The sequence below is a fragment of the Eschscholzia californica genome, unplaced genomic scaffold (assembly GCF_041429995.1).
Source record: "Eschscholzia californica isolate CP2 unplaced genomic scaffold, dmEscCali1.0.p SCAF_2, whole genome shotgun sequence".
Lineage (NCBI taxonomy): Eukaryota > Viridiplantae > Streptophyta > Magnoliopsida > Ranunculales > Papaveraceae > Eschscholzia > Eschscholzia californica.
In genome coordinates, this window is record NW_028238309.1 from 44,176,110 (window position 1) to 44,248,198 (window position 72,089).

A 72,089-nucleotide genomic window follows, 5' to 3' on the forward strand; every position below is an offset into this window, starting at 1 on the left:
ATTAGATTTTATTCAGAAGGCATCAGTGCTTGCAAAAGATAAATACATCTTTTATTCAATTACAGTTGCTTTATATGTTTAAGAGTTAATTCCTATATGGCCCCCTACTTTGTGTCCAGCTTCCTTTATGGCCCCCAAATTTCTTTAAATTCAAATATGGCCCCCTATTTTCATGGAAATGTCATAACTACCCCTCCCATTAATATATTTTCAAAATAAAATTAAAATCAAAAACCTAAATTCCACCTCTCTTCCCTCTCCACCACTCATCTCTCTCCACCACTCATCTCTCTTTCCAACTCATCACTCTCTCTCTCTCTCTCTCTCTCCAACTCACCACTCTTTTCTCCGATGAAGGTCGGCGACCGGAAAATTTTCTGGCCGGCGACCTTCAAACTTAAAAAAAAAAAATTTATCACCTCTCTCTCTCTCTTAAAACTCCGGCGAAGGGGGTTTCCCTTCGCCGGAATTCTGCTATGTTGAAGAACATACCAGATCTTCCATTTCTCCTAACAGACCAATTAAATAAACCATTAGGTATACAGAGACTAATTAAATAAACGGTAGTGAAATCCAGTTTAATCAGATCTAAAGGAAAATTACCGCTCGACGGACAGATTTCCCAACATTCTGATCAGTTTCATCTGATGAACATGACGATGATGATGATGATTCGCTTGTCTTCTCACCTCCCTCTGCTGCGACCTGTAAAGGGCTCTTTGATTTAGGTTTTTCAGGACTAGTACATATATATCTATTATATAAACTCAAAACACATCTCTCACGACTAAGAGAAATCATCTGGAAATCAGTCAAACAGAAAGTTAGATTCATCAAATTAGGTTATATCCAAATTGAAGTATCAAAACTGAATAAACCAGAGGAAAAATTGAAAAAAAGATGAGAATACAGACCAATTGAGATGGAAAATCGAGACGAGATTGGAGAACATCGGAAGCTCTGGTAAAGAAATGATTAGAAGGCGGTGATGATGGATTTGTTGTTGGGTTGAAATGGTATTGGGTGAAGGTGAAGAGATAACGACGAATGCGTCGTTGATTCCTTGATAAGCGCCATTACTCTTGCTAATGATTTGAAATGTGAACTGATGATCTCTTCCCGGAGAATTTTAGAGAGAAATTTGGGATCCAAAAGTAACCTAACAATAAACCCTAAACTACTGTCAATAAATCTTCGCCCCAATTGACGTGGTAGTCTCAACCCTTTAGATCTGATTAAACTGGATTTCACTACCGTTTATTTAATTAGTCTCTCTATACCTAATGCTTATTTAATTGGTTTGTTAGGAGAAATGGAAGATCTGGTATGTTCTTCAACAGACCAGAATTCCGGTGAAGGGAAACCTCCTTCGCTAGAGTTTTTAGAGAGAGAGAGGTGAGAGAGAAAAAATAAAAAAAATTTAAAGTTTGAAGGTCGCCGGCCGGAAAATAAGTGGTGAGTGAGGTAGTGGTGGCCAACGGGTCGTGTTGGCACGGAAACGGACCGACACAACCCGTTTACAAGGCAACACGACACGGCACGGAACGTCGCATGTCGTTTCGTGCCGACCCGTCACGGGTCAAGCGGGTCGTGGTGGGTCTGGGATTTTAAGCTCCCAGACCCGTCAACCACGACACGTTAGGAACGGAAACACGACACGCCACGGCCCATGGTGTTCCTCACCCGCCACGACACGCTAACCCGTTAGAAACGGGTACTTAATTTACAAAATATTATTGTTATTTTGGTGAAAGTAGTTGTTAATTGACAAAATTAATAGTTAATAAAATTATTAAGTAATAAAATAAACATTGATTCTAAAGTTTAAACAAAGATCACAACGTTTAACTTAAAAGTTATTTAGTGCTTTCTTTTGTTAAGTTTGGCAACATCTGGCCCATTAGCCACGACCCGACACAGAAACGGCTGGGACCGCCACGGAAACGGCACGGCAACGGCTGGGTCGTTGCCATGAGACGTTTCTGTGCCAAGACCTTGTAGTCTAGACACGACACGGCACGACACGGCTTAAAGTCGTGCCTGGCGTGGCTGTGGCGTGTCTAACACGCCACGGCCCGTTGGCCATCACTAGAGTGAGGTGACGTTGAGAGAGATGAGTGGTGGAGAAGGAAGTGAGGTGGAATTTAAGTTTTTTTTTTTTTTTTTTTTATTTTGAAAATATATTAATGGGAGGGGTAGTTATGGCATTTCCATGAAAATAGGGGGCCATATTTGAATTTACAAGAAATTTGGGGGCTATAAAGGAAGCTGGTCACAAAGTAGGGGGCCATATAGGAATTAACTCTATGTTTAATCATTTTCTACATTTGATTTTCAAGACAATATTTTTCGGGTTAATTTTGTTTTGACTCCCAATTTATGATCAACTTACCGTTTTGACCCTCATAAGTGTCTGGCAGTTCGATTTGGTCCCCAAGAGTACTTTTCGGTCAATTATTACATCAACACTCTCTACATAATATTTTGTATTCCTAGTATACCCTTGACCAAATCAAAACCAAATCTATGGTTGTCAAATCAATTAACTCTAATTATTACCCGAATTTCCTTCCCCCAATGCATTTTCTTCTCCATATCTAGATTTTGCTCTTTGGTTCTCTACTCCTTGTTCTTGTTCTAAAAGAAAATGAAAGATTTCATTCTCCTTGTTCTTGTTCCTCTCGGAAAACCAACCCCATTTTTCGATTTTATTATCTCTTACCTGATTTTTCAGCAATTAAAAATGGAAGATTCATCTTTAATCCATCGAACAGTACATGTTACCAACTCCCCTTGGATCGACCTGATATTTTGATTAATCCGTGGAACAGTACCTATTACAAATTGAAGATTCATCTCTAATCATTTAACCAACCCCACTTTTGATTTTATTCCCTCTTACCCAATTTTATTCAGGTATTACCACCACTCGGATCGACCTTGTTAAGAAATGAAACAATACATAATACCAAGTCTCCTTGGTTTCTTGAAGGTCAATATGGGATTGGTTTCTTGAAGGTCATCACTGAAATCACCTGGAATTTTGTCCTCACCTTTTCATTTCAAGCTTCAAACTGGATACCTATTACCAAGTACCCCACCTCCCCTAACTTGTCCTCCTACTGCATCGTATGCACTTCCATGAACCCATCTTCATATGCATCGCCATAAAGCCATCATCATATGCATCTCCATGAATTCATCATGCTATGCATCTCCATGAACAACCCTACACCCATAAATTAACACGGATGGAAGATGACGACTCCTAAATTTCCCTGTTGAAGGTAGTTAAACACCTCTGACTTTGATTTCTAACTGGATCTATCCATGGTATCTGGCCTCACACCAAGAAATTTCAGATTTCTCTCCTAAATTTTACCCCACGTCTGAAACAAGAAATTTCAGATATTTTCTTTCCACAATGAGAAACTATTGGAAAATATCAAATAAAAAGATACTCGACTACTAATGACTCTTTAGGGAGTAAATTTGAAGATAAATTTGAGTAATTTTCTCTCAGTGAAGGACAAGAACAAACAGTTGAGAAAGAGAGAACAATTTGAAAATGGAGAAGAAAGTGTTTTGGAGTAAGGAAATATAGGTAATAATTAGGGTTAATTGATTTGATAGCTAGGGACTTAGATTTGATTTGGTCAGGGGTAGATTAGGAATAAAAAATATGGGGTCAGATCTTGATGATGTAATAACTGATTGAAAAGTACTCTTGGGTGTCCAATCGAACTCCCGAACACTTATGGGGGCCAAAACAGAATAAATTTTTATTTTATTTTTTTGTATTTTTCTACTAATAGACATGCCTAAGATTTGAGAAGAGAAGAAATTTTTTGAAATTAGATTCGAGATAAAACACAAAAATAATATATATATATATATATATATATATATATATATATATATATATATATATATATATATAAGCTTTTTCTAAGCAAGTGATGAAATAATAAAATATGGTAAAAATTCTAAGCTGACGGTCTATGAAGACGGAAAATTTCGATAAAGGGGGCCCTCCTCTTCGATACAACTATGATAAAAGAGTGAAGTAGATAAAAACAAAGAGGAAAAGAGAAAGATGAAGTCTATGAGAAAGAGAGAAATGAAGTGAAAGAGAGAAGAAAGAAAAAAAAAATGTCAACACAACAAAAAATTAAGCAAAACACGCTACAAAGAAATAGGGACAAAAAATAAAGTCTAGACATAATCAAGTGGCAAGATGGCATCCAGTTAGGAATTAGGGTTAAAAAATGTGTGTCATTTTAAATTGGCACAAGGTGGAGCTACAACCAGCCCGGCTAACTCCTTAGATGGTTACATCATGGTCCAGATACTATAAGATCTAACCCGGGCTATAGACTAAAGCCCCATACTAAAATTTTCATTTCATTTGATTTTTGTTTGTTGATTAACCTGACTGTCCTTTTATACAAATGTGTTGATTTATGGACTTCAAAATAGTTGGTGTAATAACTGAATACGTTATGGATTATCCAAAAATTGTAAGATATCAGAATGGAAACACATTAGTTATCTGTGTTTGCATCGATGAGTTCTCAAATGCATATGAAAGCTACTTGAAGCGATAAGTTGTTATGGAATCTGTATTTCTTAAACCAATAGTATTTTTTATCAAAAGAAAAAGATTGAAAAAGACAATCCGACAACAGATAAAACTATGAAATTACTTTTATAAAACGTAAATGACTTTTATCTAAATCCTCGTCATATGTTTTCAACTAAGAACCTATTTGATTGGATTTACAGTAATGTATTTGTATCTGACATTAGAGTTTTCAGATATTTTAGATGTGACTGTGGATCTAATGGGTCATGAAAATGTCCCCTCTGAGTCATTTAATTTAGCCGAGTTAGCCCGTTTCGAGTCTTTATAATAATAAAATGGTTAGTTTTCTTGATTAGGTGTTTTTTGTAGACTTAGGTGTGAAAATGGTTAAAAACGAAAAAAAAATGCATGAAGAGTATTTTGATCATTTGGAGTTAAGGATATTCTAGTAATCTGGCCAAGATTAGTGCATGGGTGAATAGTAGAGTCCAAGACGAGTCCGGAGGAGAAAACAATAGTCAAATCGGAGTCCGGACGAGTGAAATATGCAGTCACAGTAGGAGTCAAATAATGTTGAATGGTGGGATCTTTTCGGTCACCTTTCTGGCTGATGCGACGCGACAAAGATGACGTGGAAGAAGCTGAATCGTGGTACATCTAAGTTCTGTTTTTCCGGAAGTACTGAAATGTACGCTGATGAATGTTTTGTAACCGGTTGCAACTTAGTCCCATAGTCCCAGAACAGATGTTTTAATCCCATCCGTTGCCTTCCGTGTACTTCAGATCAACGCACGAGGTTACTCTTTCGCCCACCAATACTGTGTAACGCGTTTTAGATTCGCCTCTGGTAGTCCTGACAACGTGTATTGTTAATCTCCGTCCAGATCCGAGATTTTTTCATCCGACGACCACCAAATGATGTCGCACCTCGTTTATCTTGGCCGAGAAGCACCGTATTCCGACTCGAGCGCCATAAATCCCTTGTTTCCGTTGCAGTTTAGATTTTGTACTCTCGTGCAAACAAGCCGTCCAGATCCCCGCGATTCAAGATGCAACGGTCCCTGAGTCGTCTCACCTATCATGCTACATCAGGCTACATTGAATCATCCGAATTCCCCATCATAACCCAGCTGACGGACCCATTACTTTTTTTTTTAATCACAGACCCATTACTTTGTTGTTTTATATATTTTAACCCCCCCAATTTAACCTTTTCACCCTTATCAACTATAACCCTAGTCAACAACCAATATAAGTAAGGGTTAGTTTTATTTTGGCCCCCTAAAGATTACCAATTCACCAAAATAGCCCCCTAAAGATGACCAACTTCTAAAATGACCTCCTAAATCACTTTTCCGTCCATTTACCGTTAGACATTACTCTTTTTTCTTTTTCATTACTAGTTTTACCCTTCTGACATTACTCCCAATTTTTATGGTCCTAAGATCATTAATCACAATTCACAAATCATGTCATTCATTATTTCCCCATTATCTCTCAACAATTTATTTCTTTTTTTGTTCCTAATTGATACTTTTCATTTCCTCCATTATCTTCAACATCTTCTCATTTCCACCTTCATCACCTTATACATTTATTTTTATCTTCATGTTCAACATTTTCATTGTCATCATCTTCAACATTTCTTTTTTATCTTCATCATCATCATCATCTTCAACATTTCTTTTTTAGCTTTATTATCATCATGATCATCATCTTCAACATTTTTTATCTTTATACTTCAACATTTATTTTATACTCAACTTTCTAATTGTAAAAATCCTTAAAAGGATTGTGGATTATAGTGGAGAAAAGAGAAATGCAGAGCGGGTATTCAAAATTCTCACCATTTCCTTCTGTTTACTTTCTCTAGATTAGTTGTTTTTTCCTTCTTCATACTTTCTCTCTCTAAATTAAGGCAACAACAAATCTTTACCTTTTCTTTACCCAAATCTAATCCATCTTCAACTTGCTAGAGTGGTGATTTATGAGACAAAATAAACTTAGAAAAAGTGATTCGGAGAAAAGTCTAAAAGAAAATATTGAAGATTGTGATGACAAAGATAGTATAAATATTGAAGATGAATATGTGGGTAAAATTTTTTGAAGATATGAAGAGAGAAGAAACACTAATTAAACATAAAAAATTAATTGTTAAGAGAAAGAAGAAAGTTAGTAATGAACGAGAAGACTCGTTAGTTAATGTTTTTGGGACCATAAATAGTAGACAATTAATATCAGAAGGGTAAAATCGGTGAAGCAAAAAAGAGATATCAATATTTGACGGAGAAATGGACGGAAAAATGATTTAACGAGTTATTCTGGAAGCTGGTCATCTTTAGGGAGCTATTTTGGTATGTTGGTCATCTTTAGGGGGGCAAAATAGAATTAACCCTATAAATAAATCTCTAATCTAGAGAAAGAAAGGGGCCAAAATGATTTAAGGGATATCCTCTAACCTATTTTCTCTTCTCTCTTAACCTCTCTCTACCTCTTTTAAAATAAAAACCCTAGCCCCCATTTTTTCTTTTACTACCTATTCCACCATAATTTCTTTCTAATTTCTTTTCTTATCTTCCTTCCAATCTATCTTTCTTTCTAACCCATTTTCTTATCTTCTAACAATTTCTCTCATTCTTCATTTTCTATTCTGCAATCTATTTTCTCTCATCCTCTCAACCAAAGATCCAGCACTTGGAAATTGGATCATATTTGGAGCAAGAAATTGAATTCTTGGATGATTTTTCTCTTTGTCTCATTTATTTCATTGTATTGTGTTTAATTGATGAATATGTTCATGTATAGCTAATCTTGTATCTAGGGCTTTAGAGGAAGCTTTAATGTCTATTAGTTGTCATTTCATATAGATTCTATAATCTTTTCATCAATTATACATTATAATTAGATATTCATGTTTTTATTAAGTTATTAGATGAGATATGCTTTTTACGTAATGAATGATAGTTTAGGAATTTAGTTTTATATGATAATCAATTAAAAATATGTATGATTTTGAAATGTGTTAATTAAGAATATCTTCCGAAATATAAATAGTTCATTATGTTAGATTTTGAGTTATATTGAAAAAAAAGATTAGTTAATTACATTGCATGCTTTAGGGAGTTAATATATTTGGTGGAATCAAAGCCCTAGATTTCTTTCCTATCTTTTTTTCTTTCTTCTTAGTCTATTATCTTTAAAAAAAAAATATAGTTTTCAACAAAATGCAATCAAAATTACAAAGGGGTGTAGATTTAAGATTTAAGGTTGTGTTTGATATCAGGGAAATAATTCCGTGGAAATAAAAGAGTTCCATGGAAAGTCTTCCACGGAATTTATTCCCTGGAAATAAGAGTTCTTTCGGTTGATAGTCATTTATTATTTCGTGGAATTACGAACTTTGTTATTTGGTTGACAACTAACTTCTCCGAATATAATATTCAATTAACAAAAAGTACACTCAACCCACCTCTAGGGACTCCCACTTGAACCGCCTGTGAGAGTAACAAGGGTTTCTCTCTCCACGTGACTGGACATGTGAGAGGAGAGAGAAACCTTTGTTTCTCTCACAGGCGGTTCAAGTGGGAGTCCCTAGAGGCGGGTTGTGTAGCCTTGTTGTTCAATTAAGAGTTTTTATTTACTCCTTATGTAGTCAAAATGATTTTTTTTCTTTTATGTCACCAAAATTACATTTTCGTCCTTATGTTGTCTAAATTACATTTTTACCCTTATGTTTTCAAAATTATATTTTTACTCTTATGTTGTAAAATTATTTACCTTGCGTCATTTCAATGTAAAAGTGCAGACATGTCATTTTTACAAGATAAAAGTAAGAATGTCATTCAGACCACATAAGAGTAAAAATGTCACTTTGATCTATACGAGGGTAAAAATGTCATTTTGACAACATAAGGGTAAGATGTGAATTTGATATTACAAAAGGTAAAAATGTAATTTTAGCTATATAAAGCCAAAATGTCATTAACAACTTTGTAAATATGTCATTTGGTAAGAAGGGCAAAAATGTTATTTGCTCAATGTACAAGTAAAAGTTTATTTTGCTAAATTTTGTGGGTAAAATGTCATTTGGAACATATATGGAGATAAATATTAGGTCTCAAGTATCCGAATATATTAAAATATTTTTATTTTGATTTTTGACTTTCCACGGAAACTAATTCCTAGGGTGGAGCAAGGAACTAAAAGTGGGCTATCTCATGGAAATAGATTCCCTAGAGAATTAAAGCCTTCGAATTATACTTCGTATCAAACGGTGGAAATACCTAATTCAATGGAAATTCTTTTATTTCCATGAAAATAGGAGATATCAAACACACCCTAAGGTAAAATTTCTTATCTCTTGGGACGATTTACGGACTTACGAACTTACGATAACTTGATCTCGTATACTTGCAGGAATAAACTTATTTTGGGCCTATCAGGATCGAATATGAAATTCAACTATCCATCGACAAACTATTTTCCGTCTAGATATATGATATACTTCATATTATATTCTCCAACAACTTTGGCACGAACACCAAATCTTGGGGTAATTGGTTTTAGCCAAAAGTCTTTTGTCACTCCCGCGTGACCGCGTCTAACACTAAATAGAAGCCAGCCATAGGCGGAATAAATTTTATATTTATTTTGTCCCTTCTAGTTGTATTTTGTTCTGCACCCTCTATCCCATTATGTCAAAAACCAATTACCCCCAACATAATATTGGTTTTCAAAAAAGTCCCACAATCTTTTTTCATTCCTCTTGACTCCAACACTACCAATGCCGCAACCTCCATCTTTATTAGATGAGAGTTGCGACTGAAACCACCCAGAGAAGGAAAAAAAGAGACAGAAAATGAATGAATGAGAAGGAGAAAAAGAGAGTTATTTGATGAGAAATATATGTAAATGTGAGATGGGGCTTAAGAGATGGAGAAGGAGAAGGAGAAGGTGGTGATGATCATGTCGATGGTGATGGTTTAGTCGGTGGTGGTTGCCAGTACTGATGGCGATGGTAGTAGTGGTGGTCTGGTCTAGTTGATGGTGCATGCTAGTGGTGGTGATCTGAAGATGATGAAGGTGGAGAGAGAGAGAGAGAGAGAGAGAGAGAGAGAGAGAGAGAGAGAGAGAGAGAAAGAGAGAGAGAGAGAGAGAGAGAGAGGAGATCTAGGTCTTTCGTAGACAATCCCCATAGCCCTTGGTATACACCAAAGATTAAGTTTTTAATCTTTTGGGTCCTAGACAGAAATAATGGGTACCAGAATATTTAGGTCTTTCCTATCAGAAGAGCACTACCTGGTATAGACAATGCATTGAACAAAGTCATTTTATATCTTGATATTCCTTTACCAATTAGTTTAGTGAGAGTGGTATACGTACCATTTAATAAATAAATCTAAAATATAAGGAGTCGAGATCGACTTAAATGATGATTTCACTTAAACGATAATATCGACTTAGACGATGATATCGATTTATTGAACCTGCCATATGCATGTCGGGATAAGCTTTTTATATGTTTCCTATCGGTAGCCTACCTAGTTTGGCCCGACGATTTTTTTCCTTATATTCTTGCCTTATTTGGATCAAACTATCGGACCAATTTTGGGTTCATGGACCAAACATTTTTGTTGTAAATTATGCAACAAGAGACCTTAGATTTTTATGCAATTAGATTAGAATGAATTTTCCATCATAAAAACAATCTCTGAAATTTTATAACAACAAGATTAAGACTAAAACGTATTGAGAAAAGTATTTAGTCAAATGTTGGAATCGGAGCCGATTTTGGCTCGACCCGACTCGTCAAACTCAGAAACAGAACGCGTCATTGCGTTCGTCTCGTCGAGCTCTTCAATTTAGAGCCAAGAATCACTCAAATCCGATTCCGGATGAATGAGAAATTCAAGGTTAAAGTTTGAACGAAGATCGGTTGAAATAGGTACTAAATCGTCAAAGAGGACAAGTTAAAATAGGGACCATTCAAGCAACGCACGCGCGTCCGCATCTGGACGGCTGGCGTTCTGTCCGCGGGAATCCGCGAAGATCTAACGATCCGCGTTCTCCCCGCGTCGGGACAGAGGCGGGAATTTGCAAGATCCCACCGTTGACGGACACGTGGCTAGCGCGTGGGATAAAATCGGTACAGATCAACGCCATCTAACGGCTGCTGTTTCACCCGAGTTGTTAAGGCAAATCCAACGGTCTAAAACCCAGCCGAAAATCCCAGTTATATAACCAACTGTTCTCAAAGAGTTGTGTCCCTAAAAACCAAGAGTTTTGTCCCCAAAACTCTAGAGATGTGTCCCAAAATAATATACCTATTCAATTCCTATACAAACCCTCCAAACCCACTTCATTTTTCATCAATTCAATTCACTCTCTTCTTCTCTTCTATTATAAGAAATTAGAAATTCTGGTTTGTCTAGAATATCTAATTAGCAAGTATTTCTAAGAGTTCTGGTTAGACTAGAATATTTAGAAAGAGAAAGGAAAGAAGATTTAAGTGACATTTGAATTTCCGAAGCATCCAGAATATCATCCGCATTTAGTCCAAGAGCTCATACAACTTACAAAGGTTCGTCCGCTTTCAGAATATAGAAGTACCATCTTAAAATTTCTGAAAGGTTAGTCGTTGTATCCCGAAGGCATTCACCCTAACGTTTGGTACTGTTACGGGGGTGTAAAATGTCTTAAGGAAAGAGAATCTATTCTCGCCTCGACTACATTAACCGAAAGAAGGAATATTGATAAATCATTATTCTTTAACAATTTATCTCTCTATAAGTTAGAGAAAGGAAACTCTGTCTAAATCAAGCCAAGACAGAGAGAAATCGACTTATCGATTAATAACCAGAGAAACAACAATCTTAAGACATTTTATTTTTACGATTATTTCTCTAGTTATAAGAAATTGATTTGTTTTAATTTCTGTGTGTTTTAGAAATGGCAAGAACAAGAACCACTCTACGGGTTATTCCGCCTAACACCACGAATGGGGAAAAACTAGAGAAGTTCAAGGGAACTGACTTCAACCGTTGGAAATTGAAGATGATGTTCTACCTCACAACATTGGGCCTGGTTAAATACTTAACCGAAGAGAAACCCACCTATGCAGAAATAGAGGATGAAGCACAACGTACCGCTGAAATGGAGGCGTGGAAACAAGAAGACTTCTTGTGCAAAAACTATATCCTGAACAGTTTAGATGACGGACTCTATAATCTATATTCGATTATAGAAACGTCTAAACAACTGTGGGACACCCTTATCAATAAGTATAAAACTGAAAAGGCGGGTGTCAAAAAGTTCATCGTAGGACGATTCTTGGACTACAAGATGACTGATTCAAAACCAGTTATGACCCAAGTCCAAGAACTGCAAAGTCTCCTACAGGAACTACAGGCAGAGAACATGATAACGAATGAACCTTTCCAGGTCCGAGCTCTGATTGAAAAATTACCCACGGGGTGGAAAGACTTCAAAAATTATTTCCGCCACAAGAATAAGGATATGAGCCTTGAAGAACTCATCCTAAAGCTTCGAATCGAAGAGGACAGTCGCCTTGCCGAGAAGAACTCTGAAAGACTCTCAAACATGAACGTCGTAGAAACCGGTCCGAGTAAAAAGCGGAAACATCTGTCTAAGGACGGAGGAAAGCAGAAGAAAAAAACCAGGTTCGGCCAATGTTACAACTGTGGCAAAAGAGGCCATCTGGCTAAGGATTGTCGTTCCAAAACAAGCAAACGACATAAGAAGGCGAATGACCAGGCCTCGCTAGTAGAAGACACCGAAACTCAAAATCTATGTGCTATGATTACTGAAGCCGAAGAAGTGACTGAGAAACTTCAACATTTGAACCTCTGTACAGTGGTATCTGAAGTTAATCTAGTTAACAACCAGAGAGAGTGGTGGGTCGACACCGGAGCAACTCGTCACATCTGTGGTGAGAAAAGTCTCTTTTCTTCCTATACCGAAGCAGCTGAAGGAGAAACCTTGTTCATGGGAAACGACTCAACCACCCAGGTCAGAGGAAAAGGGAAGATCAAACTAAATTTCACTTCAGGAAAGGAAGTAACTTTGAACGATGTACTTCATGCTCCAGATATCCGAAAGAATCTGGTTTCTGGCTCTCTTCTAAGCAAGAATGGGTTCAAACTAGTCTTTGAGTCAAATAACTTCGTCCTGTCTAAAAATGGGATGTATGTTGGGAAGGGTTACTTATGTGGGGGGTTATTTAAACTAAATGTAACCTCTGTAACGCCAAAGGCGTCTATTATTAATAAAATTAATAATTCCGTTTATATTGTTGAGTCCTTTAATATTTGGCATGAAAGACTAGGATATGTGAATAACAAGTCATTAAAGAAATTAATGAACTTAGAGTTAATTCCGAAAGTCGAAATTGATTCAAAACGAACATGTCAAACATGTGTAGAATCAAAGATGACTAAGACATCGTTCAAATCAATAGAACGAGACACAGAACCTCTAGACTTAATTCACAGTGATATTTGTGACTTAAAGATGGTTCAAACCAGAGGAGGTAACAAGTACTTCATCACCTTTATCGATGACTCCACTCGGTTTTGTTATGTTTACTTACTAAGGAGTAAGGATGAAGCAATCGATAAGTTCGAGCTTTATAAAACCGAAGTAGAAACCCAACTTAATAAAAAGATTAAGACTTTAAGAAGCGATCGAGGTGGAGAGTATGAATCTCCTTTCGCCGAGATATGTGCGAAGAATGGCATAGTTCATCAAACGACGGCTCCTTATACACCTCAACAAAATGGTGTAGCAGAGCGGAAAAACAGAACATTAAAGGAAATGATGAACGCTTTCTTGATAAGTTCTGGTTTACCTCAGAACTTGTGGGGGGAGGCGATATTATCGGCGAATCACTTATTAAATAAGTTACCCCATAGAAAAACCGGTAAAATTCTATATGAATTATGGAAAGGAAGGATGCCGTCTTTTAAATACACGAAAGTGTGGGGGTGCCTAGCAAAGGTATTAGTTCCTCCTCCTAAACGGATCAAGATAGGACCTAAAACTGTGGACTGTGTATACATAGGGCCCGCAACAAATAGTAGCGCCTACAGATTTCTAGTACAAAAGTCTGAAATCGAAGATATACACGTAAACACTATTCTGGAATCGAGAGATGCTAAGTTCTTTGAACACATCTTTCCTTTCAAACAGAATTCAGATGTCTCATCTGAAAGTAGAAAACGTGTAAGAAATGAGGAAGAGGAAAATCTAGAAACATCTAACGAAGATGATATGGAAATCAAGGAAACAACATTCGAACCTCGAAGAGGCAAAAGGACAAAGAAAGCTAAGACATTTGGTCCTGATTTTCTAACCTATATGGTAGAAAATGAACCTCAAACTTTCACAGAAGCAATGGCTACTCCAGAAGCTCCATTCTGGAAATAAGCTGTTAATAGTGAAATAGAATCCATCATGCAAAATCATACATGGGAGCTAGTAGACCTCCCACCGGGTTGCAAGCCTCTAGGCTGCAAATGGATTTTCAAAAGAAAATTGAAAACGGATGGATCTATAGACAAGTATAAAGCAAGACTTGTCGCATATGGATTCCGACAAAAAGAAGGGTTAGATTATTTCGACACCTATTCTCCAGTTAGTCGAATCACCTCAATAAGAGTGTTAGTAGCTATATCATCCTTATATAATCTAGAAATTCATCAGATGGATGTGAAAACCGCTTTCTTAAACGGACAACTCGAAGAAGAGATTTATATGAACCAACCAGAAGGGTTCATAGCTTCGGGACAAGAAAAGAAAGTGTGTAGATTAGTGAAATCACTATATGGGCTAAAGCAAGCTCCAAAGCAGTGGCACTTAAAGTTTGATGACACATTATTATCAAACGGATTCAAGATCAACGAATGTGATAAATGTGTTTATACAAAGATCACTGCGAAAGGATGTGTTATTCTATGTTTGTATGTAGATGACATGCTAATTATGGGAAATAATTTAGATGTCATCAATACAACTAAAAAGATGCTTTCGAAAACTTTCGACATGAAAGATTTAGGGAAAGCGGAAGTCATTCTTGGAATTAAAGTTTCCAAGACAACTGAAGGGATAAGTTTATCTCAAACGCATTATGTTGAGAAAATCTTAGAAAAATTCAGCAAAGATGACCTAAAAATGGCGAATACTCCGATAGATCCAAGTATTCACTTGATGAAGAATACAGGGAACGCAGTAAGACAATTAGAGTACTCTCGGATTATTGGAAGTCTGATGTACCAAATGAACTGTACTCGACCAGACATAGCCTACTCCGTCAGTAAGCTAAGTAGATTTACGAGTAACCCGAATAGCACACATTGGAACGCCATAACGAGAGTGTTACGGTATCTAAGAAAAACAAAGGAGTACGGACTCCATTATACCACATATCCCGCAGTCTTAGAGGGATATGCAGATGCAAATTGGATATCAGATACCGACGACACTAAGTCAACCAGTGGATATGTGTTTACACTGGGAGGGGCTGCCATATCTTGGAAATCTTCGAAGCAAACGTGCATTGCTCGATCGACAATGGATTCAGAATTCATTGCTCTAGATAAAGCAGGGGAAGAAGCAGAATGGCTACGACAATTCCTTGAAGATATTCCAATATGGCCAAAGCCAGTGCCTGCAATCAACATACACTGCGATAACTAAGCAGCGATTGCACTGGCACAAAGCAAGATGTACAACGGTAAGTCACGACACATTCGTCGAAGACATAATACCGTTAAGCAACTTCTCTCTGAAGGGATCATAACTATAAATTATATAAGATCCAAAGATAACCTAGCGGATCCATTTACAAAAGGGTTATCTAGAGAGTTAGTAGTTGCATCATCAAGAGGAATGGGGCTAACGCCTAAAGTAAATGAGTAAAGGCATGGTGAAACCCTACCTAGATGACTGGAGATCCCACGATCTAGGTTCAAAGGGCAACTGAAGCTATATCCTGACTTGACAGTAACACTGTAAGAGATTTCTATCTCTTACCCATTACTAGGATGACAACAGTGTTACCTGCATTGAGAGGTTAAGCATTAAGCTTTTAATAAATCCGAAAACTTAGAACTTGATTCTAACGTGAGGTATAGCAGGATACCTTATTACGGATAACCTATATGTGTGTGAATTGATGCCGGTTCTGTGGGAAGGTCGTCTAGGCCGACTTCTCTAAAGCACACACGAAATCGGGAATGTTCAGGGCCGAAATGAACACAACCGAGAACCTAAGTAAGTAAGGGATTAGCTGTGTGATAGCTATTTTGGATTACAATTCCCAGGACTCGGTTCAAGACGTAAAGTTCACTGCCGTCCTTGTAAACCTTGTAGTTATTCACTAGGAAAGGTTCAAAGTCGAAAGACTACCTTCTTCCGATGCAGCGAAGTTCCGCATATGAGCTCTGTCAGTGTCACTCTGTCAGTATAATATGTCTGCATATATCATAACATAAAACCTCAAATTTTCATTCATGTGGGGGATTGTTGGAATCGGAGTCGATTTTGGCTCGACCCGACTCGTCAAACTCAGAAACGGAACGCGCCATTGCGTTCGTCTCGTCGAGCTCTTCAATTTAGAGCCAAGAATCACTCAAATCCGATTCCGGATGAATGAGAAATTCAAGGTTAAAGTTTGAACGAAGATCGGTTGAAATAGGTACTAAATCGTCAAAGAGGACAAGTTAAAATAGGGACCATTCAAGCAACGCACGCGCGTCCGCATCTGGACGGCTGGCGTTCTGTCCGCGGGAGTCCGCGAAGATCTAACGATCCGCGTTCTCCCCGCGTTGGGACAGAGGCGGGAATTTGCAAGATCCCACCGTTGACGGACACGTGGCTAGCGCGTGGGATAAAATCGGTACAGATCAACGCCATCTAACGGCTGCTGTTTCACCCGAGTTGTTAAGGCAAATCCAACGGTCTAAAACCCAGCCGAAAATCCCAGTTATATAACCAACTCTTCTCAAAGAGTTGTGTCCCTAAAAACCAAGAGTTTTGTCCCCAAAACTCTAGAGATGTGTCCCAAAATAATATACCTATTCAATTCCTATATAAACCCACCAAACCCACTTCATTTTTCATCAATTCAATTCACTCTCTTCTTCTCTTCTATTATAAGAAATTAGAAATTCTGGTTTGTCTAGAATATCTAATTAGCAAGTATTTCTAAGAGTTCTGGTTAGACTAGAATATTTAAAAAGAGAAAGGTAAGAAGATTTAAGTGACATTTGAATTTCCGAAGCATCCAGAATATCATCCGCATTTAGTCCAAGAGCTCATACAACTTACAAAGGTTCGTCCGCTTTCAGAATATAGAAGTACCATCTTAAAATTTCTGAAAGGTTAGTCGTTGTATCCCGAAGGCATTCACCCTAACGTTTGGTACTGTTACGGGGGTGTAAAATGTCTTAAGGAAAGAGAATCTATTCTCGCCTCGACTACATTAACCGAAAGAAGGAATATTGATAAATCATTATTCTTTAACAATTTATCTCTCTATAAGTTAGAGAAAGGAAACTCTGTCTAAATCAAGCCAAGACAGAGAGAAATCGACTTATCGATTAATAACCAGAGAAACAACAATTCTGACATACACATAATGCATTTTCTCGTAGATCGAGACTCAAACGGTAATCAATCAAATATGATTTTGGTATTTCATTCTGAATGAGAATTTGCTTTCTATTTGTTTGTGGAGGGAGCTAATTGACTTTTGTGATCATATACTTGAGTTTTGCGATCATAAGATTTTAGGTTTTCCTTCGTATATGAACGGAAAAGTAGTGTTTGTTTTCTTTTAAAGTCAGATCTAAACAGACTTGAATAGCATATTTTGGTGTGTTTGTTTTTGTTTGACTCGTGATCCGACTCGTTTAATTTGAGTTAATTTTGGGCCATTTGAGTCATACAAGTTAAATTCAAACAATGAGAAAAAAACACATCTAATTAAGTTATGAGAATACTTATTTGGAAGTGTTTTTTTCTTTCGTAATTGTATTCAATTAGTTTGGTTGGCATGTGAACTACTTAATTGGTATTTGACGAATAATTTGAGAATGAGTGGCCACCCTAGAGATATTTGTGTTTTTTGGTTTGTAGTCCTAATATCAGTAAATTTGTGGTGGTCAATGAACTAATTTACTAGGTGCAATCAAGAAGGCTAGCAGGGATTTATCTGATATGATGCAACAAGAGAATGAACTAAAACAACAAATCAATGATTTCAAGAAGATGGAGATAGATATTAGGTAAGGTCTTGTTTGGTCGAGATCATTAATCTTTAGGGTATGATTTAGTTTGATCATTTTAATTAGTATTGAATTAGGTTTTGTTTGGTGTATGATGTAGTTAATATTGATGAACCTATTTTGGAAGGATATGTTGACGACTCTGTTTTTGGAAGAGAGAGAGAAGGATGTGAGTTGTTAAAATTGAAAAGTTTTTGGTGCTTATCCCACCTTCTCCCTACTGTCCATGTCACTTACTCTGATGGCTTTTCCCTCTACTCTTACCTCAATTCAACCAAGACAACAATGGGTTACATGACACATGAGTAAGCATAATTACTGCATTCACTCAAGCAATAGACCCTGGCCGGTGAAACCGATTTACGACATTCTATCTTTAACACCGAGTCTGGAACTTCTATGTCATGTCCTTAAATTGCTGGTGTAGCTAAAAACTCTCTTCCCACACTGGAGCCTGTCGGCTCTGCTATTATGACTACTGCGAGGACCCAAGATCACATGGACCTGGCTAAGAGAAACTCAGACAGTGGGCCAAGCCAAATGCAGGACAAATGAGGCCAAATGCAGCAATGGGCTTGGGTTTGGTCTATGACTAACACCTAATAACTTCCTTTGTGGGCTTCATTATGATGATACCCAACTCAAAATGTTTTCTGGAACTTAATAGGGTTAATTTGACATGGACCCCCATTTATTTAGTGATATTAGGACTTAACCCCCACAATCAAAAGTGTTCTGGCGTTAACCCCCAATTCCCCTTTTTCCGTCATTTTCACGTTAAATGGTTGCGTGTGAATGACACGCGTGATTCGTGAGGAAACTACCCCCATATAATCCTCCCATCTGATCCAACGGTGACCAATACATCTCGTGATCAACGGTCCAGAGATAACTAGAATTTTTTAATGTATTAAATCAAATCTTTTCAACTTGTTCATTCTTCATTACCCGCAAGAAACGATTGGGTTCCTCAACTTGCTTTCGTTCGAGTGAGTACAGGTAAACCTTAAATTTTTTTGTGATCGATCACTAGGATTCTTCTCGAAATTGTTAGGCCTTTCTTCCTGAATCACTTCTAAAGTCTTTTCCTCATTTGATTCTTCCTTTTGCAGCTTGTTTTGACTGAAGAAAAAGCTTTCTCTCTCTAACCCTAAGTCTTAACTACCATCAATGGGGAGAGGACCAAGGTCTAGCAATTCTCTGTAAGTAATCATCAACCTAACTCTAAGGTTATTTAGCATGTATATCATGATGGTCATTGGTGAAATAGCTTAAATGTTTAAATATTCATACAAATGGTTTCTTAGATTCTGTTTCTTTCATAAGGGTTTTTAAATGTTCATACAAATGGTTTCTTAGACTCTGTTTCTTTTAGTTGTATATCATACAAGGGTTTTTAGACTCTTTCCATGTATATCATATTAGGGTTTTTAGACTCTGTTTAGGGTTTTTAGAGGTTCATACAAATGGTTTCTTAGACTCTGTTTCTTTTAGTTGTATATCATACAAGGGTTTTTAGACTCTTTCCATGTGTATCATACTAGGGTTTTTAGACTCTGTTTAGGATTTTTAGAGGTTCATATTATGGTGTCTCATGTTGTTGTCATATAAGAGTTTGCTTCTTTTGCCAAGAGTCATATAAGACTCTGCTTCTTTTAGATTTTCATATCATTGTGTCTCATGTACTTGTTGATTTTTATGACTATATGCTATTCATGTCTTTAGGATAGCAGAGAACTTGGCAAAAGAATGTTAGTAGTAAATTATGATGGTCATTGGAAGAGTTATATTTTTCCTGAAATACATTATTGGAGTTGTCAAGACTATATGAGTGGCAAAATTGCCTTAATTCCAAATGTTGATGGTGATGAGCTTAACATGACTGACTTGGTTTAAGGGATGGTAAGTAGGGATAAAGATCTAGTTGGGCATAACATGAACTTTTTTTACTTGAAAATGGTAGTATGTGTAAAGTTGTTAAAGAGGCAGATTTGCTAACATGGTGGACTGAAGGGGGCCTTGATTCAAGAGGAAGAGCACAGTTGTTTCTTGACCACAATCCACCACTCAACTCAACTCCAGTTGGACAGGGTATAAAAACAGTGAAGAAGAGGACCCCTTGCTTATTGAATTTTAGTGCTGTTAGGAAGAAATTGTATGAAGTATCAAGTCCTACCAAGGATAAGATTGAGGTCAGTCAAGTATGTAGGGTGGAAGAACAGAGCAAGAAAGATAGTGATTTGGTTGGTAGTGAAGATGTGGCAGATAGTGGAAGAAAGGATAAGGGAAAGAAGAAAGTTTATGATGTCAACTCAGAGTTTGTTGATCTTATTGAAGAAGAGTTAGATTATATGCCCAACTTGGATGGTTTTGATCCCATGAAGCCAATGTCCATTCTAGAACCAAACTTGACAAATGAAACTAATGTGACTTCTGAACCTCAAGTCCCTCAAGACCCTCAGACTGAGGGTGTGCCAGATGAGTTGGATGATCTCCCTGTAGAAGACAGTTATCTTAGTTATAATTCATCAAGTGATGATGATTATGACCCAAGTAAGGACAGTGAACAGATTGAGCAAGAACAAGATGTAGATTTGGATGAAAATGGTTATAGACCAAAAACTGAAGAGTTTAATGAATTTGTGCAAGAGTCAGCCAACATTTACACCAACGAAGAGTCTTTGGAGCACCAAAGGCCTGAGTTTGCTAAGGATGTGCTAACAGTAGGTCTTATGTGGGATAATATACTTGAAGCAAGGAAGTTCTTGAGAAGATATGTTGTGGACCAAAGATTTGAGTTCAAATACATAAAAAATGAGGAGTACAGGTTAAGAGCCAAATGTGTTAATGCAGACAGTGGTTGTCCTTGGTTCTTCTATGCAAGGAAGAGTGTGAAGGACAAAGGCTCAATTGTTTTGAAACAACTTGACGATACCCACACTTGTGAGCATAATTCTAGATTGAAGAACAAAATGGCTGATTGTATGTTTGTAGCTGAAGTCTTAGAGGAAACAATTAGATCACAGAAACCTAGAAACTTTAATCCCACAAACATCAAGGCTGCAATGTGGAAAGAGTTTGTGGTTGAGATAAGTTATTGGACTTCTTGGAGAGCTAGGTCCATAGCAATTGAGAGGATATTTGGCAACTATGCAGATGGTTACAAAATGGCACCTGCCATGTGCATGAACTTGCTTCCTGTTAACCCTGGCTCTATGGCTACATGTGCAAGGTCTGATTTTGATCACACATTCAAAAACTTGTGCATTGCATTTAAGCCATTTTTAGATGGTTTTATGAAAGGGTGTAGGCCTGTTATTGGGTTGGATGGTTGTTTTTTGAAAGGGGAGTATGGTGGTGTATGTGTGTCTGCAACTGCCTTGGATGGGAATAATGGTTTGTATCCATTAGCCATCTACATTTGCAAGTCAGAGAGCTTTGAAACTTGGTATGACTTCTTAAGACAACTAGGTGAACATGTAAGAATGCATCCAAAACTACTCACTTTTATCTCTGATAGGTAAAAGGGGTTAATAGAGGCTGTTTCACAACTATTTCCTAACAATCCTCATAGATTTTGCTTCAGACACATGTATAAAAATTTTAAGAAAACATATGGTGGTCATGATCTTATGCATTTGGCTTGGGGTGCAACCAATGCATATAAAAGAGAAGATTACCAATTGTGGGAAGATCAGTTAAAGAAAGACAATGAAGCTACATATCTTTGGCTACATAGGTGTGAAGTTAGTTCATGGTCTAGAGATTTTTTTGACCAAGGAACTAAATGTGAGCATATTACGAACAATCTTTCAGAGAACTTCAATAGTTGGATAGGAGACTTAAGAGATTTACCATTGTCATCCATGATAGATAAATTTCACTTGATGATGATGTCTTTGCTCTATGAGAGGAGGAAAACAGCTAGATAGTGGGATCCCAATGGGATTGTTCCTAGAGCCAAGAGGGTAATAGATGGGTATAAAAAGAGCATAAGCAAGTTTAGAATCCAAGGAGCCAGTGACCATCTTTTCAATGTGTATGAGGTGAATACTGCAAATAGAAGGACTGTGAACTTGGCTAACTTGAGTTGTTCCTATTGTGTATGGGATCTTACTGGAATCCCTCGCATTCATGTTGTCCCTATCATCATGCAAACTAGGAAATCATGGGCAGAGTAGAATTTCTAAATCTTTTCATCAATTCTTGATTCATTTGTAGTTTAAGATTGCAATATGTGTAACCTTTTTGACATTTCTTAATTCATTGATAGGTATTGTAGTGATTATCACAAGGTAAGCACTTACCTAGTTGCATATGGTGGATTTATAACTCCAATGAAGCAATCCAAAGATTGGGGGGAAGTAAGAATTTGTAACTTTTTTCATCATAAGTAATCTTTCTTTATTTGTAATTTTCAGCCTAATGATTATTTCTTTGTTGTGTTAATGTCATGTGTAGTCAATGTATGAAGTTCTTCCACCCATCATAGTTAGGCCAACTGGGAGGCCAAGGAAACAAAGGAGAAGAGGTGTAGATGAAGGACCTTCCAACCAAATGCAGCCCGAGAAGTGCAGGAGATGTGGTGGTTCGGGTCACAACAGTAGGAACTGCAAGGGTGGTCAATCACAACCACAAAGAGCCCCACCAACTCTGTTTAGGGGAAGGAATGGTGCTACACCTTCCACACAGCAGTCCACCACCACAACTCAGCCATCAACATCCACAACTCAACTATTAACATCAAACCAAGGATGCAGAACCTTCTTTGGTAGGTCACCAATAATACCAATCAACCAAGTATTTAGGCCTTCTAAGTTAGTGCCAAGAAAAGCAGGGAAGAAGTGAGTAGTTTGCAGTCTTAGGACTTCATTTTGTGAGGAACATACTTATAGTTTTGCTTTTTTTTTTGTTGGAAAGTGGATTATGTTTAGAAAGTTGATGATTTTGTGAAGAACATTAGGTTTTATCAAAACTTGTTAAGTTTGACCATTTTGTGAAGAAGAGTAGGTTTGGAAACTTGATAACTTATGAAAGATGTGTTAGGTAACAGGAACTATGTGAAGTCTTGTTAGATTTATGTAACATGCACTTTTGGAGCTATAAAAGTTGGTTATGTTTTGAATGTTAGTTTTTTTGTAAAGTTGAAACCTTTTGAATGTTACTTGCTACAAATATGTCTTCTCTTTAACTTCTAACTTATTGAATATCATCTTGATACATACTTCAAAATTTCACATTGTTAAACTTGTTACAAAACTCTTCAAGAGTAGTGGTGAACCCAATTTGAGTTTGGGAAGGATTACTTTGATTCTCACCTATTTTCTTATTAATTGGGCAATCTTTCTTCCAGTGATTTGGATCTCCACAACCATAGCAACCAACTACTTGATGTTGTTTCACACGTTGAGTTTGATATTCAAGCATGGCTTCATCTAGCCACATAAAACATTCACATTTGAGGTATTGACATCTCAAATACTTTCTTCCGGGGTTTCTTGAAGTACTCGACACCATCACTTTTTGAATGTCATCGCAATTTCTCTTCGTACATGCCAAGTAAAGAGAGGAACAATTTAAAGCTACATGAGTCTTCATCTCACAAGTTTGACACACCACTTCCCGTAAACGAAAATAACTCATAACTTTTGAGATAACACCCCACTATAAATATATTAATTAGGGAAGGACCCCCAACCGAAAATAGAAAAGGACGGAGTATACCTCAGTTGATGAACTAGACTTAGCGCCTCCTCCCATCGTTTTGGCAACAATGAACTCACTTCCTTGTTTCAACCCTCCTAAAACCTCATCATCAATTGATTGAAGCTCTTGCTTTTTATAGATCTTTAGGGTTCCTACCGTTGGAGCTTAAAGGGTGTTTTGGGGATGATGTTTCAACAGCTAGTTTGAAATATCAGCTCTGAACCGTTGAACCAGATGGGAGGATTATATGAGGGGTAGTTTCATCACGAATCACGCGTGTGATTCACACGCAAACCATTTAACGTGAAAATGACGGAAAAAAAGGGAATACGGGGTTAACGCCAGAACACTTTCGATTTTGGAGGTGAAGTCCTAATATCACTAAATAAATGGGGATCCATGTCAAATTAACCCAACTTAATATCAATGCCCACTTCAATATAGTCTAACTTATTTTAACTACCCTTCCATCACAATCCCGAGCCTCTCGGGCTCGGCTACCATTAGTCCAACGTTCAAGAATGTCGTTCTCTGAGAAGTCCTGTTGTGGTAAGGGCAGCTAGAAGGTATGCACAACCCTCGATTCATTAATTCTAGCAAATTATTGCAAGAAATGCGAACTCAAGGATATCTAACATAGATTGTTGTTAGTTTTTTTTCTTCGACAATTTGTATCTTGGCGAAAAAATCTTTTAGTCTTAATTTTATTATGTTGTCAAAAAAAATAAAATAAGATAAATAAACAGACTGATGCTCTATCATCACTTGACCATGGCATGCGTGTCTAGAAAGAAGTATTTATATCTATATATATAAGCTCTCTAAAATCCCTTTGTAATGTTACCCTTTAGAGATTAGCAACATTCCAAACAAATCAATCTGAACTATTATTTCACTTTATATAAGAATACACGACATATTTTTGTGCTCCTCATCAGGAACATCAGCATCATGACAAAAAAGGATGATAAATATCAAGGAGTAAATAAAAAAAAAGGATGAGAAAAAAGGATGCTTGCCTCAAGGACAAATAATAATCAGCAAATGTGATGAAACGGCATATGCTGCCTTCTGCATGTCAACGAATGAGAAGAAGATTTCGGCCTTGAAACGGGTAAGGTGGTTTCTATTATTCTCCGAAAAGGAGAATAATCCTGGTTCCTGTGTTCGCCCCGTTCTTTTTCACAAATTGTTCTTTCCAACAGCATATCATCAAGATCTTCCAACTCTATACTCTGGAATAAGTTCTTTCGGCACCTTCGAGTAAGAACATCATCAAGGCCTCGGGTAAATAGCTTTACCTTATCTGAAATCGATCTCACAAAGCAATGTTGAATAACAAGTTCTATATATTCTTCTCTGTTGATACTATACACACCCATTGTTCTACCTCCAGGACACAACTCCACGATTTTCCTCCCAGACCCAGACTCATCTACTTCTTCACTTTCCCAGACAAATGTTAATCCCAAACCATCTGAATCTATAAACTTAATATCCATCTCCAGAATATCTTTGCAGCTTTTATAGATATATGGATCTGCATCCCGCACATCTTCCAAAGTTATTATAGATCTTCCGGCTAGTTGCAGGAAAAACAAACGATCAAATCCAATGCCTATTTGTACGTCATGCATCAATGCTAGAGCAACCACTCGACCACAGAACCGAAAATATTCAAGTTGTTGAGGATCTGTTTTTGCTGCAAATAGAGAGCCCGATTAAGAGAACAGTAATATAGGGTTATTTTGCGAAAAAGTTGTTAATAAGTCCTAGAGAATTGAGTTACACTAACGACATTAGAAGAATTCATCTCTTCTTCGAAATCCAACTTCCCGTAATTGGATTATCTACGGCTAGCCTCATTTTCATTTCTTCCATTCACCATTGAGTACAAATCAGTATGATCACACCTAGAACATCTTGATTTCATTAAGTTAGATGCCCTAGGAGTTGATAATTTCGTTTCAGGTGTTCAGTTTAACTTTATTGTGTTGGTTTAAGTTTAATTCACCTCTCACTGTCGCTAGCTTGAACTTAATTGTCATTAAGTCTGACTCTCACTTAACGAGTCAATGTTAGTCCACGACCTCTCCACAACATAAGAAGTAAAGACATTTTCGAAAAATGCATAACTTATTTACAACCCTTTCGCAAAATAATCCTAAATTATAACATGACAACATAAAGAGTTATCCAGAAGGTTGAATAAATGTCGAAGTTATGTACATACCTCTATTAGGATAGAGCCTCTGAGGGTCATGTGGGCACGATACAAAGAAAGAATTTTGTTGACTGAAAAGATGTTGGCACACAAGGAGAAACCACTCCCTGAGAATGTCATTTCCTGCAATAAGGGCTACCTCATTTTTGAACTGAGGGTTGATTCCATTCCGCAACAAAATGGGGTTTGCAAGCCCAACATGTTCAAAAGAATCAATAAATAACTTCGACCTGTCAATGATCACCTTCATCGCCTGTGGGTGATCACAACCATTCTTAACCTGATTCGAGATCACCATAGCTATCAAATGTCTTCGGGACTCATTATATATTAAACTCTTATGTTTCAGGAGCCATTGATGATCATCGCCTCTCTGTGAATTCATAATAAGTTTATTTATTGAAACTTGGTGAGAATACAAGCAAGAAGATAGGTTCTTTTCTGCAGGATGATACAAATTCGACATCTTGTCTAATTCCTTGAGAATCGAGAGATAATAAGACCACCCTTGATTGAATCCACAATCAGTACATCTTGTGTACTCAACTCCATCATCCATATAAGTCAGACCGAGATCAATGCTGTTAAGCAAGACACTAAAATCATCATAAAATTGTTTAATCTCTGTCACATAATATGTCTGACTCACATCCAAAGCCACCAAATGAAGCGAGTCAAGTGATAGATCCTTTTCTCTCATATGTTCCTCAATTTTCGTACACATAAGGAGTGTCAATATAGAGAACTCACCCATATCACTCTCGAATCGTGCTTTTAACCCAGATGGAACTCTACAGAAGCACGACTCTCTTATCAACTTCATATTCACAAGCAATTTTTTTGTGACCTCCATTACAAGAGGGTAAAAGTCACGAACAAAGTGCTTTGGGGATCTTTTCTCAAACAATCTGTAAGTGTTTCTAGGACCAATTGATTTCAGTAGGGATTCAAGAGTCTCACAACAAGAGTAGTACAATAAACGTTCTGAAGTTGTTTTGTGATCACGAAGAAGACGGCAAAATTCCAAAATTGTATTAGCAAAACGATGTTGAATGGGTATGGGAAAGGATTGAATGTTAGGATAGAGAAAGAGACGAATTGCTTCTTCTGCTATCTCTTTATTATTTTTGATGGGGGATCGGTAGAGAAAGATAAGTTTGTAATGCATTCCGTAGAACCTAAATAACAGCATATGTTCTAATTTCTTACGATTTCGAGGTTGGAGCTTTAAGTACTTACTAATACCCGATAAAACATATTTTCCTCTAGATTCATCATCATCGTTACCACCGTCACGGAGGCATGAAATAGAAGCATCCAAATTTCTCAGGACTCGTCCTGCTTGTTTATGGGACTTTCGATCTAAAAGGTATTTCGTAACACCACCCATAATATGATTAAGGTCTTCACAATCACGTATGTAAGCAATCAACTCTGATTCGGTTTTTAAAAATTCGTAGTCCTCCATCTTCCTCTGTAATAGCAAATAAAGAAAAAGATCAAACTTTTAACACAAACAGTTTTAGAGAATTATTTCTTCTACCCAAGTCTTGTTCTAAGAAAAAAGATCAAACTTCTAACCCAAACAGTTTTAGAGAATTATTTCTTCTACCCAAGTCTTGTGCTAATAAAAAGATCAAACTTTTAACCCAAACAGTTTCAGAGAATTATTTCTTCTACCCAAGTCTTGTTCTAAGAAAAAGATCAAACTTTTAACACAAACAGTTATTGAAAATTAATTGTTCTATCGGAGTCTGGTTCTATAAGAAAAAGATGAAATTTTTATTGAATTTAGAAACAGAGTTGCTGGGTACTAAAAGAAGAAGGTAAAGAGTAAGTCGTTTGTTATTCTTACCTCCTGAGGTTATTAGCCCTAAGATTAATTGGAACGACAAGCCCTCTCTCTCTCTCCCTAGAATGGAGATTGGATTGTTTATTTTATGCAAAGGGGAAAGGCGGCAATTCTCCAGATGCAAAGGGGGAATTCCCTAACTTACTATTAGCGCGTTCTCTTTATTAGCAGCCTCAAAGAAATAGCTAAAAGCACCCCTCATAAAAGGGTGAAGAAGCACTTCTATTGCAAAGAAAATAAGAAGCAAATAAGGAAATTCATAAAGGGTTTCAGTACTGAACCTTCTTCAGGTAGATTTCTACTTCTCTTACCTTTTTAGGTGTGATTTATTTCTTGGGGTTTTTGTTTCTGAACTTGCATAAATCTCAGATTTGTTAGAAATTCATAATGGGTGTTGGATGTTTATCTTATTAGTGAGCTCAATTGAATTAATTCAATACTAATTGGTAACATTATTAGTAAATAGTTCATAAGTAAATGTTTACTTTGATAAATGGATGAATGCTATTTAATTTCAAAAGGAATTATATATATGGTCACAGTATTAGTTTTATGTCACCAAGGATATATGCACCTACGAATTGCTAATGATTGAGAATGTTATTGATTGCCATGATGTTGCAGTTCAATGGAATTTGATTTATGTTAGGTGACAATTTCCATCAAGCCCATTAAATTTAAAAATGTTCGACTTGCTCATTTGACCGTACTTGTTAATTTTGATGTCATTTGCTAAGTGTGGAAATTGGAGAATGTGAGTAAAAACATAGGCAAGGTGGTAACATGCCTGTCGCTACACTGCACAAAGTAGAGTCCTAATCTTGTTGTTTAATGAAAAGAAATTTAAACATAATTCATGTCCAAAAATAAATTTCTAGAATGGAGTGCTTTGTTTAATAAATATGTCCGTGTGCCTAGTGGGTGTACTCTTAGATAATCATGGGGTCGTAATTGTATCCTATAGAGTTAAGTTTTATTCGAGTGGAATTATATCAAATAGGTACTTACGAAAAATCACGAGTTATGGGTAGTCACAATCCATTTGGATAGGCATCTTGTGGATTGGTAGAGGCACGACTAACTCTATAAATATACAATTTGATTTCTCTTTGATAGAAGTTTTTTGGAGAATGTGTTACAATGAGTCAAAACATAGGCAATGGTGATAACATGCATGTCGCTACACTGCAGAAAGTAGAGTCCTGATCTTGTTGTTTAATGAAAAGAAATTTAAACAAAATTCATGTCCAGAAATGAATTTCTAGAGTGGAGTGCTTTGTTTAATAAATATGTCGGTGTGCCTGGTGGTTGGCTTGACCTCCTATTGTACTCTTAGATAATCGAGGGGTCGTAGTTGTATTCTATAGAGGTTAAGTTGACGGAAGATATGGTACTTATAGAATGGAAAGGAAAATGGAGTTAACACATTGCTATAAATGCATAGTGTAGCATGTGTACCATGCACGAGGAAAGTAGAAAAAGTTCTTGAAACCTGAAAAGCTCCGCTTCTCACTTGTTTGAAATTATTTTCTTTGCTCTCTGTGAGTACATAAAGTTTTGTAACGTGTTTGTTATCTTGTCGGTTATGAGATTGAACTTGCTTGCTGGGACTTAGGCTTGTGAAAATGTACTGTTCCGTGGTTATAAATTAGCTATTCTTTTTCAAGATGTGGTGCAGCAGGAAGGCAATCCACCTAATTCATATCGATGTCCTTGTGACAGGCGATGTTGTGAATTCGAGTTGGAAGGTTCCTAATCTTGGATTTTAAGGCGTTAAGCTTGAGATTCGAGATTCTGGGGTTACAAAGACACAGGTCGAGGTTAATGTTTTTGAAAGAGTAAACTGAAGAGTGAAGGCAAAGTTGGAAATGACCCAATATATCCAATTCTTTTCCCAACCACTGCCTTCATATCATCACTTAACTTTATTATCTGTCACCAAAGCCATTACTGCTTCTCTCCTCTGCCAAAGCGAAAACTCAATCTTTTGCTGCAGCAACAATAGAAATATTACTCTTACCCTAACTTGACTCAGAAACGTTCATGAAGAAAACGAACCTCAAGTACCTTATAATAATTCCCAATCTTATTAGTCTTCTCTTATCCAAGAATGCATCTCATCGAATTCTTCCGGCCGCGCTAAATCCATCCATGCTAGAATTTTGGAATATGGGTTTCAGCCTGACACCTTTCTTCAGACTAAAATCCTCATGCTTTATGCCAGGAATGGTGAATTATCGGATCTGTATATTGCAAGAGATTTATTCATTGAAGTGCGATTAAGAAACTCGACTTCTTGAAACACAATGATTCTTGATTATTCACGTATTGATGATCATAAGGAAGTTTTAAGATTGTTTTACAGAATGCAAGAGACAGGAATTATGCCTGATAAGTTCACGTTCCCTAGTGTAGTTAGGCCTATGTGGGACTAGAAGATTGTGAAGATAAATTTTGAGATTGATTCTTAAACAAATCCATGATTTGATTATTAAGTTCGGAGTAGATCATAATTTGGTCTTGGGTGGGTCACTTGTTGATGGGTATATTAGCTTTGGATCATTAAATGATGCATTTGGTGTATTTGATGAGATTGTGGAGAAAAATGTTGTTAGTCGGAATGCAGTAATTCGTGGATTTGTAAGGGTGAAGAGAAGGGAAAAGGCATGGGAAATCTTCTATAGAATTGTAACTCTTCATGGGGGTCCTGATGATTTCAGCTTCGCAAGTCGCAACGGCAGTTAGGGTATGTCATATGTGGTTCTTTGTTAAAACATACTCTTCTCAAGGAATCTTAAAGTCTTAATTCGATTATGTTGTGGAAAAAAAGAAAAACAGACTGACGCTCTATCATCACTTGAGCAAGGCATGCGTGTCCGGAAAGAAGTAATCTATTTATAAGCTCACGAAACCTCTCTGTAATGTTACCCTTCAGAGATTAGTAATTCACATTACGACTGTGAGATAACTTCGGGATTATGAAGAGATTGGAGATGGTTAATTATCAAGGTCACATGTTTGGTTATGTTGCTGACCAAGCCTGTCATCTCAACTAAGTACCTTTATTAAAAATACCATCTTTGACCTCAACCCATCTACTGAATTCATAATCACAAGAGTTGTGGTGAGAGGGAGCTCATTGGTGGTGGAGCTTTCTCCAGCAAGGACACGGTGATGTTGGCTGGACCCATGGCAAAAAAAATCTTTATACACATTCTGGACGGGGAAGCTCATGGTTGTTGTGCTTTCTCTGGCAAGGGCAAGACCAAGGTGGGCGACATGGTGACATTGTTAGGTAGGCTCCAAGAACACTATGGCATTTGGACTTGCATACAAGACTCTGCTTGGGCTCATGCATGTACCAGAAAACTATCCATATGCACGAAGAGATGTCGAGAGTATTATAAAACTCATCACGTTAAACACATTGTTATTTGTTTCTTAAAGCTGAGTCTAACAAACAGGTTCAGATAACACATCTTAAACCTGTAGAGGGGAAGATAAGATTTATATGGTAATGATAGGAAATCCGAGCATAATGGTGAAAGAACAGAATCTCTTTGCCTATGAAGAGAGATAAATTCTTAATGACTTCAGTTTAACTTGATTCCGTTAGATTAAGTTTAATCAACCTCTAACTGCCATTAGCTTAAACTTAATTGTCATTAAGTATGACTCCCACTTAACGAGTCAATGTTAGTCCATGACCCCTCCACAAAATAATAAAAAGTCACGCCAGTTTCGCAAAATCCAGAACTTATTTACAACCCTTTCACAAAATAATTATCCGAAAGGTTGAATAAATGTCGAATTTACGAACATACCTCTATTAGGATAGAGCTTCTGAGGGTCATGTGGGCATCATACGAACAAAGAATTTTGTAGAGTGAATAGATGTAACTGTCGTTAGCTTAAACTTAGTTGTCATTAAGTATGACTCCCACTTAAGGAGTCAATGTTAGTCCATGACCCCTCCACAAAATAATAACAAGTCACGCCAGTTTCGAAAAATCTAGAACTTATTTACAACCCTTTCACAAAGTAATTATCCGAAAGGTTGAATGAATGTCGAAGTTTTGAACTTCACAAGTCACGCCAGTTTCGAAAAATCTAGAACTTATTTACAACCCTTCATTGTCTGTGGGTGATCACAACCATTCTTAACCTGATCTGTGAACATCATAGTTATCAAACGTCATCGAGATTCATTATATATTACACTCTTATGTTTAAGGAGCCGTTGATGTTCATCGTCTCTCTTTGAATTCATAATAAGTTTATTTATTAAAACTTGGTGAGAATACAAACAGGAAGAGAGGTTAACTTCTGCAGGATGATACAACTTCAAGATCTTATCTAATTCCTTGAGAATCTAGAGATGATAAGACCAAGATCAATGTTGTTGAGCAAGTCACTAAAATCAGCATATAATGGTTTAATCTGTTCCTAAGACTCACTCCCATCCAAAGCCACCAAACAAAGCGAGTCAAGTGATATTCCATTCTCTCACATATGTTTTTCAATTTTGGTACAAATAAGGCGTGTCAATAGAGAGAACTCAGTCAATCTGTTCCTAAGATCTCTGTTTCTTTTATCTTACAATTATCTTATTACTACTATTATTAGTAGTATTGTTACTAGTATCAGTCAATCTATTTTTTTTTTATCATATCGTTAACTATAATTTTGTTTTTCCTCAAGGAGTTAGCCTCTCTGCTTTTCTCCATTTTTTCCTGTCGTCCATAGCTGACAGGCCTCTCGGGTCTGTCCAGCCATTGAACACCGACTAACAGACCTTTAAGGTCTGTTCTCGGTCCCCGACTATCACGTCTGTCCTCTTTTCCAGCGGTTTGTCATCTTTCACGCCAACGAAACAGAACCCTAAGGTCTGTCTGTTTCATCCACTTTTTTGGTCTGTCCACCTCCGGCCTAGAGCAGAGACAGACCTCTACGGTTAGTCTCTTCATCGATCACCACTAGGGACAGACCACTAGGGTCTGTCCACTCCGTCCAGCAAGACAGACCCCTGGGTCAGTTCATTTTCCCGGACGATGGAACCGACCCTAGGGTCTGCCGTCCTACCCTACTCTGCCGCTCACTGGAAATCTTTCAAGTTTTTTCCCGGGGGGGCACATTTAGCCTCCTAACCCTAAACTCGAGTTTTTTTTTCCTTCTTGGACCATTATCTTAAAATATATCTTGTTCTATAGGTGCGCTGCTACCGGAACATGGCCTAACGGCTCTTAGCGGGCGGGTCTATTAGCAGAGGGCTCATTCCAAACTTTCTCTATAAGCACCCAGTTGAAGAACTAGGCGCCCAGTAACCTAAATGAAGGGTAACGGCGTTAGACAGGGCGTTACCCTTTTCAACAAAACCGCGCCCAACCAGTTCATCTTCTTCCCAGAGCCTAGCATCTTCTTCCTTCATCCACTTCTCTTCTTTTTCTTCTTAGGAATCTCGAGAAAGACCCTTCATGTTCTTCGTCTTTAATGAGTTAAATCACACAAGACCTTGTTATTTGAAGAAAAAGGAACAAAAGGGCATGAAAACCAACACATTTTGAAGAAGAAAGGATGGTTAAAAAATCCTAAAATCTGAAACATTCGGACAAGACCAGTCCGACTGCTTCTGACATGAAACGGATTATCCAGTCCAAGGCATACAGAAAAAGTAGTGGTTCCTCGCGTTAATTTACAACTGGTCCCACATTTCTATTTTTTTCTTCTAAAAAACCCTAAATTTTGAGGTTTAATAAATACTATTAAAACCTTATAAACTGATAATAAAAACAAGAATAAATACAAAAAGAACCCAAGAACAAGAATGACAACCCCACCATTATATCCGGATGCCGAGGAGAGAGTGTTGGCCAAATGTAATTGACCCGAGCCAAGCCAAAATCCGCCCGCTAAGAGCCATTTCCCTAGTACCAATAGCAGCTCCCTAAAACTAATATAGGCTTACTGCTACAAAACGTTCTCACAAAGAGTTGGTCTAAGTAAACTCGAAGCAATAAACAAAACAAGAATACAGATTAATCTAAGAAATATCAATAGTCAAATAATGAAACGAAAAAACAAGTGAAAGATAAACATGAAACAAACAGGACAAAATGATTCTTTTGATGAATTTTTATAGCCTAATCGGCGAACAAGAAAGACACCATGCAATCAAAGAGAGGTCGAGAAAGAGCAAAAAGAAATGCGAGCAAAAGAAAAAGCTAAAATGTTAATATGCTAGTATAAATGAAGGATAACACCTGTTTTAGAAAGAAGAGAATGTTAGAATGCTTTAAAACACTTGCCTGAACTTTATCCATTACCAAATACTCATACCTGCTGGACAAGGCATTCTTTTCCTGGTTACGTTGGTCTGCATTGCATCCACATATTGGTTTACATCTTAATGAAGAACATCGTTAGAAGTGACTCGAATATGATTTGGTATCGAACCCAGTACAACCTACCGAAGCTTGGACCCATTAGCAGAGCTGATTACTGGGACAAAGCTGGTATGCGAAGCAGTGCTCTGAGGCAAAGCTGGACTCCGAGACAGAGCTGGAATGCGAAGCTAGACTTATGTGGGTTATTAGTATTAGCATATCCGTGTATAATGTCGGTTGTAAAGATAGAGCCGGTGAGGCGGTGGGATTAGGGTTTAGTGGCTATATAAACTAAACCCTAAGGAGATATTAGTAGCACAATCTCACGAATCTCTTGTGTAAACTTGTTTGCTTATCATAGTGGAAATCATCGCGCTGTTGTCGCCGTGGAGTAGGTCTCACCAACCGAACCACATAAATCTCTGTATTCCGTTCTTGATTGTTCTTTACTATTCCTATTGCTTATCTTGGATTACTCGTATTGATCACATCAAGCCCCGATCGACATAACAAACTGGTATTAGAGCTGAGGTTTTGAGGTTTCTGTAATGGCGAAATACGAGATAGAGAAGTTTGATGGAAGTAACGATTTTAATCTTTGGAAGATTAAGATGCGAGCAGTATTAGTTCAAAAAGGTCTGATGAAGAAGTTGAATGGGAAGGCTGCACTCGCTGAATCACTTTCAGAAGCAGAGAAGGAATATCTCATGGAGAGAGCTCATGGTCAGATTCTACTCTATTTGAGCAATGAGGTCTTGCGAGAAGTAGCGACGGAAACTACAGCCGATGGGCTATGGAGTAAGCTGGAGACAAGGTATATGACGAAATCTCTAACTAATCTTTTGTACTCCCTCCGTCTCAAATTAAGAGACCCAGACCTAAAATCCTTCAAAATTTTCACGTATTTTTTCTTCCACTTATACCCTCATTTAATGTTCAAATTTGTGTGATTCTTTTTTTAGAATAAATCTAAAATGAATTTCTTTACCGAAAATAGGTGGAGGAAAATTAGATTTCAATTTAATGGTCAAATTATTTTAGGTAACAATATAAATTGTTCCTAATATTAGATGGTATTTTTCTTTTAAATTGGATGGTATTTTTTCTTCCAAGTTAGATTGTTACCAATAATCAAGCAAATATAAATAGACTTCAATAGAATTCCTACATTGACACAAATATTTTCACAAAAAAATTGTTGAAACTTGAAATTTTTTTGGAGGTAAATTTAGATCCAACTTAAATTTAAATTTTTTGGAGGTAAAATTTGGTTGAAACTTAAATTTTGTTTTTGAAAGTAAAATTAAATTTAATCAATCAAAAAGTATGCCGCCAAAACTTGATTTAGACAAAGAATACAAAAATTTGAGCTCTATATATGTCATGACTTTCATCTTCATACACAGTGTACCCTTTAGCTAGAGTAATTTTTTGTTTACCAAACTAGAAATTCAAGTCCATACTTTCTAAATCTCTTAGTTCTCGATGTCTGATCTCCACTTGAATCCCTCTAACTTTGGTTCTAAGAAAAAAGTTTTAAATCAAGAACGTCAAAATATTCTAGATTACCTCTGGATAAGAAGTGATAATGGCAAACTACGGAAAGGTACAATTAGTGAAACGGCAACTTTATTTTCGCGCGATAGAAAAACCATACATCGAATTTGGAATCGTGCTCAAGAATGCATCGCTAAAGGAGAAATTGTTGACGTATCTCACCGATTTTCCAGGCGTGTTGGTCGAAAAAGAATTCAAATAGATCCCGCTAAAATTAAAGAGCTTCGTCCACAAAGGCGAACAAATATTCGTTCCATGTCAAATGATTTGCATGTTTCGAAAGATACACTTCATAGACGAATAAAAGAAGGTATGCTTGTACCACACTCAAATGCTATAAAACCGTCTTTGACAAATGAAAACAAGAAAACAAGACTTCGGTTTTGTTTGTCGATGCTTAATCCAAATAGTCTTACTACCAATCCAGTTTTTCGCAATATGTACAACTATATCCATATTGATGAGAAATGGTTTTACATGACCAAAGAAACTCAAAAATACTACCTCCTCCCCGGAGAAGAAGAACCTCATCGTACTTGTCAAAGTAAACGGTTTATTAGTAAGGTTATGTTTATTGCATCTGTCGGTAGACCAAAAACTGATTTCGAAGGTAATGAACTATTTTCAGGAAAAATTGGAATTTTTCCATTGGTATGTAAAGTGCCGGCAAAGAAAAACAGTAAAAATCGTGTTGCCGGTACTTTAGAGACAAAACCAATAACATCTGTAAATAAAGATGTTATTCGATCTTTCTTGATCGAAAAAATTTTGCCGACAATAAAAGAAAAATGGCCGCTTGATAGTCTCTCAGATACCATTTATATTCAGCAAGATAATGCAAAACCTCACATTAGCCCAAATGATGTTGAGTTTCGCCAAGCCGTCTCAAACATTGGACTTGATATTCAATTGGGTTGCCAACCACCAAATAGTCCGGATTTGAACGTCTTAGATCTTGGATTTTTTCGAGCTATTCAGTCATTACAACATCAAGAAGGACCTAAGAACATTGATGAGTTGATTTATGCAGTGGAGAAGTCACAACAACTTATCATCAAAGATCCTCAATCGTAATTTTTTAACTATGCAACAATGTATGATCGAGATAATGAAAGTGCACGGGGGCAATAACTATAAGATCCCACACATGAGTAAAGGACAATTAGAAAACAACGGAAATCTTCCTTCTCAACTTGAATGTGATCGTGTTTTACTAGATAATGTCTTAGAATTTCTGCAGAATCAAGTTTGAAACAATGGTCTGACAAAGTTCTTACTTCCACGTATTTGTTAGTCAATTTTAAACAATTGATGTCATTGTCTCTTAATTTGATTTGTTTGTTTCTTTTTAATTGGTGTATGTATTAATCGAATAAAATTAAAGAACAAAATATTCGTAGTAAAAAAAAAATTAAGTAAGTATTCTTAGTTAAGTAATTTTGATTTAGTTACCTTTTTGGTTGTTGACCAATATATATTTGAGCACAAACGTGTATTATAGAGATAAAGGGTACAGTTGGAAATTTAATGAATTTTATATGATAAAAAGAGAAATGAGTCTCTTATTTTGAGACAAACCAAAAGGGAAACTGGGTCTCTTAATTTGAGACGGAGGGAGTATTTAAAGAAGAAATTATTTAGTTTACAGATGTTAGAAGGGGAATCGTTGAAAGACCATATGGATGAACTCAACCGAGTATTCTTAGATTTGGCAAATATAGATGTCAAATTCGAAGAAGAAGATAAGGCGGTACTATTGCTTGCATCCCTGCCACCATCATATGAGAGCTTTGTTGATTCTTTTATGTCTAGAAAAACAACTACAACCTTTGAGGATGTTAAAGCAGCATTGAACTCGAAGGAGTTGAGACGAAGGTCAATGGAAGAAAGTAGCTCAGGTGATGGTTTGGTGGTAAGGGGAAGGTCGCAGCATGTGGTTGATGGGAAGGGTCGTTCTCGGTCTAAATAGAAACCTAAGAAGTACAGATGCTTTCACTGTAAGAAGGAGGGGCACCTCAAAAGGAATTGTCCTGAGCTTAGGAAGAAGTCAGCAAAGGCAACAGTCATCCAAGAAGATGATGGTAGTGTCTTGGCAATCATTGAAGAATGTGATGAAGATATGGTTCTGGCGATCAATGCCTGCTTCGCAGAAGATAGGTGGATTTTGGGTACTGGTTGTACATTCCATGTATGTCCTCATAAGGAATGGTTTTCCACTTACACAGTCATTAATGGCGGTAAGGTGTTAATGGGAAACGACGCTCCTTGTAAGGTGGTTAGAATTGGTACTGTTCAGACCAAGATGCACGATGGTGTTGTGAGGACTATAACATAAATCAGACATGTTCCTGATTTGAAGAGGAATCTAATCTCTTTGGGAACTCTGGATGATAATGGTTGCAAATATGTTGGTGAAGGTGGTGTTCTTCGAGTTTATAAGGGGAGTCTTACAGTTATGAAGGGGTTGAAAAAGAATGGTCTATATGTGCTACAGGGTAACACAGTTATCGGATCTGTAGCGGTGTCATCATCAGATAAGAAAGTTGAGACTACCAAGCTATGGCGTATGCGGTTAGGGCATATGAGTGAAAGGGGGATGGATGTACAGAGCAAACAGGGTTTACTCTGTGGGCAGAAGGTTGGAAAACTGAAATTCTGTGAACATTGTGTCTTCGGGAAGCAATGTCGGGTAAAGTTCAATATAACGGTTCATAATACCAAAGGAACTTTGGATTACATCCATTCAGATCTTTGGGGTCCCTCTCGGGTCAGCTCACATAGTGGGGGTAGTTACATATTAACCTTGATAGATGATTTTTCCAAGAAAGTATGGGTCTACATACTGAAACGCAAAGATGAGGCATTTGTCAAGTTCAAGCAGTGGAAGACCTTGATCTAGAAGCAGACTGGAAAATCGATCAAACGCTTGAGGACTGACAATGGCATGGAGTTTTGCACAAACGAGTTTAATAGGTTCTGTGTATACGAAGGGATAGTGAGACACCATACGATCAGAAAGACCCCACAGCAGAATGAGGGGGCGGAACGTATGAACAGAACTCTATTGGAACGAGCTCGTTGTATGCTTTCGAATGCAGGGCTGCCGGAGGTGTTCTGGGCTGAAGCAGTGAACACGGCAGCGTATCTGGTAAATATTTCACCCTGTACATCTATTGAGTGTAAAACTCCTAATGAGGTGTGGTCTGGTTATCCTGCTAAGTATGAGAACTTAAGGATCTTTGGTTGTTCAGCTTATGCACATGTTAAAGAAGGTAAACTTGATCCGGGGGCTAAGAAATGTGTATTTCTTGGGTACGAGCCTGGAGTTAAGGGTTATCGGTTGTGGAATCCGGATGAAAAATCGAAGAAGTTTCTCATAAGTAGAGATGTTACTTTTGATGAGTTAGGCATGGTAACTCAGAAGGTAACGCCTGTAGATGCTCATGAGGGTGTTGGTAAACAGGTGGAGTAGGAAGATCATAGGGAACAGGTGGAGCTTGAGATAGACACTCCGGTAGAGGTTCGACAGGCATGTTACCACCTTGCCTATGTTTTTACTCACATTCTCCAATTTCCACACTTAGCAAATGACATCAAAATTAATAAGTACGGTCAAATCTAAGTATTGAGCTCAATTGAAAGTGTAGACACGCATGTTACCACTCATTGTAACAGCTTCTGTCCACTTATGACTGCAAACCCACACAATTTTTAACAGAAAACGATTCAATCCAGGGGTGGGAATTGGGCGGGTATGGGTGTGTCCAGACACTCGAAGAATAGGGTCGGACACCAAATTTCAATGGCTATTAGGGTAAGCGGGTTAATCGAGCGTACAATTTTGAAATTCGTCTTGCCCATTAAGAAGTTCGGATAATTCGGGTATGGGGCAGACGGGTAGCGGGTAAGTTCATGACTTGAAAAAATTCACTTCTTCCTCTCTTTCTATAAAGTCTCCGAAAACCTTTCCTAATTCTAAAGAGACAATGTGGGATTAAAACTAGACATTATTTGTGTTGTTCCTTCTAGAAATTTAATCTCACATTGAAATCTAATGAGAATTCTCATGAGATATAATATGAACTTATCCCACTCCTTGCTCTCTCCCTAAGCCAAACACTACTTCAGTAACCTACTAGGAATTCTCTTGGGTCACTGCAAAATAATGCACTGGGTTCGTGTGATTGTCCTTAAACATATTGTTTATCATTTTAATTAGGCCAAGCAACATGGACTGTTGGGCTTCATCAACCCAAAAAGTTGATTGGTTATCATTGGGTGACTTTAAGTGGGTACGGACATGGACGAGTGCGCGAATAGAGGTTTTAACCATGCCCGTCTACCAAAACTTGACGGGTTTGGCGGGTTGCGTCCGAGACCGGCGCGAGCATCCATGGTCCTCGTTGGGCTCGGGTGCCCGTGGACGGGTGTGGGCTCGTGGGCAAAATTCCCACCCCTAGACTACAATCACTCTAACACTAGGGTGGAAGTGCTTCTTTTATGAGGGGTGCTTTTAGCTATTACTTTCAAGTTGCCTTTTTTTGTGTTGAACTATTACTTTCAGGTTGCTAATAAAGAGAACGAGCTAATAGTAAAAAAATCTTTTTTTTCTTTTTTTGTGAAAGACGCTAATAGTAAGTTAGGGAGGCGATTTTAGAACTTCATCCGAGGGAATTCCTAAATCCTTCACAAATCGAATCTCCATTCTAGAGAGAGAGAGAAAGAGAAAGAGAAAGAGAGGGCTTCTCGTTCCAATTAATCTTAGGGCTAACTAATAATCTCAGGAGGTAAGAATAACAAACGACTTACTCTTTACCTTCTTCTTTTAGTACTGAGCAACTCTGTTTCTAAATTCAATAAAAAATTTGATCTTTTTCTTATAGAACCAGACTCCGATAGAACAATTAATTTTCAATAACTGTTTGTGTTAAAAGTTTGATTTTTTTCTTAGAACAAGACTTTTTTTTTTTGAATTGGTAAGCGTGTGCCTCGAACCCTTGACCTTTAAGTTGGAAGACTTACCTCTTACCACTTGAGCCAAGGGTTGTTGGCAAAAAGTGTCTGTTGGGTGGATTGAACATGAACTTTGTTATGGTTTTGTATACTAAAGATGTATATTAACCATGCCCCCAGATGATTCTAAATTATAATTTGGTTTTTAAAAATTCGAATGAACTTACCCGCTACCCGTATGTGGGCCCGCCCCTGGTTGCAACATAGCATTTCTCTTTATTTTTTTCAACCTTGGACGACTCAGATTTAGTTTGTAAACCTTATCTTTTTTTAAACCAGATTTAGTTGTGAATGAAATAGGAAGGAGAAAAATAAGTATTGTTAGACGATCTAGAGTTATAATTAGGAACTGTTTAGGAGAGTATAAGCCATTAAGGGATGAGAAGGTTGGAGCCCCTTTTATGCCAAAAAAAAAAAAAGTTGGAGCCCTGATTGAAGAGGAGATGAATATACCATTAGTGTGAGGTTGGAGATCAAAGACAAGCACTGCCGAGAGGGAGGGAGAGAAACGTCAGTTGTGGGTAAACTTCTCCCACAGTAAAATTTCATTTTCACACCCAAATAACACCCAAATAACAATAAGAGGAACTAAAACCTATTTACAAATGCTACAAATTAGAGATTGAAATAAAAAACTGAAACCAAGAACAACTTAAGATTAAAGAAAAGTAATTTGTTCATAATATATCCTTCTACAGCCATTAAAGAGAAACTACTCTAACATTTTAAGAGAGAGAGAGAGAGAGAGAGTAAGATTAAACTACTTAAGACTAAAGAGAAGTAATTTGTTCATAATATATCCTTCTACAGCCATTAAAGAGAAACTATTCTAACATTTTAAGAGAGAGAGAGAGAGAGAGTAAGATTAAACTACTTAAGACTAAAGAGAGTAATTTGTTCATAATATATCCTTCTACAGCCATTAAAGAGAAACTACTCTAACATTTTAAGAGAGAGAGAGAGAGTAAGATTAAACTACTTAAGACTAAAGAGAAGTAATTTGTTCATAATATATCCTTCTACAGCCATTAAAGAGAAACTACTCTAACATTTTAAGAGAGAGAGAGAGAGAGTAAGATTAAACTACTTAAGACTAAAGAGAAGTAATTTGTTCATAATATATCCTTCTACAGGCATTAAAGAGAAACTACTCTAACATTTTAAGAGAGAGAGAGAGTAAGATTAAACTACTTAAGACTAAAGAGAAGTAATTTGTTCATAATATATCCTTCTACAGCCATTAAAGATATACTACTCTAACATATAGAGAGAGAGAGAGAGAGAGAGAGTCAGATTAAACTACTTAAGACTAAAGAGAAGTAATTTGTTCATAATATATCCTTCTACAGCTATTAAAGATAAACTACTCTAACATAGAGAGAGAGAGAGAGAGTCAGATTAAACTACTTAAGACTAAAGAGAAGTAATTTGTTCATAATATATCCTTCTACAGCCATTAAAGAGAAACTACTCTAACATTTTAAGAGAAAGAGAGAGTAAGATTAAACTACTTAAGACTAAAGAGAAGTAATTTGTTCATAATATATCCTTCTACAGCTATTAAAGAGAAACTACTCTAACATTTTAAGAGAGAGAGGGAGAGAGAGTAAGATTAAACTACTTAAGACTAAAGAGAAGTAATTTGTTCATAATATATCCTTCTACAGCCATTAAAGAGAAACTACTCTAACATTTTAAGAGAGAGAGAGTAAGATTAAACTACTTAAGACCAAAGAGAAGTAATTTGTTTATAATATATCCTTCTACAGCCATTAAAGAGAAACTACTCTAACATTTTAAGAGAGAGAGAGAGAGTAAGATTAAACTACTTAAGACTAAAGAGAAGTAATTTGTTCATAATATATCCTTCTACAGCTATTAAAGATAAACTACTCTAACATAGAGAGAGAGAGAATCAGATTAAACTACTTAAGACTAAAGAGAAGTAATTTGTTCATAATATATCCTTCTACAGCCATTAAAGAGAAACTACTCTAACATTTTAAGAGAAAGAGAGAGTAAGATTAAACTACTTAAGACTAAAGAGAAGTAATTTGTTCATAATATATCCTTCTACAGCCATTAAAGAGAAACTACTCTAACATTTTAAGAGAGAGAGAGAGAGTAAGATTAAACTACTTAAGACTAAAGAGAAGTAATTTGCTCATAATATATCCTTCTTCAGCCATTAAAGAGTAACTACTCTAACATTTTGAGAGAGAGAGAGAGTAAGATTAAACTACTTAAGACTAAAGAGAAGTAATTTGTTCATAATATATCCTTCTACAGCCATTAAAGAGAAACTACTCTAACATTTTAAGAGAGAGAGAGAGAGAGAGTAAGATTAAACTACTTAAGACTAAAGAGAAGTAATTTGTTCATAATATATCCTTCTACAGCCATTAAAGAGAAACTACTATAACATTTTAAGAGAGAGAGAGAGAGAGAGTAAGAGTAAACTACTTAAGACTAAAGAGAAGTAATTTGTTCATAATATATCCTTCTACAGCTATTAAAGAGAAACTACTCTAACATTTTAAGAGAGAGAGAGAGAGAGAGTAAGATTAAACTACTTAAGATGAAAGAGAAGTAATTTGTTCATAATATATCCTTCTACAGCTATTAAAGAGAAACTACTCTAACATTTTAAGAGAGAGAGAGAGAGAGTAAGATTAAACTACTTAAGACTAAAGAGAAGTAATTTGTTCATAATATATCCTTCTACAGCCATTAAAGAGAAACTACTCTAACATTTTAAGAGAGAGAGAGAGAGAGAGAGAGAGAGAGAGTAAGATTAAACTACTTAAGACTAAAGAGAAGTAATTTGTTCATAATATATCCTTCTACAGCCATTAAAGATAAACTACTCTAACATTTTAAGAGAGAGAGAGAGAGAGAGAGTAAGATTAAACTACTTATGACTAAAGAGAGTAATTTGTTCATAATATATCCTTCTACAGCCATTAAAGAGAAACTACTCTAACATTTTAAGAGAGAGAGAGAGAGTAAGATTAAACTACTTAAGACTAAAGAGAAGTAATTTGTTCATAATATATCCTTCTACAGCCATTAAAGAGAAACTACTCTAACATTTTAAGAGAGAGAGAGAGAGAGTAAGATTAAACTACTTAAGACTAAAGAGAAGTAATTTGTTCATAATATATCCTTCTACAGCCATTAAAGAGAAACTACTCTAACATTTTAAGAGAAAGAGAGAGTAAGATTAAACTACTTAAGACTAAAGAGAAGTAATTTGTTCATAATATATCCTTCTACAGGCATTAAAGAGAAACTACTCTAACATTTTAAGAGAGAGAGAGAGTAAGATTAAACTACTTAAGACTAAAGAGAAGTAATTTGTTCATAATATATCCTTCTACAGCCATTAAAGATATACTACTCTAACATAGAGAGAGAGAGAGAGAGAGAGAGAATCAGATTAAACTACTTAAGACTAAAGAGAAGTAATTTGTTCATAATATATCCTTCTACAGCTATTAAAGATAAACTACTCTAACATAGAGAGAGAGAGAGAGAGAGTCAGATTAAACTACTTAAGACTAAAGAGAAGTAATTTGTTCATAATATATCCTTCTACAGCCATTAAAGAGAAACTACTCTAACATTTTAAGAGAAAGAGAGAGTAAGATTATACTTCTTAAGACTAAAGAGAAGTAATTTGTTCATAATATATCCTTCTACAGCTATTAAAGAGAAACTACTCTAACATTTTAAGAGAGAGAGAGAGAGAGAGTAAGATTAAACTACTTAAGTCTAAAGAGAAGTAAGTTGTTCAAAATATATCCTTCTACAGCCATTAAAGAGAAACTACTCTGACATTTTAAGAGAGAGAGAGAGTAAGATTAAACTACTTAAGACTAAAGAAAAGTAATTTGTTCATAATATATCCTTCTACAGCCATTAAAGAGAAACTACTCTGACATTTTAAGAGAGAGAGAGAGAGAGAGTAAGATTAAACTACTTAAGACTAAAGAGAAGTAATTTGTTCATAATATATCCTTCTACAGCCATTAAAGAGAAACTACTCTAACATTTTAAGAGAGAGAGAGAGAGAGTAAGATTAAACTACTTCAGACTAAAGAGAAGTAATTTGTTCATAATATATCCTTCTACAGTCATTAAAGAGAAACTACTCTAACATTTTAAGAGAGAGAGAGAGAGTAAGATTAAACTACTTAAGACTAAAGAGAAGTAATTTGTTCATAATATATCCTTCTACAGCCATTAAAGAGAAACTACTCTAACATTTTAAGAGAGAGAGAGAGAGAGAGTAAGATTAAACTACTTAAGACTAAAGAGAAGTAATTTGTTCATAATATATCCTTCTACAGCCTTTAAAGAGAAACTACTCTAACATTTTAAGAGAGAGAGAGAGTAAGATTAAACTACTTAAGACCAAAGAGAAGTAATTTGTTCATAATATATCCTTCTACAGCCATTAAAGAGAAACTACTCTAACATTTTAAGAGAGAGAGAGAGTAAGATTAAACTACTTAAGACTAAAGAGAAGTAATTTGTTCATAATATATCCTTCTACAGCTATTAAAGATAAACTACTCTAACATAGAGAGAGAGAGAGAGAGAGTCAGATTAAACTACTTAAGACTAAAGAGAAGTAATTTGTTCATAATATATCCTTCTACAGCCATTAAAGAGAAACTACTCTAACATTTTAAGAGAGAGAGAGAGAGTAAGATTTGTTAGAAAAATGGGCTTTAAACCAAATTTGAAGTTGGGCCTTGTATGGAATATTATGTGGGCTTGGAGTTTGAGTGTGGCTTGAGTATTATAGGGTTATCAAATAGAAGTGTGTTGGAACAAAAGTGGGTGCAAGTGTAAAAACGTTTTTGTGCTTTTTTGAGATTAAAAAGTATCCTAGTGAGAGAAAGTAAAAATGAGATAGAGTTCTTGGTGGTTCTTTTGCAAGAGGATGTGCTACTTCAAAGAGATAATCTAATGGAACAAGACTCTTTAGCTTAATGGTATTTTGTGTTGTTTATGTCAAAAGGTTAGTAGTTATCTATGAGTATTTAACTTTGTTGTAGAAAAGATTTGAGTTCATATTTGAATCTAAGTTTGATGAGATTTAGTTGATTGATAATATTAGGGTTCATTACTTGAGGTTTTTATTTGTGATTAATCTTGTATCATCAAACAACATGGTATCAGAGCCATAATGCTTTAGCATTTTAACACTTTGAGAATCTAGGGTTTGTAAAAAAAATTGGGGATCTTGTAAGAAAGATGGCAAATATGGTACAATCTCAAATACCTAGATTAACAAAAGAAAACTATGGACATTGGTCTATCCAAATGAGTGTGTTGTTGGGTTCTCAAGATTTGTGGGATATTGTTCAAAATGGTTATGTAGAACCAAGTTTAGAAGAAGAGGATAGTATGAATGATTTACAAAAAAATGTTCTTAAAGATTCAAGGAAGAATGATAAAAAAGCTTTGTTTCTCATATATCAAGGGATAGATAGTCCTACATTTGAAAAAGTATCCGAAGCAAAATCATCGAAAGAGGCTTGGAATATTCTCAAGAATTCTTTTAGAGGAGTTGATAAAGTAGTGAAGGCTCGTCTTCAAATTTTGCGCGGTGAATTTGAAAGGTTGAGTATGAATGAAGGAGAACTTGTTTCCGATTATGTTTCAAGAGTATTGTCTAATGTTAACGAAATGAAAAGGTGTGGTGAAAAATGTGATGATGTTCGGGTGATGGAGAAGATTTTACGGTCTTTGACACCAAAATTTGATAATGTGGTTATTGTTGTTGAAGAATCAAAAGACTTGGAATCTATGACGGTAGATGAATTGATGGGAACATTGCAAATCCATGAACAAAGGGTGAATAGAAATATTACAAACTCTTCAAATTATTCGGTTGATCAAGTGCTTCAAGCAAAACTAACTTTAGAAGAATAACAATGTATATCAAAAAAGGAAAAAGACTATGAGAGTTATGGAAGAGGCTATGATAATCATAGAAGGGGCTTTGGAAACCAAAGAGGAAGAAATCCTTTTAATAGAGGAAGAACAAATGAATCAAGAGGAAGAGGTAGAGGAAACTTTACTAGACCTTATAATAGTCAAGGTAGAGATAAAAGGGATATTGAATGTTACAATTGTCACAAACTTGGACATTATAGTAATGAATGTTGGTATAAAAATGAAGTGAAGGAAGAATCAAATCTTGTTGAGAACGATGTAGAAATTAATGTGGATCCTACATTGTTATTTTCTTGTGATGGGTTTGATGAATCTCAAACAAATACTTGGTATTTTGATACCGGTGCAAGTAATCATATTTGTGGGAAAAGAGAATTGTTTGTTGAAGTAAATGAAAATGTAAAAGGGAATATAAAGTTTGGCGACTCTTCAAAGATTCCGGTGCTAGGAAAAGGTAATATCCTCATTCAACTAAAAAATGGCAACCATAGTTATATTTCCGATGTTTATTATGTTCCCGATATGAAAAATAATATTTTGAGTTTGGGACAACTTTTAGAGAAGGGATATGATATTAGATTGAAGGATCTTCATCTCACATTAAGAGATAGAAGTGGAACTCTCATTACCAAGGTGAAGATGGCGAAAAATAGATTATTCCCTTTGAACATTCAACATGGTGATGTAAAATGCTTAAACTCTATTGTGAAAGATAAATCTTGGTTGTGGCATTTGAGACTTGGGCATCTAAACTTTGATGGGATGAAGACTTTGGCAAGCAAGAATATGGTAAGGGGTTTACCATATATTGATCACCCACATAAAGTGTGTGAAGGATGTATCTTTGGTAAACATCATCGAACAAATTTTTCGAAAGAAGGAAGGTGGAGAGCTTATAATCCATTGGAACTTGTGCATACCGATGTTTGTGGTCCATTGAAGCCGATGACAAATGGAGGTAATAACTATTTCCTTACTTTCATTGATGATTATAGTAGAAAAACATGGGTATACTTCTTGAAAAATAAATTTGAAGTATTTGAAGCATTTAAAGAATTCAAGAATATGGTTGAAAAACAAAGTGGTTATGTGATCAAGAAATTAAGATCCGATAGAGGTGGAGAATACACTTCAAGAGATTTTGATATGTTTTGTAAAAATCATGGGATTATTCATGAACTTACTCCATCATACACACCACAACTAAATGGAGTGTCCGAGAGGAAAAACCGCACCATATTAAATATGGCAAGAAGCATGTTAAAAGAGAAAATGTTGCCTAGAAATTTTTGGGGGGAAGCCGTGGCATGTGCCGTGTATTTGTTGAATAGATGTCCCACAAAAAGTGTGTATATGAAGACACCGGAAGAGGCATGGGGCTACTACAAGCCAAGTGTGGCTCATTTAAAAGTTTTTGGGTGCATTGCTTATGCAAAGATACCGGAAGCAAGAAGAACAAAACTTGATGACAAAGGTGAAAAATGCATATTCCTTGGTTATAATGAACAAACAAAATGCTACAAGTTATTCAACCCTATTGCCAATAAAGTTCTCTTTAGTAGAGATGTTGTATTTGAAGAAGAAATGGCATGGGAGTGGAAAGGAAAAGAAATTACTCAAGTTGAACTTGAGCTTGAAGGGGAAGAACATGAAAAAGAAGAAGCACCAAGAGAAGTTCAAAGAGAGCCACAAACACCGATGTATAGAGAAGCATCATCATCGTCATCACCTTCATCCTCGTCTCCATCATCTTCATCATCGGGGGGAAGTTCTAGTGAAAGACCAATGAAGACGAGAAGTTTGAGAGAAATTTATGAAGTTGTAGATAATGAAGAAGAATTGAACTTGTGTTGTTTTCTCATGGATTGTGATCCTATTAGTTATGAAGAGGCCATCCAAGAAGAAAAATGGGAAAATGCAATGAATGAAGAAATTAATGCAATTGAAAAAAATGATACGTGGGAGTTGACAAATTTGCCAAAGGGATACAAACCTATTGGCGTGAAGTGGGTGTATAAGACAAAGAAGAATGCAAGTGGAGAAGTCCAAAGATACAAAGCAAGACTTGTAGCTAAAGGTTACAAGCAAAGAGCCGGCATTGATTATAGTGAGGTATTTGCTCCCGTTGCTCGTATGGAAACAATTAGATTGTTAATCTCTATAGCGGCTCAATATTCATGGAAGATTTATCAACTTGATGTCAAGTCGGCATTTTTAAATGGTATCCTAGAGGAAGAGATATATGTTGAACAACCTTTGGGATATGTTAGAAAGGGAAAAGAAGATAAAGTTTATAAGTTGAAGAAAGCCCTTTATGGGTTAAAGCAAGCTCCACGTGCATGGAATGCAAGAATTGATAAGTATTTTCAAGAAAATGGGTTTGAAAAGTGTCCTCATGAGCACACTTTATATATGAAAGTGAAAGAAGATGGAGGTATGTTATTTGTTTGTCTCTATGTTGATGATTTGATATTCACCGGTAATGATTCAAAACTATTTGATGAGTTCAAGAAGAGCATGATTAAGGAATTTGATATGACCAATATTGGGTTGATGGGTCATTTCCTTGGTATTGAAGTGAAGCAAATGGAAAATGGCATATTTATTTCTCAAAGTGGATATGCCAAGGAAGTTCTTAAAAGGTTTAAAATGGAGTCATGTAATCCGGTAAACACCCCTCTTGAAAGTGGAGTGGAGTTGAGAAAATGCACAAGAAGAAGTGATATCGATCCTACATATTTCAAAAGTTTGATTGGAAGTCTACGTTATCTTACATGTACAAGACCGGATATTCTCTATGGAGTTGGGCTAGTGAGTAGGTACATGGAGACACCGGATGAATCTCACCTTAATGTTGCAAAGAGACTACTTCGATATGTTAAAGGTACGCTCAATGATGGTTTATTTTTCTCTTGTGAACAAGATTTTAAGCTTATCGGTTATTCCGATAGTGATTGGGGTAGAGACTTAGATGAAAGAAAGAGTACATCCGGATTTGTATTTTTCATGGGCTACACGGCATTTACTTGGTCTTCTAAGAAACAACCCATTGTGACTTTATCTACTTGTGAAGCGGAATATGTAGCCGCTAGCTCTATGGTTTGTCATGCAATTTGGTTAAGAAATATGTTGAAGCATCTTCAATGCCCTCAAGTTGGTCCAACCGAAGTGTTCCTTGATAACAAATCGGCTATTGCTTTAGCCAAGAATCTCGTTTGTCATGAAAGAAGCAAGCACATTGATACACGCTACCATTTTATTCGTGAACATGTTAAAGAAGGTGATATTGAAGTGATGTATTGCAAGTCTCAAGATCAAATAGCGGATATATTTACGAAGCCTTTAAAACATGATGTCTTTGAAAGATTGAAGTGGATGTTAGGTATGAGAAGCTACGGAAATTTGGTTTAAGGGGGGATGTTGGAAAAAGGGGCTTTAAACCAAATTTGAAGTTGGGCCTTGTATGGAATATTATGTGGGCTTGGAGTTTGAGTGTGGCTTGAGTATTATAGGGTTATCAAATAGAAGTGTGTTGGAACAAAAGTGGGTGCAAGTGTAAAAACGTTTTTGTGCTTTTTTGAGATTAAAAAGTATCCTAGTGAGAGAAAGTAAAAATGAGATAGAGTTCTTGGTGGTTCTTTTGCAAGAGGATGTGCTACTTCAAAGAGATAATCTAATGGAACAAGACTCTTTAGCTTAATGGTATTTTGTGTTGTTTATGTCAAAAGGTTAGTAGTTATCTATGAGTATTTAACTTTGTTGTAGAAAAGATTTGAGTTCATATTTGAATCTAAGTTTGATGAGATTTAGTTGATTGATAATATTAGGGTTCATTACTTGAGGTTTTTATTTGTGATTAATCTTTTATCATCAAACAACATGGTATCAGAGCCATAATGCTTTAGCATTTTAACACTTTGAGAATCTAGGGTTTGTAAAAAAAATTGGGGATCTTGTAAGAAAGATGGCAAATATGGTACAATCTCAAATACCTAGATTAACAAAAGAAAACTATGGACATTGGTCTATCCAAATGAGTGTGTTGTTGGGTTCTCAAGATTTGTGGGATATTGTTCAAAATGGTTATGTAGAACCAAGTTTAGAAGAAGAGGATAGTATGAATGATTTACAAAAAAATGTTCTTAAAGATTCAAGGAAGAATGATAAAAAAGCTTTGTTTCTCATATATCAAGGGATAGATAGTCCTACATTTGAAAAAGTATCCGAAGCAAAATCATCGAAAGAGGCTTGGAATATTCTCTAACATTAAAGAGAAACTACTCTAACATTTTAAGAGAGAGAGAGAGTAAGATTAAACTACTTAAGACTAAAGAGAAGCAATTTGTTCATAATATATCCTTCTACAGCCATTAAAGAGAAACTACTCTAACATTTTAAGAGAGAGAGAGCGAGAGAGAGTAAGATTAAACTACTTAAGACTAAAGAGAAGTAATTTGTTCATTATATATCCTTCTACAACCATTAAAGATAAACTACTATAACATTTTAAGAGAGAGAGAGAGAGAGAGTAAGAGTAAACTACTTAAGACTAAAGAGAAGTAATTTGTTCATAATATATCCTTCTACAGCTATTAAAGAGAAACTACTCTAACATTTTAAGAGAGAGAGAGTAAGATTAAACTACTTAAGACTAAAGAGAAGTAATTTGTTCATAATATATCCTTCTACAGCTATTAAAGAGAAACTACTCTAACATTTTAAGAGAGAGAGAGAGAGTAAGATTAAACTACTTAAGACTAAAGAGAAGTAAGTTGTTCAAAATATATCCTTCTACAGCCATTAAAGAGAAACTACTCTGACATTTTAAGAGAGAGAGAGAGAGTAAGATTAAACTACTTAAGACTAAAGAGAAGTAATTTGTTCATAATATATCCTTCTACAGCCATTAAAGAGAAACTACTCTAACATTTTAAGAGAGAGAGAGAGAGTAAGATTAAACTACTTAAGACTAAAGAGAAGTAAGTTGTTCAAAATATATCCTTCTACAGCCATTAAAGAGAAACTACTCTGACATTTTAAGAGAGAGAGAGAGAGTAAGAGTAAACTACTTAAGACTAAAGAGAAGTAATTTGTTCATAATATATCCTTCTACAGCTATTAAAGAGAAACTACTCTAACATTTTAAGAGAGAGAGAGTAAGATTAAACTACTTAAGACTAAAGAGAAGTAATTTGTTCATAATATATCCTTCTACAGCTATTAAAGAGAAACTACTCTAACATTTTAAGAGAGAGAGAGAGAGTAAGATTAAACTACTTAAGACTAAAGAGAAGTAAGTTGTTCAAAATATATCCTTCTACAGCCATTAAAGAGAAACTACTCTGACATTTTAAGAGAGAGAGAGAGAGTAAGATTAAACTACTTAAGACTAAAGAGAAGTAATTTGTTCATAATATATCCTTCTACAGCCATTAAAGAGAAACTACTCTAACATTTTAAGAGAGAGAGAGAGAGTAAGATTAAACTACTTAAGACTAAAGAGAAGTAAGTTGTTCAAAATATATCCTTCTACAGCCATTAAAGAGAAACTACTCTGACATTTTAAGAGAGAGAGAGAGAGTAAGATTAAACTACTTAAGACTAAAGAGAAGTAATTTGTTCATAATATATCCTTCTACAGCCATTAAAGAGAAACTACTCTAACATTTTAAGAGAGAGAGAGAGAGTAAGATTAAACTACTTAAGACTAAAGAGAAGTAATTTGTTCATAATATATCCTTCTACAGCCATTAAAGAGAAACTACTCTAACATTTTAAGAGAGAGAGGGAGAGAGAGTAAGATTAAACTACTTAAGACTAAAGAGAAGTAATTTGTTCATAATATATCCTTCTGCAGTCATTAAAGAGAAACTACTCTAACATTTTAAGAGAAAGAGAGAGTAAGATTAAACTACTTAAGACTAAAGAGAAGTAATTTGTTCATAATATATCCTTCTACAGCCATTAAAGAGAAACTACTCTAACATTTTAAGAGAGAGAGAGAGTAAGATTAAACTACTTAAGACTAAAGAGAAGCAATTTGTTCATAATATATCCTTCGACAGCCATTAAAGAGAAACTACTCTAACATTTTAAGAGAGAGAGAGAGAGAGAGAGAGAGTAAGATTAAACTACTTAAGACTAAAGAGAAGTAATTTGTTCATTATATATCCTTCTACAGCCATTAAAGAGAAACTACTCTAACATTTTAAGAGAGAGAGATAAAGAGAGTAAGATTAAATTACTTAAGACTAAAGAGAAGTAATTTGTTCATAATATATCCTTCTACAGGCATTAAAGAGAAACTACTCTAACATTTTAAGAGAGAGAGAGAGTAAGATTAAACTACTTAAGACTAAAGAGAAGTAATTTGTTCATAATATATCCTTCTACAGCCATTAAAGATATACTACTCTAACATAGAGAGAGAGAGAGAGAGAGTCAGAATAAACTACTTAAGACTAAAGAGAAGTAATTTGTTCATAATATATCCTTCTACAGCTATTAAAGATAAACTACTCTAACATAGAGAGAGAGAGAGAGAGAGTCAGATTAAACTACTTAAGACTAAAGAGAAGTAATTTGTTCATAATATATCCTTCTACAGCCATTAAAGAGAAACTACTCTAACATTTTAAGAGAAAGAGAGAGTAAGATTAAACTACTTAAGACTAAAGAGAAGTAATTTGTTCATAATATATCCTTCTACAGCTATTAAAGAGAAACTACTCTAACATTTTAAGAGAGAGAGGGAGAGAGAGTAAGATTAAACTACTTAAGACTAAAGAGAAGTAATTTGTTCATAATATATCCTTCTACAGCCATTAAAGAGAAACTACTCTAACATTTTAAGAGAGAGAGAGTAAGATTAAACTACTTAAGACCAAAGAGAAGTAATTTGTTTATAATATATCCTTCTACAGCCATTAAAGAGAAACTACTCTAACATTTTAAGAGAGAGAGAGAGAGTAAGATTAAACTACTTAAGACTAAATAGAAGTAATTTGTTCATAATATATCCTTCTACAGCCATTAAAGAGAAACTACTCTAACATTTTAAGAGAGAGAGAGAGAGAGAGTAAGATTAAACTACTTAAGACTAAAGAGAAGTAATTTGTTCATAATATATCCTTCTACAGCCATTAAAGAGAAACTACTCTAACATTTTAAGAGAGAGAGATAGAGTAAGATTAAACTACTTAAGACCAAAGAGAAGTAATTTGTTCATAATATATCCTTCTACAGCCATTAAAGAGAAACTACTCTAACATTTTAAGAGAGATAGAGAGTAAGATTAAACTACTTAAGACTAAAGAGAAGTAATTTGTTCATAATATATCCTTCCACAGCCATTAAAGAGAAACTACTCTAACATTTTAAGAGAGAGAGAGAGAGAGAGTAAGATTAAACTACTTAAGACTAAAGAGAAGTAATTTGTTCATAATATATCCTTCTACAGCCATTAAAGAGAAACTACTCTAACATTTTAAGAGAGAGAGAGAGAGTAAGATTAAACTACTTAAGACTAAAGAGAAGTAATTTGCTCATAATATATCCTTCTTCAGCCATTAAAGAGTAACTACTCTAACATTTTGAGAGAGAGAGAGAGAGTAAGATTAAACTACTTAAGACTAAAGAGAAGTAATTTGTTCATAATATATCCTTCTACAGCCATTAAAGAGAAACTACTCTAACATTTTAAGAGAGAGAGAGCGAGAGAGAGTAAGATTAAACTACTTAAGACTAAAGAGAAGTAATTTGTTCATTATATATCCTTCTACAACCATTAAAGATAAACTACTATAACATTTTAAGAGAGAGAGAGAGAGAGTAAGAGTAAACTACTTAAGACTAAAGAGAAGTAATTTGTTCATAATATATCCTTCTACAGCTATTAAAGAGAAACTACTCTAACATTTTAAGAGAGAGAGAGTAAGATTAAACTACTTAAGACTAAAGAGAAGTAATTTGTTCATAATATATCCTTCTACAGCTATTAAAGAGAAACTACTCTAACATTTTAAGAGAGAGAGAGAGAGTAAGATTAAACTACTTAAGACTAAAGAGAAGTAAGTTGTTCAAAATATATCCTTCTACAGCCATTAAAGAGAAACTACTCTGACATTTTAAGAGAGAGAGAGAGAGTAAGATTAAACTACTTAAGACTAAAGAGAAGTAATTTGTTCATAATATATCCTTCTACAGCCATTAAAGAGAAACTACTCTAACATTTTAAGAGAGAGAGAGAGAGTAAGATTAAACTACTTAAGACTTGTGAAAAGGTTAAACCTTTGAGAGATGGACACACTCGAGTATGAACGAGTGGAGACGAAGGAGATCTTTATCTCGGTTGATGACCGAGTGAGAGGAAGAGAATGAGGCACTCTCGGCTATAACCGAGAGGTGTATGTCAACTCTCGGTGAGGCCGAGAGTGATGAAGCTCGGGTATAACCGAGAGAGAGAGAGATGAGCTGAGCTCTCGGTTATAACCGAGGGATGATGATGACAATCTCGGTTGTAGCCGAGAGATGAAGATGATGAGCTTGTTGTTGTTGTTGTGTGAGAGAGATAGAGAGATAGGTAAATACCTTGCTTTATTACACTACAACTTGTTAATTACATTGTGTATGATCTCCTTATATAGGTTTACATGATGAAGAGTTTTAAGTTACCAAAACTTATCTAAAACTAAAACTAATCCTAAACTAATCTAAATTACAATCCTAATACCTAAGGAATCCTAGTTGTAGTAGGACTCCTATTCGGACCAAGTCCACTCGGTTTGGCCGAGTGGAGTGGACCTTCCAACACTCCCCCTCAAGTTAGAGCGGGAATGGAAGTAACGCCTAACTTGCCAATAATGTTCTTGAACGGTTCTGCCCCAAGTGGCTTTGTGAAGATATCCGCTAACTGATTTTCTGTACTGGTGAAGCGTGTGGCAATGACGTTGTCTTTAATCTTTTCACGAACGATGTGGCAATCTATCTCAATGTGTTTTGTACGTTCGTGGAAGACGGGATTATCAGCAATATGGAGGGCGGCCCGATTGTCACAGTAAACTGTCATCGGGTCAGAGTGATTGATTCCAAAATCAAGTAGTAAATACTTGAGCCATTGTAATTCACATGTGAGGATGGCTAAAGCTCGATATTCTGCTTCTGCCGAAGATTTTGCAACTGTAGGTTGCTTCTTTGATTTCCAGGAGAGAGGGCTGGATCCCAACATTGTGAAATACCCAGTAGTAGATCTACGGGTTGAAGGACAGCCTGCCCAATCCGAATCACAGTATCCTGTAATATGGAGAGAGCTGTCTGCGGATAAGAAGACTCCTTTATCAAGAGTACCCTTTAAGTATCGTAGAACGCGATGAGCTGCGTCTAAGTGTACTTGGCTGGGTGTTTGCATGAACTGTGAGAGGTTGTTTACGGCAAAGGTGATATCCGGCCGTGTAACCGTTAAGTAAAGTAATCTGCCTATGAGACGGCGGTAAACTGACGGGTCTGGTAAAGGTGTACCGTCAGTTGGACTGAGACGTAATTTTTGTTCCATGGGAAACTCAGAAGGACGTGCAGCGGTGAGTCCAGAATCTTTTAAAATATCAAGAGCATATTTTCTTTGACATAAAAATATGCCTTGTGATGAGCGAGATACTTCGATACCAAGGAAGTATTGTAGGCGGCCTAGATCCTTTAGTGAAAAGGCTTTATTTAGAAATATTTTTAACTGGGAAATAGCATGATCATTATTTCCCGTGATAATTATGTCGTCTACGTAGACGAGGACATAGATTTGAGTGGAGTGAGATCTAAAAGTAAAGAGAGAATAGTCACTTTTAGACTGAGAAAAACCACGTTCGATGAGAACGGAGGAAAATTTTGAAAACCATTGTCGAGAGGCCTGTTTGAGACCATAGAGAGATTTATGGAGACGACATACTTTAGACTCCCCCTGAGATGAAAAACCGGGGGTAATTTCATGTAAACTTCTTCATGAAGGTCGCCTTGAAGAAAGGCGTTATTGACATCCAATTGATGGAGAGTCCACCCTTTAATGGCGGCAAGAGAGAGAAGGACACGAACAGTTACGAACTTAGCAACTGGAGCAAAAGTGTCATTATAGTCTAACCCTTCGATTTGGGTATAGCCTTTGGCTACTAGACGGGCTTTGTATCGCTCTATCGATCCATCGGATTTGAATTTAATTTTATACACCCATTTGCAACCGATGGGCTTTTTGCCGGGTGGTAAATTGGTGATTGTCCAAGTTTTATTTTCTTCCAAGGCTGAAATTTCCTTGGCCATGGCCTCCTTCCAATGGGGGGACTTCATTGCTTGAGTGAAGGAGGTTGGTTCGGTAGATGATAAAACCGAAGAAAGAAATTGTTGATGAGAGTTTGTAAACGAGTTAATGGAAAAGTAGTTTTCAAGAGGATATTTAACAATGTTAGTATTTGAACACACATAGTCATCAAGGTGACTAGGCGGGCGGCGAGACCGAACCGGTCGGCCGGAATCGGCAACGACGGAGTCGGAGCTCCGGACGTCGGATGGAGGAATCGGCAATGAAGGGTCACTGCTCGGTGGTGTAGATAAATTTTCTGGAGGCACACCAGTACCCGTGTCCTCATCGGGAGTCTCTGGAGGCACCCCTGATGGGGGAGACGGTCCTGTGTGAACAGGACCAGTAGTCGGGTCATCGGGGGTGTCTGAAGGCACCCCCTGTCCCGAATCCAGACCTGCCGGAACAGCAACAGCAGGTTCATCGGTGAACCTGCTGCTGTCCGGCGGTGATGTTGATGGGGTCTTATCTGTTGCCGGAAAGTCGAACGTGTCGTCGTCGTCGATGGAGATGAAAGGTCTCGGACGCGAGCTAGAGGGTTCGTTCGTCGGCTCGGATGACATTGGGAAACGATTTTCAAAAAAGGTCACATCACGAGAAATATATATACGTCGTGTGGAGATATCATAAATTCGATAACCCTTTTGTCCATTAGGATAACCAAGGAAGATGCCGGCGGAGGAACGAGCATCCATCTTGGTTTTGACCAAAGGGATTCGGGCATAACAAAGACAACCGAATACACGTAAGTGTGAAAGATTCGGAGGAGAACCCATGAGGACTTCATGAGGTGATTTGCCATTAAGGATAGGTGTAGGTAACTTGTTTATAAGATAGACGGCGGTTAGAACGCATTCTCCCCAAAAGTAAAGAGGGAGATGAGCTTGAAGACGTAAAGAACGTGCCACTTCAAGAATGTGACGATGTTTGCGCTCAACAACTCCGTTTTGTTGAGGTGTATAGGTACAACTACGTTGGTGGGAAATTCCTTTTTCAAGAAACCAATGTTGTAAAGAATTATTCATAAATTCGGAACCGTTATCCGATCGAATTGTTTTAATTTTGCAATTGAATTGCGTATTAACGTAATTAGAAAAATTCATAATTAACGTATTTGAGTCCGATTTGGAACTCATGAGAAATATCCAAGTGCAACGTGAAAAGTCGTCAACGAGGGTTAAAAAATAACGACACCCGGAGGTGGAGGGAACCGGAAAGGGACCCCATAAATCCATATGTACTATGTCAAAAATACGTGAGGAAGTAGTAGTACTATTTGGAAAAGGTAAGCGACTTTGTTTAGAAAGGGGACATAATTCGCACGGTACTTTATTTGATAAAAAATTAAAATTCATACATGGAAGTCTAGAATTAAAATATTGAAAACGGGAAAAAGAAGGATGGCCAAGACGGCAATGCCATAAAACAAAAGACTCATGACTAGAATTATCTCTAACTAGATTTGAAACTGAAAGGATGGGACGCTCCGTGCGAAGGAAATAAAGGTCGTCATGAAGACTACCATGCCCAATCTCCGTCTTCGTTTTTCGGTCCTGAAAAAGACACAAATCACGGTCAAAAAGGACGGTACAACGAAGTGATTTAGAAATCTGAGATATAGATATGAGATTAAATTGAAAAGAAGGGATGTGAAGAACATCCTTTAAATAAAATCTATTTGAAAAATAGATGGTACCAATATGATCAACCTTGACTCGGGAGTCATCCGGTAATCGGACGTATAAATCCGATGGTGCAAGGGAATAAGAAGAGAATCTTGAAAGATGAGAACAAATATGTTTAGCCGCTCCCGAATCAATAACCCAAGGAGGATGAGAAGAAGAAGAGTACTTACCGGTGAGATTGATGAAGGGATCTTTGGTGGTGCCTGTAGAATTGTCGGTTGTTTGCCTATTTCGGTCCAATAGAGCTAAAATACCTTGATATTGCTCATTGGTAAAAGATGACGCTGCAGGCACCCCCGAATTGTTCATGACCGAACCGTTTATATGGTTCATGGCCGAACCATTATGGTTCACGGCCGAACCATTATTTTCCATAACCAAGGCTGTCACGGCATCTTGTCGTGTTCGGTTTCTTCCACGTTGACCATAGTTGGGTGGATACCCATGTAATTTGTAGCATGACGAAACATCATGTCCATGAATTTTGCAATTTTCGCAAAAAGGTCGAGGACGTTTAGTACGTTGTTTATCGGAACCGTTGAATCGGTTATTCGAGTAATCGTTAGAACCAACGGCAAGGGCAGCAGTGTTTGAGTCAACATTCATAGGAGTAATGAGGTTTTGTTGAACCTCTTCTTGCTTGATAAGTGAATGTATTCGAAGAATTGAAGGAAAAGGTTCAATCAATAAGATTTGACTCCGAATTGATGAGAATCGGTCATTAAGACCTTGAAGAAATTCCATGGCTCTATCTTGGTTAGTTCTTTCAACCAAAGAGCGACCATGTCCACATATACAAGGCTCGGTGATTAGCAAGGAATTGAGTTCATCTTGAAGAGCCTTGAGGTGTGTAAAATACGTAGAAACGTATAAATTTCCTTGTTTGAGACAAGAAATAGCTCTCTTTAATTGAAAGATTTTAGGAGCATTGGTTTGATGAAACCTATCAAAGAGATTCTTCCATATATCGGATGCCGTTTCATCATATAAGATAGATGATCGGAGAGGTGGGTCTACCGAATTAATAAGCCAACTAGAAACGAGATCGTTACATCGTCCCCATTGTTCTAATTCATTAGGATCGGTGGGTTTATCGATGCTTCCATCTACGAAACCTAGTTTGCCCTTAGCCCTTAAAGCCTTTGACATTCCTCGAGACCATGAGGAGTAATTATCACCGGTTAGAAGTGGTGTAATAAGAATAGTAGTAGGAGAATCCGAATGGTGAACATCAAACGGCCCACTATTTTGATTAGTGTGAATTTGAGAAGTTTCCGAAGTTTCGGGAGTAGTCATGATTCAAGAAAAAAAAAAAAATTGAAGGCTCTTATACCATGTGAAAAGGTTAAACCTTTGAGAGATGGACACACTCGAGTATGAACGAGTGGAGACGAAGGAGATCTTTATCTCGGTTGATGACCGAGTGAGAGGAAGAGAATGAGGCACTCTCGGCTATAACCGAGAGGTGTATGTCAACTCTCGGTGAGGCCGAGATATATGGACCAAGATCAACCGTCCAAAATATATGAAGATGAGGAGGATCGACATCAAGAGATCCGACGACCAAGGTGAGTCCAAGATATTGAAGTAAGAGATAGAGCTTACTTGATTACTTGAGTGAACGGGATAACACTATGGTGTTAAGAAGATGAATTCAGATTAGTGTTATCGAGAAGAAGGGTTATGGAAGTCATTACTGCTTCCAATAAAAAATTGACGAAGTTGTTGATTGATAATGGAATCAAAACCATGAGAAAAAACGACGGAAAAGTGCGGAAGCATGAATGAGGGTCTATTAACCTGCTCAGATAATTTAATCGATCCTTATAAAAAGAAATCGAGAATTTGCGGAAGTTGATCAGGATTGATTAACCTGCTCTGATACCAAGTGAAAGTTTATGTTAGTTGATAGACTATAAGACATAAACTAAAATAAAGAACACAATATTTAACGAGGTTCGGTCGGAGGATCACGACCTACATCCTCGGAGAAAGCCAGAACGGCTACATACTTTATTATCCACAATGGTGGTGATTCGTTACAATGATTGTTTAGTAATCGAATACTTAAACTCTTAGAACCCATCTCTTATTTATAGGGTTTAGGGTTTCCTAGTTTCTCCTAACGAAACTAGGAAACAATATAATCTCTACTCAATATTACTATTAAGTAGTTACAAGAGATATCCTAAATATATCTTCGACATCTTTCATATCTTCAATATCCTGGACTCATCTTGGTCGTCGGATCTCTTGATGTCGATCCTCTCGGTTATAACCGAGGGATGATGATGACAATCTCGGTTGTAGCCGAGAGATGAAGATGATGAGCTTGTTGTTGTTGTTGTGTGAGAGAGATAGAGAGATAGGTAAATACCTTGCTTTATTACACTACAACTTGTTAATTACATTGTGTATGATCTCCTTATATAGGTTTACATGATGAAGAGTTTTAAGTTACCAAAACTTATCTAAAACTAAAACTAATCCTAAACTAATCTAAATTACAATCCTAATACCTAAGGAATCCTAGTTGTAGTAGGACTCCTATTCGGACCAAGTCCACTCGGTTTGGCCGAGTGGAGTGGACCTTCCAACACTCCCCCTCAAGTTAGAGCGGGAATGGAAGTAACGCCTAACTTGCCAATAATGTTCTTGAACGGTTCTGCCCCAAGTGGCTTTGTGAAGATATCCGCTAACTGATTTTCTGTACTGGTGAAGCGTGTGGCAATGACGTTGTCTTTAATCTTTTCACGAACGATGTGGCAATCTATCTCAATGTGTTTTGTACGTTCGTGGAAGACGGGATTATCAGCAATATGGAGGGCGGCCCGATTGTCACAGTAAACTGTCATCGGGTCAGAGTGATTGATTCCAAAATCAAGTAGTAAATACTTGAGCCATTGTAATTCACATGTGAGGATGGCTAAAGCTCGATATTCTGCTTCTGCCGAAGATTTTGCAACTGTAGGTTGCTTCTTTGATTTCCAGGAGAGAGGGCTGGATCCCAACATTGTGAAATACCCAGTAGTAGATCTACGGGTTGAAGGACAGCCTGCCCAATCCGAATCACAGTATCCTGTAATATGGAGAGAGCTGTCTGCGGATAAGAAGACTCCTTTATCAAGAGTACCCTTTAAGTATCGTAGAACGCGATGAGCTGCGTCTAAGTGTACTTGGCTGGGTGTTTGCATGAACTGTGAGAGGTTGTTTACGGCAAAGGTGATATCCGGCCGTGTAACCGTTAAGTAAAGTAATCTGCCTATGAGACGGCGGTAAACTGACGGGTCTGGTAAAGGTGTACCGTCAGTTGGACTGAGACGTAATTTTTGTTCCATGGGAAACTCAGAAGGACGTGCAGCGGTGAGTCCAGAATCTTTTAAAATATCAAGAGCATATTTTCTTTGACATAAAAATATGCCTTGTGATGAGCGAGATACTTCGATACCAAGGAAGTATTGTAGGCGGCCTAGATCCTTTAGTGAAAAGGCTTTATTTAGAAATATTTTTAACTGGGAAATAGCATGATCATTATTTCCCGTGATAATTATGTCGTCTACGTAGACGAGGACATAGATTTGAGTGGAGTGAGATCTAAAAGTAAAGAGAGAATAGTCACTTTTAGACTGAGAAAAACCACGTTCGATGAGAACGGAGGAAAATTTTGAAAACCATTGTCGAGAGGCCTGTTTGAGACCATAGAGAGATTTATGGAGACGACATACTTTAGACTCCCCCTGAGATGAAAAACCGGGGGTAATTTCATGTAAACTTCTTCATGAAGGTCGCCTTGAAGAAAGGCGTTATTGACATCCAATTGATGGAGAGTCCACCCTTTAATGGCGGCAAGAGAGAGAAGGACACGAACAGTTACGAACTTAGCAACTGGAGCAAAAGTGTCATTATAGTCTAACCCTTCGATTTGGGTATAGCCTTTGGCTACTAGACGGGCTTTGTATCGCTCTATCGATCCATCGGATTTGAATTTAATTTTATACACCCATTTGCAACCGATGGGCTTTTTGCCGGGTGGTAAATTGGTGATTGTCCAAGTTTTATTTTCTTCCAAGGCTGAAATTTCCTTGGCCATGGCCTCCTTCCAATGGGGGGACTTCATTGCTTGAGTGAAGGAGGTTGGTTCGGTAGATGATAAAACCGAAGAAAGAAATTGTTGATGAGAGTTTGTAAACGAGTTAATGGAAAAGTAGTTTTCAAGAGGATATTTAACAATGTTAGTATTTGAACACACATAGTCATCAAGGTGACTAGGCGGGCGGCGAGACCGAACCGGTCGGCCGGAATCGGCAACGACGGAGTCGGAGCTCCGGACGTCGGATGGAGGAATCGGCAATGAAGGGTCACTGCTCGGTGGTGTAGATAAATTTTCTGGAGGCACACCAGTACCCGTGTCCTCATCGGGAGTCTCTGGAGGCACCCCTGATGGGGGAGACGGTCCTGTGTGAACAGGACCAGTAGTCGGGTCATCGGGGGTGTCTGAAGGCACCCCCTGTCCCGAATCCAGACCTGCCGGAACAGCAACAGCAGGTTCATCGGTGAACCTGCTGCTGTCCGGCGGTGATGTTGATGGGGTCTTATCTGTTGCCGGAAAGTCGAACGTGTCGTCGTCGTCGATGGAGATGAAAGGTCTCGGACGCGAGCTAGAGGGTTCGTTCGTCGGCTCGGATGACATTGGGAAACGATTTTCAAAAAAGGTCACATCACGAGAAATATATATACGTCGTGTGGAGATATCATAAATTCGATAACCCTTTTGTCCATTAGGATAACCAAGGAAGATGCCGGCGGAGGAACGAGCATCCATCTTGGTTTTGACCAAAGGGATTCGGGCATAACAAAGACAACCGAATACACGTAAGTGTGAAAGATTCGGAGGAGAACCCATGAGGACTTCATGAGGTGATTTGCCATTAAGGATAGGTGTAGGTAACTTGTTTATAAGATAGACGGCGGTTAGAACGCATTCTCCCCAAAAGTAAAGAGGGAGATGAGCTTGAAGACGTAAAGAACGTGCCACTTCAAGAATGTGACGATGTTTGCGCTCAACAACTCCGTTTTGTTGAGGTGTATAGGTACAACTACGTTGGTGGGAAATTCCTTTTTCAAGAAACCAATGTTGTAAAGAATTATTCATAAATTCGGAACCGTTATCCGATCGAATTGTTTTAATTTTGCAATTGAATTGCGTATTAACGTAATTAGAAAAATTCATAATTAACGTATTTGAGTCCGATTTGGAACTCATGAGAAATATCCAAGTGCAACGTGAAAAGTCGTCAACGAGGGTTAAAAAATAACGACACCCGGAGGTGGAGGGAACCGGAAAGGGACCCCATAAATCCATATGTACTATGTCAAAAATACGTGAGGAAGTAGTAGTACTATTTGGAAAAGGTAAGCGACTTTGTTTAGAAAGGGGACATAATTCGCACGGTACTTTATTTGATAAAAAATTAAAATTCATACATGGAAGTCTAGAATTAAAATATTGAAAACGGGAAAAAGAAGGATGGCCAAGACGGCAATGCCATAAAACAAAAGACTCATGACTAGAATTATCTCTAACTAGATTTGAAACTGAAAGGATGGGACGCTCCGTGCGAAGGAAATAAAGGTCGTCATGAAGACTACCATGCCCAATCTCCGTCTTCGTTTTTCGGTCCTGAAAAAGACACAAATCACGGTCAAAAAGGACGGTACAACGAAGTGATTTAGAAATCTGAGATATAGATATGAGATTAAATTGAAAAGAAGGGATGTGAAGAACATCCTTTAAATAAAATCTATTTGAAAAATAGATGGTACCAATATGATCAACCTTGACTCGGGAGTCATCCGGTAATCGGACGTATAAATCCGGTGGTGCAAGGGAATAAGAAGAGAATCTTGAAAGATGAGAACAAATATGTTTAGCCGCTCCCGAATCAATAACCCAAGGAGGATGAGAAGAAGAAGAGTACTTACCGGTGAGATTGATGAAGGGATCTTTGGTGGTGCCTGTAGAATTGTCGGTTGTTTGCCTATTTCGGTCCAATAGAGCTAAAATACCTTGATATTGCTCATTGGTAAAAGATGACGCTGCAGGCACCCCCGAATTGTTCATGACCGAACCGTTTATATGGTTCATGGCCGAACCATTATGGTTCACGGCCGAACCATTATTTTCCATAACCAAGGCTGTCACGGCATCTTGTCGTGTTCGGTTTCTTCCACGTTGACCATAGTTGGGTGGATACCCATGTAATTTGTAGCATGACGAAACATCATGTCCATGAATTTTGCAATTTTCGCAAAAAGGTCGAGGACGTTTAGTACGTTGTTTATCGGAACCGTTGAATCGGTTATTCGAGTAATCGTTAGAACCAACGGCAAGGGCAGCAGTGTTTGAGTCAACATTCATAGGAGTAATGAGGTTTTGTTGAACCTCTTCTTGCTTGATAAGTGAATGTATTCGAAGAATTGAAGGAAAAGGTTCAATCAATAAGATTTGACTCCGAATTGATGAGAATCGGTCATTAAGACCTTGAAGAAATTCCATGGCTCTATCTTGGTTAGTTCTTTCAACCAAAGAGCGACCATGTCCACATATACAAGGCTCGGTGATTAGCAAGGAATTGAGTTCATCTTGAAGAGCCTTGAGGTGTGTAAAATACGTAGAAACGTATAAATTTCCTTGTTTGAGACAAGAAATAGCTCTCTTTAATTGAAAGATTTTAGGAGCATTGGTTTGATGAAACCTATCAAAGAGATTCTTCCATATATCGGATGCCGTTTCATCATATAAGATAGATGATCGGAGAGGTGGGTCTACCGAATTAATAAGCCAACTAGAAACGAGATCGTTACATCGTCCCCATTGTTCTAATTCATTAGGATCGGTGGGTTTATCGATGCTTCCATCTACGAAACCTAGTTTGCCCTTAGCCCTTAAAGCCTTTGACATTCCTCGAGACCATGAGGAGTAATTATCACCGGTTAGAAGTGGTGTAATAAGAATAGTAGTAGGAGAATCCGAATGGTGAACATCAAACGGCCCACTATTTTGATTAGTGTGAATTTGAGAAGTTTCCGAAGTTTCGGGAGTAGTCATGATTCAAGAAAAAAAAAAAAATTGAAGGCTCTTATACCATGTGAAAAGGTTAAACCTTTGAGAGATGGACACACTCGAGTATGAACGAGTGGAGACGAAGGAGATCTTTATCTCGGTTGATGACCGAGTGAGAGGAAGAGAATGAGGCACTCTCGGCTATAACCGAGAGGTGTATGTCAACTCTCGGTGAGGCCGAGATATATGGACCAAGATCAACCGTCCAAAATATATGAAGATGAGGAGGATCGACATCAAGAGATCCGACGACCAAGGTGAGTCCAAGATATTGAAGTAAGAGATAGAGCTTACTTGATTACTTGAGTGAACGGGATAACACTATGGTGTTAAGAAGATGAATTCAGATTAGTGTTATCGAGAAGAAGGGTTATGGAAGTCATTACTGCTTCCAATAAAAAATTGACGAAGTTGTTGATTGATAATGGAATCAAAACCATGAGAAAAAACGACGGAAAAGTGCGGAAGCATGAATGAGGGTCTATTAACCTGCTCAGATAATTTAATCGATCCTTATAAAAAGAAATCGAGAATTTGCGGAAGTTGATCAGGATTGATTAACCTGCTCTGATACCAAGTGAAAGTTTATGTTAGTTGATAGACTATAAGACATAAACTAAAATAAAGAACACAATATTTAACGAGGTTCGGTCGGAGGATCACGACCTACATCCTCGGAGAAAGCCAGAACGGCTACATACTTTATTATCCACAATGGTGGTGATTCGTTACAATGATTGTTTAGTAATCGAATACTTAAACTCTTAGAACCCATCTCTTATTTATAGGGTTTAGGGTTTCCTAGTTTCTCCTAACGAAACTAGGAAACAATATAATCTCTACTCAATATTACTATTAAGTAGTTACAAGAGATATCCTAAATATATCTTCGACATCTTTCATATCTTCAATATCCTGGACTCATCTTGGTCGTCGGATCTCTTGATGTCGATCCTCTCGGTTATAACCGAGGGATGATGATGACAATCTCGGTTGTAGCCGAGAGATGAAGATGATGAGCTTGTTGTTGTTGTTGTGTGAGAGAGATAGAGAGATAGGTAAATACCTTGCTTTATTACACTACAACTTGTTAATTACATTGTGTATGATCTCCTTATATAGGTTTACATGATGAAGAGTTTTAAGTTACCAAAACTTATCTAAAACTAAAACTAATCCTAAACTAATCTAAATTACAATCCTAATACCTAAGGAATCCTAGTTGTAGTAGGACTCCTATTCGGACCAAGTCCACTCGGTTTGGCCGAGTGGAGTGGACCTTCCAACAAGACTAAAGAGAAGTAATTTGTTCATAATATATCCTTCTACAGCCATTAAAGAGAAACTACTCTAACATTTTAAGAGAGAGAGAAATAGAGAGTAAGATTAAACTACTTAAGACTAAAGAGAAGTAATTTGTTTATAATATATCCTTCTACAGCCATTAAAGAGAAACTACTCTAACATTTTAAGAGAGAGAGAGAGAGTAAGATTAAACTACTTAAGACCAAAGAGAAGTAATTTGTTCATAATATATCCTTCTACAGCCATTAAAGAGAAACTACTCTAACATTTTAAGAGAGAGAGGGAGTAAGATTAAACTACTTAAGACTAAAGAGAAGTAATTTGTTCATAATATATCCTTCTACAGCTATTAAAGATAAACTATTCTAACATAGAGAGAGAGAGAAAGAGTCAGATTAAACTACTTAAGACTAAAGAGAAGTAATTTGTTCATAATATATCCTTCTACAGCCATTAAAGAGAAACTACTCTAACATTTTAAGAGAGAGAGAGAGTAAGATTAAACTACTTAAGACTAAAGAGAAGTAATTTGTTCATAATATATCCTTCTACAGCTATTAAAGATAAACTACTCTAACATAGAGAGAGAGAGAGAGAGTCAGATTAAACTACTTAAGACTAAAGAGAAGTAATTTGTTCATAATATATCCTTCTACAGCCATTAAAGAGAAACTACTCTAACATTTTTAGAGAAAGAGAGAGTAAGATTAAACTACTTAAGACTAAAGAGAAGTAATTTGTTCATAATATATCCTTCTACAGCCATTAAAGAGAAACTACTCTAACATTTTAAGAGAGAGAGAGAGAGCGAGAGAGAGAGAGAGAGATTAAACTACTTAAGACTAAAGAGAAGTAATTTATTCATAATATATCCTTCTACAGCCATTAAAGAGAAACTACTCTAACATTTTAAGAGAGAGAGAGAGTAAGATTAAACTACTTAAGACTAAAGAGAAGTAATTTGTTCATAATATATCCTTCGACAGCCATTAAAGATAAACTACTCTAATAAGAGAGAGAGAGAGAGTAAGATTAAACTACTTAAGACTAAAGAGAAGTAATTTGTTCATTATATATCCTTCTACAGCCATTAAAGAGAAACTACTCTAACATTTTAAGAGAGAGAGAGAGAGAGAGTAAGATTAAATTACTTAAGACTAAAGAGAAGTAATTTGTTCATAATATATCCTTCTACAGGCATTAAAGAGAAACTACTCTAACATTTTAAGAGAGAGAGAGAGTAAGATTAAACTACTTAAGACTAAAGAGAAGTAATTTGTTCATAATATATCCTTCTACAGCCATTAAAGATATACTACTCTAACATAGAGAGAGAGAGAGAGAGAGAGAGAGAGAGTCAGATTAAACTACTTAAGACTAAAGAGAAGTAATTTGTTCATAATATATCCTTCTACAGCTATTAAAGATAAACTACTCTAACATAGAGAGAGAGAGAGAGTCAGATTAAACTACTTAAGACTAAAGAGAAGTAATTTGTTCATAATATATCCTTCTACAGCCATTAAAGAGAAACTACTCTAACATTTTAAGAGAAAGAGAGAGTAAGATTAAACTACTTAAGACTAAAGAGAAGTAATTTGTTCATAATATATCCTTCTACAGCTATTAAAGAGAAACTACTCTAACATTTTAAGAGAGAGAGGGAGAGAGAGTAAGATTAAACTACTTAAGACTAAAGAGAAGTAATTTGTTCATAATATATCCTTCTACAGCCATTAAAGAGAAACTACTCTAACATTTTAAGAGAGAGAGAGTAAGATTAAACTACTTAAGACCAAAGAGAAGTAATTTGTTTATAATATATCCTTCTACAGCCATTAAAGAGAAACTACTCTAACATTTTAAGAGAGAGAGAGAGAGTAAGATTAAACTACTTAAGACTAAATAGAAGTAATTTGTTCATAATATATCCTTCTACAGCCATTAAAGAGAAACTACTCTAACATTTTAAGAGAGAGAGAGTAAGATTAAACTACTTAAGACCAAAGAGAAGTAATTTGTTTATAATATATCCTTCTACAGCCATTAAAGAGAAACTACTCTAACATTTTAAGAGAGAGAGAGAGAGTAAGATTAAACTACTTAAGACTAAATAGAAGTAATTTGTTCATAATATATCCTTCTACAGCCATTAAAGAGAAACTACTCTAACATTTTAAGAGAAAGAGAGAGAGAGAGTAAGATTAAACTACTTAAGACTAAAGAGAAGTAATTTGTTCATATTATATCCTTCTACAGCCATTAAAGAGAAACTACTCTAACATTTTAAGAGAGAGAGAGAGAGTAAGATTAAACTACTTAAGACCAAAGAGAAGTAATTTGTTCATAATATATCCTTCTACAGCCATTAAAGAGAAACTACTCTAACATTTTAAGAGAGAGAGAGAGTAAGATTAAACTACTTAAGACTAAAGAGAAGTAATTTGTTCATAATATATCCTTCTACAGCCATTAAAGAGAAACTACTCTAACATTTTAAGAGAGAGAGAGAGAGAGAGAGTAAGATTAAACTACTTAAGACTAAAGAGAAGTAATTTGTTCATAATATATCCTTCTACAGCCATTAAAGAGAAACTACTCTAACATTTTAAGAGAGAGAGAGAGAGTAAGATTAAACTACTTAAGACTAAAGAGAAGTAATTTGCTCATAATATATCCTTCTTCTGCCATTAAAGAGTAACTACTCTAACATTTTGAGAGAGAGAGAGAGAGAGTAAGATTAAACTACTTAAGACTAAAGAGAAGTAATTTGTTCATAATATATCCTTCTACAGCCATTAAAGAGAAACTTGTAAGAGGCGGTTTCCAAATTGGATTTGGATGGCGGTTTCCAAATTTTGTATGGCGGTTTGGGTTGTGGCAGTTTCTAAATTGGAATTGGTTTCCAAAATTTGGTTCCCCCACCGGCTTATATTATAATATAAATAGGGGGTCTTGGGTCCAAATCTAATCAATCAACCAAATCAACACCAACACAAGCAACAACAACTCTTCTTTAGAGAGCTAGAGAGAGAGCAAGAGTGAGAGAAATTTTTCATAGTTTTTGAGCGGTGTTAAATTTCTCGGTCGTCGAAGATTTAGTATAGAAGGTTATTACTATACGGTACCATCTTGGGACGAACTTGCGGGTTGTGTTAGTCGTCTTCATCTATCCTTCAATAAAGATTTCTTGTTCGCCCGAGGACGTAGGCTTTAAAGCCGAACCTCGTTAAATTCTGTTCGCATATTTGATTTTGACTTAGTTTTTCGATTAATCTTCATAATCGGATCAATTTCTAGGATAGGTTCGAGCTTCCGCGACTTTCAGTTCTAACAATTGGTACCAGAGCCTTGTTGAGATTGAACGAAGAGAAGATGGGATCGAGAAGTGGTACGGTCAAAGCAGGGAAATATGAGATAGAGAAGTTCAATGGGAAAAACGATTTTTCTTATTGGCGGATGCAGATGAAGAATCTGTTAATCTCGCAGAAATTACACAAGACGTTGACGGGAAAGAAACCAGGAGATATGTCAGATGAGGATTGGGAGGAGTTAGATCTCGAAGCACGGGCTACCATTATGTTGTGTCTTGAGAGGGACGTGGCGTTCCTAGTAGACGGAGAAACAACGGCGGCGGGTGTGTGGTTAAAGCTAGAAAGCAGTTTCATGACGAAAACTTTAACGAATCGGGTCTACTTAAAATCCAAATTATTCACATGTAGAATGGAAGAGGGTTCTTCTATTCAGGAATATGTGAATAGGTTTGACAGGATTATCTCAGATTTGAAGGATATTGATGTTAAGGTTGAGGATGAGGACCAAGCCCTCATATTGTTACTTTCATTGCCTAAATCCTATGAGAACCTTGTTCAAACTTTGATGCTTGTTGGAGATAGTCTAAGCATGGAAGAGACGAGAAATTCGCTATTAGCGGATGACCTTCGTAAGGTTGCTACTAGCAGTATGGCGTCGGGTGGAGTAGACAAGGAACAAGCACAAGGGTTGTTTGTAACAAGGGGGAGGAGTAATGAAAGAGGAAAGGGAAAGGGCGGGAAATCTAGATCCAAATCTAGAGGCTCTTTCAAGAAAACGTGCTTTAGTTGTGGTGAGCTTGGCCACTTTAAAGCGGCTTGTCCAAAGAGAAAGTTGAAGCAAAAGAACGAAGGCTACAAGGAGAAACAAGAGATGCAAGAGGCGGGATATGTGTCAGAAGAGGCGGACGAATGTTTCTCGGTGACAGAGGAGTCTGAGAAGATCTTCGATAAGTGGATGCTTGATTCAGGGGCGTCACACCATATGTGCCCAAATAGGGAGTTGTTTACTACCTATAGGAGTATAGATGGTGGTACAGTTATACTGGGTGATGATAGTATATGTAAAACTGTGGGACTCGGAACAATACGGATCAAGATGCACGATGGAGTGGTGAGAACATTGACGGACGTAAGACACATACCCGATTTGCGGAAAAATCTAATTTCCCTTGGTGTGTTGGAGCGGAACGGCTGTAAGATAATTATAGAGAATGGCTCCATAAAAGTCGTTAAGGGTTCTTTGGTGGTAATGAGAGGTACTCGTTACGGAAATTTATACAAACTTTTGGGGACAACAATTACGGGAGATGTAGCAGTAGGAATCAGTGGAAGGGATCCAACGGCTAGTACGAGGCTTTGGCATATGCGCCTTGGGCATATGTCAGAAAAAGGTCTATCTCTGATGTGCGGGAAAGGCTTGTTGAAGGACATGAAGAAGCCTTGCATGGAGTTTTGTGAGCATTGTGTGTTCGGGAAGGCACACAGGGTGACGTTCTCTACGAGCAAGCACAGGAGCAAAGAGGTGTTAGACTACGTACACACCGATGTCTGGGGACCGGCAAAGTTACCTTCCAAAGGTGGTTCCAGGTATTTTGTTACATTCGTTGATGATCATTCGAGATTTGTCTGGCTTTATTTTCTGAAGCATAAGAATGAGGTATTCAACACATTCCTGGTGTGGAAAGCAATGGTTGAGAACAAAACTGGTCGAAAGCTGAAGACGTTAAGG

General features: G+C 36.8%; 1 protein-coding gene, 2 long non-coding RNA genes and 1 pseudogene across 3 annotated transcripts; 3 read left to right on the forward strand and 1 right to left on the reverse strand.

The window, feature by feature from the left end:
• The first annotated feature begins 23,096 nt into the window (after positions 1-23,096).
• LOC147558202 (uncharacterized) lies at positions 23,097-25,604 on the forward strand. Its single transcript, XR_015234306.1, has 2 exons — positions 23,097-24,161; positions 24,534-25,604. It is a non-coding gene; the product is annotated as an uncharacterized LOC147558202 (long non-coding RNA).
• LOC147558203 (E3 ubiquitin-protein ligase UPL5-like) lies at positions 24,459-27,869 on the reverse strand. The gene is made up of 3 exons (XM_086659759.1): positions 27,675-27,869; positions 25,829-27,293; positions 24,459-25,297 (listed from the first exon to the last, which is right to left on the reverse strand). The coding sequence occupies exons 2-3, from the start codon at positions 27,285-27,287 to the stop codon at positions 24,633-24,635; spliced, it is 2,124 nt and encodes a 707-aa protein (XP_086515885.1). The 5' UTR covers positions 27,288-27,293; positions 27,675-27,869; the 3' UTR covers positions 24,459-24,632.
• Positions 27,870-27,890: 21 nt separating this feature from the next.
• On the forward strand, positions 27,891-31,256 carry LOC147558204 (uncharacterized). The gene is made up of 2 exons (XR_015234305.1): positions 27,891-28,425; positions 28,801-31,256. It is a non-coding gene; the product is annotated as an uncharacterized LOC147558204 (long non-coding RNA).
• A 4,283-nt stretch (positions 31,257-35,539) lies between these two features.
• LOC147558205 (uncharacterized) lies at positions 35,540-36,863 on the forward strand (annotated as a pseudogene).
• Positions 36,864-72,089: the final 35,226 nt, after the last annotated feature.

Coding starts and splice junctions, on each gene's coding strand:
- LOC147558203 (XM_086659759.1), bottom strand. CDS start 27,287: ATGGAGGACTACGAATTTTTAAAAACCGAATCAGAGTTGATTGCTTAC. Junction 25,298..25,828: donor GAGGCTCTATCCTAATAGAG/GTATGTACATAA, acceptor CTCTATTTGCAG/CAAAAACAGATCCTCAACAA.